Genomic DNA, 71,415 nt, shown 5'->3' with positions numbered 1-71,415 from the left:
GAGGAAGGCATTAGGCAGTAATAAGTAGATGATGGGTTGCTAGAGTGACAGAAGCTTAAACCCTAGTTTATGCGTTGCTTCGTAAGGGGCTGATTTGGATCCATATGTTTCATGTTATGGTTAGGTTTACCTTAATACTTTTGTTGTAGTTGCGGATGCTTGCAATAGAGGTTAATCATAAGTGGGATGCTTGTCTAAGTAAGGGCAGTACCCAAGCACCGGTCCACCCACATACCAAATTATCAAAGTACCGAACGAGAATCATATGAACGTGATGAAAACTAGCTTGACGATATTCACATGTGTCCTCGGGAGCGCTTTTCTCTATATAAGAGTTTGTCCAGGCTTGTCCTTTGCTACAAAAAGGATTGGGCCACCTTGCTGCACCTTATTTACTTTTGCTACTTGTTGCTCGTTACAAATTATCCTATCACAAAACTATCTGTTACCACTTATTTCAGTACTTGCAGAGAATACCTTGTTGGAAACCGCTTATCATTTCCTTCTGCTCCTTGTTGGGTTCGACACTCTTACTTATCGAAAGGACTACGATAGATCCCCTACACTTGTGTGTCATCAACCGGCTCCAAGATCACATAAAGCAGTTTTAACATAGTTTCTTTTAATGGAGCATGGTATAGTTGGTACACCGGGATCTCCAAGTTTCTTTGGTATTCCACCTTTAAAAGTATAATTAGCAAGCATGGTGGAAATTTCAGCTTCCAGTGTCTTTCTTTTATTAGTAACAATATCTTTCATGTACTTAGCATAAGGATTCAGTTTAAGCATATCAGTTAATCGCATACGCAAAAAGATAGGTCTAATCATTTCAGCATAGCGCTCAAAATCCTCATCATCCTTTTTCTTGGATGGTTTGGGAGGAAAAGGCATGGGTTTCTGAACCATGGTTCTCTTTCTTTACCATGTTTCCTAGCAACAAAGTCTTTCTTATCATAACGTTGATTCTTTGATTGTGGGTTATCAAGATCAACAGCAGGTTCAATTTCTATATTATTATCATTACTAGGTTGAGCATCATCATGAACAATATTGTTAACATTATCACTAGTTTCAAGTTCATTACCAGATTGTGTTTCAGCATCAGAAATAGAAATATCATTTGGATCCTGAGGTGTTTCAGTAATAGGTTCACTAGAAGCATGCAAAGTCCTATCATTTTTCTTTTTCTTCCTATTGGAAGGACTAGGTGCATTTACATTATTTCTCTGAGAATCTTGCTCAATTCTCTTAGGGTGGCCTTCAGGATACAAAGGTTCCTGAGTCTTTCTACCAGTTCTAGTAGCCACTCTAACAGCATAATCATTATTCTTACTATTCAATTCATTGAGCAAATCATTTTGAGCTTTAAGTACTTGTTCTACTTGAGTGGTAACCTGTAACACCCACGATGCGGCTATATCTCCCACGTGTGGGAGCACGACTTAGAGGCATGACCGCATTGTAGGCATGTCACAAGAGGGGTAATCTTTACACATCCCAAGTACTGAATAAGAAAGAGGTACAGAGTTGGCTTACAATCGCCACTTCACACAATACGTGAATATATCATTACATCATCCAAATACAATCAAGGTCCGACTACGGAACCAAAATAAAAGAAGACTACCCCTAATGCTAGATCCCTGATCGCCCCGACTGGGATCCACTACTGATCAACTGGAATGAAACAACATAATGAACAAGATCTTCATCGAGCTCCTCCTTGAGCTCGGTAGCGTCACCTGCACGGTATCATCGGCACCTGCAAACTGGTTTTGGAAGTAATCTGTGAGTAACGGGGACTCAGCAATCTCACACCCTCGTGATCAAGACTATTTAAGCTTATGGGTAGGTAAAAGGTATGTGAGGTGGAGCTGCGGCAAGCACTAGCATATATGGTGGCTAACTTACGCAAATGAGAGCGAGAAGAGAAGGCAAAGCACGGTCGTGAACAAGAAGTGATCAAGAAGTGATCCTGAAACTACTTACGTTCAAGCATGACTCCAACACCGTGTTCACTTCCCGGACTCCGCCGGAAAGAGACCATCACGGCTACACACGCGGTTGATGCATTTTAATTAAGTTAAGTGTCAAGTTCTCTACAACCGGACATTAACAAATTCCCATCTGCCCATAACCGCGGGCACGGCTTTCGAAAGTTCAAAACCCTGCAGGGGTGTCCCAACTTAGCCCATCACAAGCTCTCACGGTCAACAAAGGATATTCCTTCTCCCAGGAAGACCCGATCAAACTCGGAATCCCGGTTACAAGACATTTCGACAATGGTAAAACAAGACTAGCAAGACCGCCCGATGCGCCGACATCCTGATAGGAGCTGCACATATCTTGTTCTCAGGGCAACACCGGATGAACACTACATACAGCTAAAACCAGCCCTCAAGTTTCCTCGAGGTGGCGCCGCAAGTGGCTCTGTTTCGGACCAACACTTAGACAAGCACTGGCCTGGGGGGGTTAAAATAAAGATGACCCTTGAGTCTGCAGAACCCAAGGGAAGGTGGTAGGTTGTTAGTGCAAAAGGTAAAACCAAGGTTGGGCCTTGCTGGGGTTCCCATTATAACCCAACCGCGTAAGGAACGCAAAATCAAGGAACATAACACCGGTATGACGGAAAATAGGGCGACGAGAGTGGAACAAAACACCAGGTATAAGGCCGAGCCTTCCACCCTTAACCAAGTATATAGATGCATTTAATTAAATAAGAGATATTGTGATATCCCAACATATCCATGTTCCAACATGGAACAAAATCCAATCTTCACCTGCAACTAGCAACGCTATAAGAGGGGCTGAGCAAAGCGGTAACATAGCCAAACAACGGTTTGCTAGGACAAGGTGGGTTAGAGGCTTGACATGGCAATATGGGAGGCATGATATAGCAAGTGGTAGGTATCGCAGCATAGGCAAAGCAATAGAGTGAGCAATTAGCAAGCAAAGATAGAAGTGATTTCGAGGGTATGGTCATCTTGCCTGCAAAGTTCTCCGAGAAGACGAAAGCTTGATCCTCGTAAACGTACTCAACGGGTACCTCGAACGCAAACTCGTCTCTCGGCTCTTATAAGAGCGAGCAATTGGAGTCTGTTCCATAATAAGAGCCGGGAGACGAGTTCGCATTCGAGGTACCCGTTGAGTACGTTTACGAGGATCAAGCTTTTGTCTTCTCGGAGAACTTTGCAGGCAAGATGACCATACCCTCGAAATCACTTCTATCTTTGTTTGCTAATTGCTCGCTCTATTGCTTTGCCTATGATGCGATACCTACCACTTGCTATATCATGCCTCCCATATTGCCATGTCAAGCCTCTAACCCACCTTGTCCTAGCAAACCGTTGTTTGGCTATGTTACCGTTTGCTCAGCCCCTCTTATAGTGTTGCTAGTTGCAGGTGAAGATTGGAGTTTGTTCCATGTTGGAACATGGATATGTTGGGATATCACAATATCTCTTATTTAATTAAATGCATCTATATACTTGGTTAAGGGTGGAAGGCTCGGCCTTATGTCTGGTGTTTTGTTCCACTCTTGCCGCCCTAGTTTCCGTCAAACCGGTGTTATGTTCCTTGATTTTGCGTTCCTTACACGGTTGGGTTATAATGGGAACCCCTTGACGGTTCGCTTTGAATAAAACTCCTCCAGCAAGGCCCAACCTTGGTTTTACCTTTTGCACTAACAACCTACCACCTTCCCTTGGGTTCTGCAGACTCAAGGGTCATCTTTATTTTAACCCCCCCAGGCCAGTGCTTGTCTAAGTGTTGGTCCGAAACAGAGCCACTTGCGATGCCACCTCGAGGAAACTTGAGGGCTGGTTTTAGCTGTACGTAGTGTTCATCCGGTGTTGCCGTGAGAACGAGATATGTGCAGCTCCTATCAAGATGTCGGCACATCAGGCGGTCTTGCTGGTCTTGTTTTACCATTGTCGAAATGTCTTGTAACCGGGATTCCGAGTCTGATCGGGTCTTCCTGGGAGAAGGAATATCCTTCGTTGACCGTGAGAGCTTGTGATGGGCTAAGTTGGGACACCCCTGCAGGGTTTTGAACTTTCGAAAGTCGTGCCCGCGGTTATGGGCAGATGGGAATTTGTTAATGTCCGGTTGTAGAGAACTTGACACTTAACTTAATTAAAATGCATCAACCGCGTGTGTAGCCGTGATGGTCTCTTTTCGGCGGAGTGCGGGAAGTGAACACGGTGTTGGAGTTATGCTTGAACGTAAGTAGTTTCAGGATCACTTCTTGATCACTTCTAGTTCACGACCGTGCTTTGCCTTCTCTTCTCGCTCTCATTTGCGTAAGTTAGCCACCATATATGCTAGTGCTTGCTGCAGCTCCACCTCACATACCTTTTACCTACCCATAAGCTTAAATAGTCTTGATCACGAGGGTGTGAGATTGCTGAGTCCCCGTGACTCACAGATTACTTCCAAAACCAGTTTGCAGGTGCCGATGATACCATGCAGGTGACGCTACCGAGCTCAAGGAGGAGCTCGATGAAGATCTTGTTCATTGTGTTGTTTCGTTTCAGTTGATCAGTAGTGGAGCCTAGTCGGGGCGATCGGGGATCTAGCATTAGGGGTAGTCTTCTTTTATTTTGGTTCCGTAGTCGGACCTTGATTGTATCTGGATGATGTAATACTATATTCATGTATTGTGTGAAGTAGCGATTGTAAGCCAACTCTGTACCTCTTTCTTATTCAGTACATGGGATGTGTAAAGATTACCCCTGTTGCGACATGCCTACAATGCGGTTATGCCTCTAAGTCGTGCTCCGACACGTGGGAGATATAGCCGCATCGTGGGTGTTACATAACCATAGAAGCATGTTTACTAATAAGTTTAAGTTCACCTTTAACATTAGCCATATAATCACCCAAGTGTTCAAGCATATTTGAATTGTATTTCAATTGTCTACCAAAATAAGCATTAAAATCTTCTTACTTAACCATAAATTTATCGAACTAAGCATGGGCTAGCAAACTTAGTAAATGGGATTTCAGCTTTATCATATCTATAGAGAGAATTTACCTTTACTACCTGTGTCGGGTTATCAAGACCACGAGTTTCTTCAATAGGTAATGGATTAGGATCATATGTTTCTTCAACAGGCGGTAAATTAAGACCATGTATTTCTTCAATAGGAGGTAAATTCTTAACATCTTCAGCTTTAATACCTTTTTCTTTCATAGATTTCTTTGCCTCTTGCATATCTTCAGGATTGAGAAATAGAATACCCCTTTTCTTCGGAGTTGGTTTAGAAATAGGCTCAGGAGCTGGTTCAGGATGTGTCCAATTATTTTCATTTGTCAACATATTATTCAATAGAATTTCAGCTTCATCCGGTGTTCTTTCCCTGAAAACAGAACCAGCACAACTATCCAGGTAATCTCTGGAGGCATCGGTTAGTCCGTTATAAAAGATATCAAGTATTTCATTTTTCCTAAGAGGATGATCAGGCAAAGCATTAACTAACTTGATAAGCCTCCCCCCAGCTTGTGGGAGACTCTCTTCTTCAATTTGCACAAAATTATATATATCCCTTAAAGCAGCTTGTTTCTTATGAGCAGAGAAATATTTAGCAGAGAAGTACTAAATCATATCCTGGGGACTACGCACACAACCAGGATCAAGAGAATTAAACCATATCTTAGCATCACCCTTTAATGAGAACGGAAATATTTTAAGGATATAAAAGTAGCGAGTTCTCTCATCATTAGTGAACAGGGTAGCAATATCATTTAATTTAGTAAGATGTGCCACAACAGTTTCAGATTCATAGCCATGAAAAGGATCAGATTCAACCAAAGTAATTATATCAGGATCAATAGAGAATTCATAATCCTTATCGATAACACAGATAGGTGAAGTAGCAAAAGCAGGGTCAGGTTTCATTCTAGCATTTAGAGATTGATTATTCCATTTAGCTAATAACCTCTTAAGTTCGTATCTATCTTTGCAAGCTAAAATAGCTAAAGAAGCTTCTTTATCAAAAGCATAACCCTCAGGAATAACAGGCAAGTCTGAATCATTAGTATCATCGGATTCAATATTTTCATTCTCTCTAGCCCTAGCAAGTTGTTCATCAAGAAATTCACCAAGTGGCACAGTAGTATCAAGCATAGAAGTAGTTTCATCATAAGTATCATGCATAGCAGAAGTGGCATCATCAATAACATGCAACATATCAGAACGAATAGCAGAAGCAGGTTTAGGTGTCGCAAGCTTACTCATAACAGAAGGTGAATCAAGTGCAGAGCTAGATGGCAGTTCCTTACCTCCCCTCGTAGTTGAGGGATAGATCTTGGTTTTTGGATCTCTCAAGTTCTTCATAATGATAAGCATATATAAATCCCAAGTGACTCAAAGAATAGAGCTATGCTCCCCGGCAACGGCGCCAGAAAATAGTCTTGATAACCCACAAGTATAGGGGATCGCAACAGTTTTCGAGGGTAGAGTATTCAACCCAAATTTATTGATTCGACACAAGGGGAGCCAAAGAATATTCTCAAGTATTAGCAGCTGAGTTGTCAATTCAACCACGCCTGGAAACTTAGTATCTACAACAAAGTATTTAGTAGCAAAGTAATATGATAGTAGTGGTAACGGTAGCAAAAGGTAACAGTAGTAAAAGTAGTGTTTTTGGTATTTTGTAGTGATGACAGCAATAACAACAGAAAAGTAAATAAGCGAAGAACAATATATGGAAAGCTCGTAGGCAATGGATCAGTGATGGAGAATTATGCCGGATGCGGTTCATCATGTAACAGTCATAACCTAGGGTGACACAAAACTAGCTCCAGTTCATTGATATAATGTAGGCATGTATTCCGAATATAGTCATACGTGCTTATGGAAAAGAACTTGCATGACATCTTTTGTCCTACCCTCCCGTGGCAGCGGGGTCCTTATGGAAACTAAGGGATATCAAGGCCTCCTTTTAATAGAGTACCAGAACAAAGCATTAACACATAGTGAATACATGAGCTTCTCAAACTACGGTCATCACCGGTAAGTATCCCGATTATTGTCACTTCGGGGTTAACGGATCATAACACATAATAGGTGACTATAGACTTACAAGATAGGATCAAGAACTCTCATATATTGATGAAAACATAATAGGTTCAGATCTGAAATCATGGCACTCGAGCCCTAGTGACAAGCATTAAGCATAGCAAAGTCATAGCAACATCAATCTCAGAACATAGTGGATACTAGGGATCAAACCCTAACAAAACTAACTCGATTACATGATAGATCCCATCCAACCCATCATCGTCCAGCAAGCCTACGATGGAATTACTCACGCACGGCGGTGAGCATCATGAAATTGGTGATGGAGGATGGTTGATGATGACGATGGCGACAGATTCCCCTCTCCGGAGCCCCGAACGGACTCCAGATCAGCCCTCCCAAGAGGTTTTAGGGCTTGGCGGTGGCTCCGTATCGTAAAACGCGATGAATCATTCTCTCTGATTTTTTTTCTCCCCGAAACAAGATATATAGAGTTGGAGTTGGAGTCGGAGGAGCTCCAGGGGGGCCCACGAGGTAGGGGGCGCGCCCTAGGGGGGCAGGCACGCCCCCCACCCTCGTGGACAGGTGGTGGGCCCCCTGGCCTTCATCTTTTGCAGGTATTTTTTATATTTTCCAAAAAGTTGCTCCGTGAAGTTTCAGGTCATTCCGAGAACTTTTATTTCTGCACATAAATAACACTTTGGTAATTCTGCTGAAAACAACGTCAGTCCGGGTTAGTTCCATTCAAATCATGCAAGTTAGAGTCCAAAATAAGGGCAAAAGTGTTTGGAAAAGTAGATACGACGGAGACGTATCAATGTCATGCCCGTCTCTCTTGCAATACCTGCAATACCTCTTGTCTCTGGATTGCGACCGGCCCCTGTAGCCGTTCTTACTTTTGCCTCTATTTCCATTATGTGAGTTCTTCTCCTTTGTCCTACCACGAACAGATAATCCCTCGGCTTGGGATGAACTCGAACCATCATGAGGCGCCATTAATTTCATCTTCTCCTTAGAGTTTAAAGCTTCATAAACTTCATTAAGTGTGAGAGTATCACAATTGTATAATATGGTGTCTCTAAAATTGATATAAGAACTTGGCAGTGAACAAAATAACATTAAAGCAGTATCTTCCTCTTCATACTTAACCTCCATTGCAGCTAGATCGGATATGATCTCTTTAAATTCTGAAATATGATTCAAAACATTACCTCCCTCGGGTAACCTGTGCAGGAATAATTTTTGATTCAGATGCATCTTGCTGGTGAGATCTTTAGTCATGCAAATCCTTTCCAGCTTTAACCATAGAGCGGCGGCAGTTTTCTCGCTCAAAACTTCCTGCTAAATATTATTATGCGAATGGAGTTGAATTTTTGACAAAGCCTTACGATCAATTCTTTTCTCATCATCAGTCCAGTCCTCAATTCGGTTTTTTCCAAAACTATCCAGTGCTTCATCATAGTCGGTCTGTGCCAACAACGCCCGCATCTTGACTTGTCATAGGGTAAACCTTGTGTCATGGTTCAGCAGCGGAAGATCGTACTTTATGAAAGCCATGAGTAGATAAATCTGTGTACACAAAGTAATACAAGCCCGTAGAAAAAATTCTTGACAGAATTAATATGCGGAGCAAACAAAAAACAGAGTAAGTAGCACCTGGTATGTCTTTGGGTGGATATAGCAATCAGCGGTGAAAGAGCAAACTAGTACAGAGTACTAGCCGATCAGGTACGTAGCTTCAGGTGAGTAGCACTCCAAAAATTAATCGGACCACGTAACCGAAGCAGTACAAGCAGTATCACCGATGAATCTTGTCTTCACGTGAGTAGAATTCAACAGTACTGGATGAAGTGGCTTCGGTCTTCACGCCGGAAAAGTAGTACTTCCTCCATTTTTATATACAAGGCCATTATGAAATATATGTTTTATATTTATACAAGGCCACCAACAATAATCGAGACAAAGTTAATGATATTTTCTCGTACTAGCAACATGTTTAATAGTTGTATGCATGAAGTCATAATGACGGTTAGCTACTACCTTCACTCAGTTTTCTTGCATGCATGTGAGGTATTAATGATCCCAGTAAACAAATAAAAAAAATGACTTTCAAAGCAGGCATTAAATTTTACATTGATACCTGTAATTTGAGTTTGTGACCTTGTATATAAAAATGGAGGGAGTACTAGCAGCAGCAACGACGGTTGATTTCTCAGGAGCAGCACACGGGGCGCTGCATACTAGATCAGCAGAGGCAGCAGGTCGCGTCGGGAGAGTAGACGGAAGACGTGGCGGCGAGGAACTCCTGTAGCCTGTCAGTTTCGGCGACGTGCGGCGGCAGTAGAAATCGATGCGGATTCGTATCGGCGGATCACCTGGTCACGCGCGGGCGGCGGCGCGTTCAACTCTAATCTCTCGATCTCAAATCTTGTGTCTGAAACTTGGCTCTGTATACCACTTGTTAGATAATAACAAGATAAACGAGACAGAGAGACATGGATTTTTACATGAAAATCTTTGCTGGAGAAAACCACGGACGCACGAAGGCGCAATCACTATAAGGAGGAGTATTACAAGCATGAGACGACAGGCCGTCTGAGGTGCGACTACATGGGGTATATATGAGGGCAATATATGAGAGTCCTTGGAGGACAAGTAGACGAGTTGTACTCGTATGCGTCGGTACCAACACAAAGGCCCACGCCGTATGTACTACATCTAGTCCAATACGGTAGAATTTAGATCACAATTTAACACTCTCTCCGTCCGAAAAAAATTGTCCCAAGCTTATCTCTCAAATGAATGTATCTAGCACTAACTTGGTCTTAGATTCATCCATTTAAGGGATAAGTTTTTTCGGACGGAGGGAGTATGAACTTGCTAGTACTTGTTTTTCCCCGAATTTTGCTTAGTGGATCGTATGTTCTTATTCTCGAACACTGCTGGTTGATTTCACGCGGTGCTCTTGAGCTTATTTATTATTTATGATTCAGATAAAATTTCCCTTTTATATGATATTGCTAGTTCCAGGTTATGGTGGCTAGTTTATGTTTGTGTTGGCATTTCTCCATGTATAATTGGAGTTTTTTTTTTATTGCAAACTATAAAATGGAAGAGTCTGTTCGAATTTACTGTCCATCATGGGTGCAGTGCAATGCACCCAGGTTTAGCCACAACTTATTCCTACAATGGAAATATGTGTGGCTGGGGTATGAAAGCATTTAACCTCTATAGCTGTACCTTTTGGAAATAAAAAGTGCATTGCTCGACAAAATTCATATCTTTGTAACTATTGTTGGACTAGCCACTTGTCTGGTTAGTAGAGTTGATATCCTGATGCTTAATTACCCCCATCTTGATCATTCCCTTGTTTTCTCTGAAACAGGAATGCCACATGAAGAACAAGCAAGGATATGAGGAAAGCGTTTGATGATTTGTGACAAGAGCGCCATCAGCGAAGAGCACAGGACTGCATTACCTTAATTAGTAGCAGTTCTATTAGTCTGCATTACTTTAACTGGTTGTGGATTTATCAGGATGCTATGTAAGTGGAGCAGGTAGGGTTCTGTAATCCCCCTATAATATCAGTAGCAGGTAGGGATTTAGCAGGACTGCATTACCTTAATTAGTAGCAGTTCTAACTGTGTTCACTTTAACTGGTAACTGGTTGTGGATTTGTCAGGATGTTATGCAAGTGTTATTACTCTGTTAGCGACCAATTGGTTCATCGTTTAGAAGACCTTTCTCGCCTGTAGGGGTCTGTTTGTGTGTTTATCTTGTGTGGTTCCACTGCTTGCCCTACTTGTGGCAATTGGGGAAGTGTCTCCTTTTGTATGTTGAATAGCTATATTATCTAATCTTGTACCTACTTGTGTTGCAAGTCATGTGTGTTTCCACTGCTTACAACTTGTGGTGTTTGGAGGAGTGTCTTATGGTTCACCACTGCAAAATCGGTTTCTGTTAGAGATGTAACAGTAGAAGAAAGCTAAATGCGGTTTCTTGAGCGTCAAAATAAAGTGCTCCGTTGCACCCGTGCTCAGAAGTCAATTTTCGGCCCGAACGTGGCTAAGTACTTCCTCTTTAATTGTCTGTACCCGCCTCCCTGTGGGGCTTCGCGGACGATGATGCCCTCTGTGTATACCTGGCCATGGGCAGCCCGGCCCGGTTGGCCCGAAAAAGCCTGACTCGGCCCGGCCCGACCTTGTCCATGGGCTGGGCTCGGGCCTAGGTTTTGAGCCCGAAGCCCGGGCCGGGCCGGGCCCGGGCCCGTCGATTTTGCCATTTAAGGAAGAGGCCCGGCCCGTGGCCTAAGGCCCGACGGGCTTTTGGTGTGATGGGCCGGGCTCGGGCCCGATTTTTAAGCCCGACGGCCGGGCCGGGCCGGGCTCGCGCATGAGGTCCCTTTGATGAGGTAGTTCGCTCGCGTAAGCTGAGGTGTTGCTGTGTTTGAGCCGGGCATGCATGTGGGCGCGGCTCGGTGTATGTTGAGTCGTCTGTTTCGTGAGTGTTTTTGTCTTTTTTAAAGAAGGTTGTGTTTTTCTATAAGTTTGTTATTTTACGCCGTACGGCAGACGCCGCACACATTGACTTGACCTAGCTGACAGCCAGCGGGACCTTGCGGCGAACGTTCTCGAGTGCGACAACAGGCAGCCGCATCGCCACGGTGCATTGGGTAAGAAAGGGGACCGAGGCAGGTCGGTTGATGGAGTGAGTGAAGAAGAGTCGATGCCAATGGCCTCCCTACTCACCAGTTTTTTTTTGAGAAATCTCGCCTTCTTTACTGCTCAATAATTAAAGGTACAATGTTTTGATCATGAGGAGACCCCAACCAAGCATGACGACCTACACCTAAATTACAACCAAACTTGGCGAGATTATGAGCTTTGAAATTAAAAACTCTACGTTCATGAGTCAAAGTACATGAAATCATATCATTTTTCCTAGCAATTATTTCCTGGATGATGGCACCATGATATCCTCCCGACCCTTGCTTAATGTCCTTCACCACTTCCTCACAATCTGAAGCAACGTGCATCATCTGAATTCCCAGGTCCTCTGTGAGTGCAAGAGCTTCTCTACACGCAAATGCTTCGAGAAGAGTCGGGTCAATAATACCTGCATACACAACAAGAGAAGAGCTCAGGTAAAGCCCGGTGCTATCCCTGCATGCTGCTGCTGCCACTCCACAATGGCCATGCCGAGCTACAGCTCCGTCGACATTGATCTTTGCTTTGTCCCCCATCGGAGGCAGCCACCTCTGGACTTCTGCCACCCTAGGACCCGAGCTCGCACCAGGAACCTTGCTTGTTGTTGGTTTATGCAGTCCTCGCAAATCCATCAAATATGATAGACAGAACGATGCAGAGCTGGCCAAACGGGCTGACTCGGCCCGGCCCGGCACAGCCCGCAGAGGCACGTTTAGTACACGGAGCTAAAAACAATCAACAGGTTGCTACAGAGTGGTTTCAAGAAAAGATAAAAATCTCCCTTCCATTTATCTCTAATTTTTTTACCTATCTGTTCATGAATACAAATACTTTCATATCTGCTTGCTATGTTCTTTCTTATTCAAGACAAGATGATTTTAGATCAAAATAGATGGCTAGCAACGCAAACCAATGAGCAATGGGATTATTTAATGGTTGCTGCATAGTGGTAACAGGAAAAATGATAATGTACTAGTGGCTGATGCAAGCCTTGTTGCGCCGTTTTTCAGAGAGGGGTGGTTTTTTTGCTTTTTCTTCTTCTTTTTTTTTTACTTGTATTGACACTTTGACAGTGAAGAATGAACTATAGTTTCAGTACCATAAAACGTGTGAAAGATAAGAGAATGGTGTGCTTCAAATCAGGTTAGCATGAGTTTGACAGAGGCCACCAATCTACATATTTTTAGTTATTATACTTAAACGGTGTCGATATTCTTCGATCTTGGTTTTTTCAAATGAAATGGGGGGGGGGGGGGGGGGGCAAAAAAAAGAAAAAAAAAACGGTGTCAATGGCTTTGGATCATCGATGAGCTTACAAAATGCACAATCAAAAAGAGGAAATACTAATACGTGATGACACAAAGGGGAAAGAACGAAAGAAGCCTTTAAAGAGAACAGATAACAGATAATAGCGCAGCATATAACAATTGGATTCACTATTTATGAACTGACTTGTATCATTTTTTTCCTTTATGAAGACTCCAAGGTGCAGTCAAGAATTTCTTACTCTCAGTAAACACCATCTAACATATAGAATTCGTAGAAAACAATGACTGAGAGTAATTGGCTAATTGCGGTGCAGTTCCAACTTCCAGGGAGTAAAAATACAAAAAATATATTTAAAACCATCTTTTTGTTGGATACTTTTGTGGCTACTTTTTATTTCCATTTTTTCATATAATTTTTGGCTCATCACAGATTGCGGCCGATTGCTTGTCATGTTATTGCTGAAATCCTTTGGAGACACCAGCTCTGAATCAACGAGTTCATAACGAAATACAATTTGTAATACTATTGATTCCAGTGATGCAATGTAAGATCCTCCACCAACATGTTTGTCTTCCAGTAATACGACAGAGTTAGGTACACATTGATAACTGAAACCAATTCTGCAATGGTGTAAAATAAGACACTTAACCAGATGCTCAGCTGATCAAACATACTACTCGTACAAAAGAAGACTGACACTTTCCCAAAAGATTTTTACAGCAGTAGAACTACACAATTTCTGCAGATGGCATAAGTTGCAACCAGCATAACCACACAAGGCTGCAACACAAGTACAGTACTGGAACAGCTGCTCAACAAACAAAAGAAGACACCTCCCCAAATGCCACGAGCAGCAAGCAGTGGAAGCACAGAAGACACCAACAACACAAACAGACCAGGCGATGCAGGTAATGAACACAGTAGGAACAGCTACGAGGAAATGCAGCACTGTGCTCTTCGTTGATGGCGATAAAATGAACACAGTTAGAACTGCTGCAGTGGAAGTGCAGCACTGTGCTCTTCGTTGATGGCGAACTTGTCACAGGCCGTCCAAAAGCATCCTTATATCCTTGTTCTTCACGTTGCATTCCTGTTTCAGAGAAAACAGAGCAAGGATCCAGATGGGCGTAATTAAGCACCAGGATACATTCGGTTGCCACTTTAAGCATCACAATATCCCCTGGACTAACAAGACAAGTGGCTACCTCAACGACAGTTAAATGTTAAGTGACGTTCAGAAATCTAAGACGATAAATTTGGTAAAGTGATATAATTTTTCACTTTTTATTTCCAAGAGCTACAGCAATAGAGGTTAAATGCTTTTAATATCCCAGCCTGACATATTTCCATTTTATTGTTTCTATTCCAACAAACCAAAACTCTGATTATAGGAGGAATGCCACACAAACATAAAGTAGCCAATGTTATCTTGGACCAGCAATGTCATATAAAAGGAAATTCCACTGTATATCTGAATCAATCATAAACAAGATGAAGAGTACGTGTGTCAAATCTACCACTTGTATTCGAGTAAAAGAATATATGGTCCACTAGGCAACATTGCAAAAAAAAAATTATCAAGCTCATACATAGCTTGAGGTTCAAAACTGAGAAATAGGGTGTAAATACTTACACCATGATTATATTTAAGAAATAGGAAGCTAGCATATCAGGCTTGATGGGCTTATGACTATTTATGGGCAAGAAAACAGTGGTCAACATGATAACAGATTACCAAGGCTAGGAATCTTTCAGCTTTTAATCCTCTTATACATGATGTTTCATACTTTGGTAGGTCCAATTTGCAACTTTGCACGGATAGTTCAGAAAACTGTAAGTATACAACAGAATGAGAGATCCATGAGAAAAACAACAAACAAGTCACCTTTTAGCACCACTACAAATTGCTATTATGAAATTATAAAGGGAAGACCAAGTTGGAAGCATGATGTTTGATGCCAACACAAGGTTTAACAAAAGCAAGTGTTCCATGGAGTAGTTTGTCGTAGTCTGATACTTTAGTATATGTCCAGTAAACAATAACAATACTTTAATATAGAGCCCACAGAAGTGTTACTAGTTTCATTAAAACCAACTAAGGATGGCAATATATTGGTGATAGTTGGATTTGGATATATATAGTAATCCAAGTGGTAGTAGTAATAGGGAAGTAAATGCAACTGAGCTTGTACCCAAGAGAATTCTTTTCCTTCCCCGCAAAAAAAGAGAGAGAGAAAATTCTTTTCCTTAGGGATCCACTATGGTATAATATTTAAAGGAAATATTCAGTAATCTTTTAGCGACTTAAAAAGGAAATAAAATATGCATCCATCCATAAGGTCTACTTCTCTCATTTATCTTACCTATCCACAATATCGTTCACAACCAGCCCATTACGCACTGACGTCCACACGCAACGGTTCCCTACTATGACCAATTAATCACAAGTAGACACCTTGTAATGCTCCTCAGTACACAGGTGATTCCAGATCATCTTACATCAAGCTTTCACTAGTGTCGCCTCTAGTATTGTTAGATGGGCCAAGAAATTAATAAGGAAGTGATTTTAAACCATCTAAAAACAGGCATTCTCAATGCTGTGTGACTAGTATTGTTAAAAAAGGCCTAAGGAATCAATCACATATGTATTAGCACCCCACAACTATAGTAAATACCAAACAGTGAGATGCACGATGCGAATTGCAAAATTGAGTAAACTCTACAAGGACAGTATATAGATCACGAAAAGGGCAAAAGGCAAACCTTGCAGGACTATCCATGAGTGCAGGGAAATTGGGAAGCCAGCTCATCATAAGAGGATAGATATCACCCAATTGTTGCTCCTCTGCTGTCATCTCGTACACTTTACGCAGCGTCCTGCGTTTGACATCCAAGTAGAGTGCGCATCGACCCAGCTCCAAGAACAAAAACTCATTATAGTCCCCCACATGGTTTATCAGGATATCGTCAGTAGGCTCATCGTCAAGCAAATTATCAGATATTTCACACAAGCAAATGGTGTCCACCAGCAACCAGTTGTCCCCATTGTGGAGCCAGATGCTAAGTTGAAGATCCTTGATATGGATGAGATACACACCAGAAGCATCATCAGCCCGTGACAACATGGTGGTGCCTATTGGACTAAAACCCACCCCTTGTGGGAGCTGAATTGTCGATAAGCTTGAGGACACCAAATCCAGGACAACAATTTCATTGTCGGTCGGCAGATAGAATTTGTTGTGAACGAGCACGCCTTTGGGGCTTTTGCGTGGATACAGGAGGAGGTCCGAGGCCAAGGTAAGATGCTTGCGCCAGGCATCATCACCATTTTGCAGCATATACACATGCACCTTAGAATCTTCATGATACCTGGTACACTCCACCGTGACAAAAAAGTAGGACAATCCATCCCCTTCTTCTCTGAAGAAGGGTTGTCTAATAAGCCTGCAAATTCCATCCTGGACTTTGAGGTGTAATGCTGGGATGATGGCCGCACCTTTCTCAGAGCCAGAGCATAGCGGGGTGTGCACTTGAAATATAATTTCGGATCGGCCGTGGGCGTAATTCTGCCCCTGCGAGCTGGTGATGACGCGGCCGTTCCAGCAGCCCACCACGTCGGTCCGCCCGTCCGAGTGGGTGCCGGGGCTGAAGCTTGCGGAGCGGCGCGCGCCGTCGTGGGTGTCAAGGCTGAAGCTTGCGCGGCGGACGACGGCGGCGAGATCCGGGGGCAGAGGCAGCACCGGGAGGAAGCGCGCCCCGCCCGGACGCTCCCTGTTCGCGAGGTAGAAGCCGAGGAGCCTGGGCGGGTTGAGCTCGCGGAAACGGCGGAGGAGCGCGCGGTCGGAGGCGTGGCTGAGCCAGCGCGTGCAGACGCCGGCGGCGCGGACGAGGCTGGTGGGGAAGCCGACACGGACGATGATCTCTCGGAGGAGGTTGTCCTCGTCGAGCACCTTGGACACGCACGCCGGCGGCGGCTGCGCCTCGCCCTCCATTACTCCGCCGCTCCTTACATTCTGCGTGGAGGTTTCCATGGATTTGGATAGAATGGGGATACAGGCTGGTCGATGGAGAGTGAAGACTGAAGAGCCGACGTTTTTTAGGGGGGTCGATCGAAAATATCTGCTATGTTCTCTATTCTTCAGTATTTTATATTTTTTTTAGGTTTTTTATCAGTTATGCCACCGGTTGTGTTGCACTACTCAGTTTTGCCATTAGAAATTTCAACGGCTCAAAAATGTCATCGCTTCATGACACATGCTCAAAAATGCCACTAAACACCATTATTATGATCTCAAACCTCTTTTGCCATGTTATAATGACATAAACATCTATGAACCAACATGCCAGCTCTCCCTCTATCTCACTATAATAAAGTGGGGCCCACTTGATCCCAACAGCGTTCTCATTTTCCTAAAAAATTATTCGCTTGGTTACTCCTGACAAGTGGGGCCACAGATATCATTGTGAGATAGAGAGAACTGACATGTGGTTGTAGGTTTATTTTTGTCATAGAACATGGTCAACGGGTTTGACGTAAAAATAACAGTGTTTAATGGTATTTTTGAGCAAACATCTAACAGAACGGTGGCATTTTTTAGATATCTAATGACATTTTTAAGCAAGCATCTCATGGATTGATGGCATTTTTGAGCAGTTGTAACTTCTAATGGCAAAACTGAGTAGTGGGACACAACTAGTGGCATAAATGATAAAAACCCTTTTTTTAATAAGAAAATTTTCGATCTATTCATCTTTAATCATAACAGTACAACGAACACCAGAAATAATAAAAATTACATCCAGATCCATAGACCACCTAGCGACGACTACAAGCACTGAAGCGAGCGGAAGGCGCGTCACCGCCATTGCCCCTCCCTCGCTGGAGCTGGGCAATACTTGTTGTAGTAGACGGTCGGGAAGTCATCATGCTAAGGCTCCACAGGACTAGCGCAGCGAAACAGCAACCGCCTTCGATGAAGAATAGCGTAAATCAAAAGGATCCAACCTGAGAACACATGAACATAAACGAACTACAACCAGATCCAAACAAATCCACCAAGAACGGATCTGCCGGAGACACATCTCCACACGCCCACCGACAATACTAGACACACCATCGGGATATACACGAGCAGGAGTAGAGTTTTACTAGCGTGGTGAACGTAAAGGTCGGATGGGATCTCGGATGGACGTCGCCGCAATCTACGTGCCAAGTCAACTCTTCATCTTTGGCGCCATCACATTGGTCACCGACTTACCGACCACATCGGGCAGGTCGATTCTCGCAAAAAAAATATAGGTCAGGTCGAGAAATATGCTTTGGACCAGATCATCAGTTAGCAACTTGGCGTATGTCGTGGATTCCTGAAGGAAATATGCCCTAGAGGCAATAATAAAGTTATTATTTATTTCCTTATTTCATGATAAATGTTTATTATTCATGCTAGAATTGTATTAACCGGAAACATAATACATGTGTGAATACATAGACAAACAGAGTGTCACTAGTATGCCTCTACTTGACTAGCTCGTTGATCAAAGATGGTTATGTTTCCTAACCATAGACATGAGTTGTCATTTGATTAACGGGATCACATCATTAGGTGAATGATTTGATTGACATGACCCATTCCATTAGCTTAGCACCCGATCGTTTAGTATGTTGCTATTGCTTTCTTCATGACTTATACATGTTCCTATGACTATGAGATTATGCAACTCCCGTTTACCGGAGGAACACTTTGTGTGCTACCAAACGTCACAACGTATCTAGGTGATTATAAAGGTGCTCTACAGGTGTCTCCAAAGGTACATGTTGGGTTGGCGTATTTCGAGATTAGGATTTGTCACTCCGATTGTCGGAGAGGTATCTCTGGGCCCTCTCGGTAATGCACATCACTTAAGCCTTGCAAGCATTGCAACTAATGAGTTAGTTGCAGGATGATGTATTACAGAACGAGTAAAGAGACTTGCCGGTAACGAGATTGAACTAGGTATTGGATACCGACGATCGAATCTCGGGCAAGTAACATACCGATGACAAAGGGAACAACGTATGTTGTTATGCGGTCTGACCGATAAAGATCTTCATAGAATATGTAGGAGCCAATATGGGCATCCAGGTCCCGCTATTGGTTATTGACCGGAGACGTGTCTCTGTCATGTCTACATTGTTCTCGAACCCGTAAGGTCCGCACGCTTAAGGTTACGATGACAGTTATATTATGAGTTTATGCATTTTGATGTACCGAAGGTTGTTCGGAGTCCCGGATGTGATCACGGACATGAAGAGGAGTCTCGAAATGGTCGAGACGTAAAGATTGATATATTGGAAGCCTATTTTTGGATATCGGAAGTGTTCCGGGTGAAATCGGGATTTTACCGGAGTACTGGGAGGTTACCGGAACCCCCCGGGAGCCATATGGGCCTTAATGGGCTTTAGTGGAAAGGAGAAAGGGGCAGCCCAAGGTGGCTGCGCACCTCCCCCCTCCCCTAGTCCTATTAGGACTAGGAGAAGGTGGCCGGCCCCCCTCTCCCTCTTTCCCCCTCGGGGAATCCTAGTCCAACTAGGATTGGGGGGGGAGTCCTACTCCCGGAAGGAGTAGGACTCCTCCTGCGCCCTCCTCCTGGCCGGCGCCCCCCTCCCCCTTGGCTCCTTTATATACTGAGGCAGAGGCACCCCAGAAACACACAAGTTGATCCACGTGATCTATTCCTTAGCCGTGTGCGGTGCCCCCAGCCACCATAGTCCTCGATAATACTGTAGCGGAGTTTAGGCGAAGCCCTGCTGCTGTAGTACATCAAGATCATCACCACGCCATCGTGCTGACGGAACTCTTCCCTGACACTTTGCTGGATCGAAGTCCGGGGATCGTCATCGAGCTGAACGTGTGCTCGAACTCGGAGGTGCCGTAGTTTCGGTGCTTGATCGGTTGGATCGTGAAGACGTACGACTACTTCCTCTACGTTGCGTCAACGCTTCCGCAGTCGGTCTGCGTGGGTACGTAGACAACACTCTCCCCTCTCGTTGCTGTGCATCACATGATCTTGCGTGTGCGTAGGAAATTTTTTGAAATTACTACGAAACCCAACAATTCCCACAACGAGCAGGTTCTCCAAGGCCTGGCAGTATGTCGAAATGTTAGACCCACCCACCACTCCTCATGAGTCTAGAGCACCAACCGGTCTAGGATACCATCTGAAAGATCGTGGATGTCGCCTAGAGGGGGGTGAATATGTGTTTTAAAATAATTACGGTTTAGGCTTGAACAAATGCGGAATAAACCTAGCGATTAATTTCACAAGCACAAAACCTACAACAACTAGGCTCACCTATGTGCACCAACAACTCATACTAAGCAAGATAAACAACTAAGTGATAGAAAGATATATGACAAGAAACAATATGGCTATCACAAAGTAAAGTGCATAAGTAAAGGGCTCGGGTAAGAGATAACCGAGGCACATGGAGACGACGATGTATCCCGAAGTTCACACCCTTGCGGATGCTAATCTCCGTTTGGAGCGGTGTGGAGGCACAATGCTCCCCAAGAAGCCACTAGGGCCACCGTAATCTCCTCACGCCCTTGCACAATGCAAGATGCCGTGATTCCACTAAGGGACCCTTGAGGGCGGTCACGAACCTGTACAAATGGCAACCCTTGGGGCGGTCACCGAATCCGTACACTTTGGCAACCCTTGGGGGCGGTCATCGGTACCCGTCAAATTGCTCGGGGCGATCTCCACAACATAATTGGAGACCCCGACGCTTGCCCGGAGCTTTACACCACAATGATTGAGCTCCGAACACCACCAACCGTCTAGGGCGCCAAGGCACCCAAGAGGAACAAGCTCTAGGGTGCCCAAACACCCAAGAGTAATAAGCTTCTCAAACTTCACTTCCACGTATCACCGTGGAGAACTCAAACCGATGCACCAAATGCAATGGTAAGGGCACACGTAGTGCCCAAGTCCTTCTCTCTCAAATCCCACCAAAGCAACTAATGCTAGGGAGGAAAATGAGAGGAAGAACAAGAAGGAGAACACCAAGAACTCCAAGTTCTAGATCCAAGGGGTTCCCCTCACACAGAGGAGAAAGTGATTGGTGGAAATGTGGATCTAGATATCCTCTCTCTTTTCCCTCAAAAACTAGCAAGAAACCATGGAGGGATTGAGAGTTAGCAAGCTCGAAGAAGGTCAACAATGGGGGAAGAACACCAGCTTAAAGGATAAGGTTCATTGGGGAAGAAGACCCCCTTTATAGGAGGGAAAAATCCAACCGTTATGTGCTCAGCCCACACACGAGCGGTACTACCGCTCCACGAGCGGTACTACCGCTCAGGCGAAAGAAACAGGGAAAAGGAGCAACAAAACATGAACCTTGGGGCGGTAGTACCGCATTTAAGCGGTACTACCGCTCACCCCAGCGGTACTACCGCTGGAGGAGCAGAACACAGGACTAAAAGAGGCAGGGCAGAGTAGTGTACAACGGCAGTAATGCAGTAGCGGTACTACCGCCCGACTGGAGCGGTACTACCGCTTAGGTGGAACTACTGTGCCTTACTGTTGTGCAACTACTGCTAAACCCGACACGAAAAGAGCAGGACCCAAAATCGAGATGGTAGAAGAGCGGCACTGCAGCGGTACTACGACTGAGAGCTCCAAGCGGTACTATCGCTTGGGCTCGCGGTACTACCGCTAGGACCAGACAAAAGCCACTCTCAAGAAGACAAGAACTACCATAATTTCTGCATATGAGCTCCGAACTGAGAAAACTCAAGCTTGTTGGAAACAAGACGACGAGTAGCATCAAAACAGCAACTGGTTATAGTAAGAAGAGGCAGGGGAGGTATGCCCAACAAAAAGAGGAGTGAAACCTCCAACCGAGAAGAACCGGCAAAACCTCCAACATCGAAAACATCATAGAAGATGCATGTGAACTCCGTTTTTGATGAACTCGAGCTTGTCATCAAGATGACCATAAGCTCTAAGACTCACAAAGAGAACCAAACAAGAACCAAGAAAGATGATGCAAGGATGCAATGGTTTGAGCTCTCAACGAACGATACGATCAAGCTACTCATCGAGAGCCCCCCTTGATAGTACGGCAATCGATCCTATAACCCGGTCTCCCAACTACCATCATGAGACCGGTAAAATAGAAAACCTATCAAGGGCAAACCTTTGCCTTGCACATGGTCCACTTGAGCTAGATGATGACGATCTTGACTTTCTCAAGTTGGACCACCTTTCTTGATTGTGTTGGCTTGATGAAGACTAGTTGATTGCTCCCCCATACTCCACTATGGGTGAGCCACTCTTCCGCACATCTTCACATGTCCATTGTCACCACAATGGACGGCAAGCTTCAAGCATTTGATCTCTTCATGATGCTCCACTTGAACTTGCACACCGCAACCATACCATGGGATCACTTGATCCCTCTCGGTACATCTTCTGCGCTTTGTGAGTTTATCAACTTGATTCATTCTTTACTTAATCTTGATCAACCTTGAATCTTTCCAATTCTCTTCATTTGGATGATGTCTCGAAGGTAGACATGAATGATCACTCAATCTTCTTCTTCAAGACATGCTTGCAATAAACTCGACACTCACATGCCCAATCTTTGGATAATTCCTCGAATGGCACCTTGGTCGACACAAACTCTCCTTGAAACCAACACATGTACTCCAAGAAAAGCCTATGGACAAAACCTTTAAATATAACTCAAGGCAACCATTAGTCCATAGAGATTGTCATCAATTGCCAAAACCAAACATGGGGGCACCGCATGTTCTTTCACCATCACCGCACACAGTATGTGCATGCTTTAAAAACCGCCGCCGCCATCTTCCATTGTCCATCTTCAGGAGAGATCAATGCATTAACATTGTCTGACCCTTCTGCCGTCGAACCCATCACGAGGCCAGACATCACCACCCTCCAGCACGCCCATCAACACGAGTCCATCGTCGTGACCCCACTACGCCATGCCACCGAGACATGTCGTCGTAGATGTGTTAGATGCAACACCGCTCCACCACTTGTCCCTCTAGGCAACACCTGCTCCAAAACGATACCCCTAGGAGCGAGAACCTCGCCAAAGGCGCTGTCATCGTTCGATCCGGCAGACCCAGATCTAGGGTTTCCCTCAGAACAACCCGAGCAAGGTGACGTAGACTGCAAGGACGATGCCTCAACAAGGAAATGATGTCAAAGACGTCATCATGACTGAGCTCGACATGATTTTCACCGGTAGTCACACCACATTGATGTTGGGGAACGTAGTAATTTCAAAAAAATTCCTACTCACACGCAAGATCATGGTGATGCATAGCAACGAGAGGGGAGAGTGTTGTCCACGTACCCTCATAGACCGAAAGCGGAAGCAATAGCACAACGCGGTTGATGTAGTCGTACGTCTTCACGATCCGACCGATCAAGTATCAAATGCACGGCACCTCCGAGTTCAGCACACGTTCAGCCCGATGACGTCCCTCGAACTCCGATCCAGCTGAGTGTTGAGGGAGAGTTTTGTCAGCACGACGGTGTGGTGACGATATTGATGTTCTACCGACGCAGGGCTTCGCGTAAACACCGCTACAGTATTATCGAGGTGGACTATGGTGGAGGGGGGCACCGCACACGGCTAAAAGATCAACTTGATCAATTGTTGTGTCTATGGGGTGCCCCCTGCCCCCGTATATAAAGGAGCAAGGGGGGTGCGGCTGGCCATAGGAGGAGGCGCGCCGGAGGAGTCCTACTCCCACCGGGAGTAGGACTCCCCTCCTTTTTCCTAGTTGGATTAGGACTTGGGGGGAAGGAGGAGAGAGGGGAAAGGAAAGGGGGGGTGCGCCGCCCCCCTTCCTTGTCCAATTCGGACTTGGGGGGGAGGGGCGCGCGGCTGCCCCTTGGCCGCCTCTCCTCTTCCTCCACTTGGGCCCATAAGGCCCAATAGCCTCCGGGGGGTTCCGGTAACCCCTCCGGTACTCCGGTAAAATCACTATTTCACCCGGAACACTTCCGATATCCAAACATAGGCTTCCAATATATCAATCTTCATGTCTCAACCATTTCGAGACTCCTCGTCATGTCCTTGATGACATCCGGGACTCCGAACAACCTTCGGTACATCAAAACATATAAACTCATAATATAACTGTCATCGAAACGTTAAGCGTGCGGACCCTACGGGTTCGAGAACTATGTAGACATGACCGAGACACGTCTCCGGTCAATAACCAATAGCGGAACCTGGATGCTCATATTGGCTCCTACATATTCTACGAAGATCTTTATCTGTGAGACCGCATAACAACATACGTTGTTCCCTTTGTCATCGGTATGTTACTTGCCCGAGATTCGATCGTCGGTATCTCAATACCTAGTTCAATCTCATTACCGACAAGTCTCTTTACTCGTTCTGTAATACATCATCCCGTAACTAACTCATTAGTTGCAATGCTTGCAAGGCTTAAGTGATGTGCATTACCGAGAGGGCCCAGAGATACCTCTCCGACAATCGGAGTGACAAATCCTAATCTCGAAATACGCCAACCTAACATGTACCTTTGGAGACACCTGTAGAGCTCCTTTATAATCACCCAGTTACATTGTGACGTTTGGTAGCACACAAAGTGTTCCTCCGGCAAACGGGAGTTGCATAATCTCATAGTCATAGGAACATGTATAAGTCATGAAGAAAGCAATAGCAACATACTAAACGATCAGGTGCTAAGCTAACGGAATGGGTCATGTCAATCACATCATTCTCATAATGATGTGATCCCGTTAATCAAATGACAACTCATGTCTATGGCTAGGAAACATAACCATCTTTGATCAACAAGCTAGTCAAGTAGAGGCATACTAGTGACACTTTGTTTGTCTATGTATTCACACATGTATTATGTTTCCGGTTAATACAATTCTAGCATGAATAATAAACATTTATCATGATATAAGGAAATAAATAATAACTTTATTATTGCCTCTAGGGCATATTTCCTTCAGTCTCCCACTTGCACTAGAGTCAATAATCTAGTTCACATCGCCATGTGATTTAATACCAATAGTTCACATCACCATGTGATTAACACCCATAGTTCACATCGACATGTGACCAACACCCAAAGGGTTTACTAGAGTCAATAATCTAGTTCACATCGCTATGTGATTAACACCCAAAGAGTACTAAGGTGTGATCATGTTTTGCTTGTGAGAGAAGTTTAGTCAACGGGTCTGCCACATTCAGATCCGTAAGTATTTTGCAAATCTCTATGTCAACAATACTTTGCACGGAGCTACTCTAGCTAATTGCTCCCACTTTCAATATGTATCCAGATTGAGATTTAGAGTCATCTCGATCAGTGTCAAAATTTGCATCGACGTAACACTTTACGATGAACCTTTTTGTCACCTCCATAATCGAGAAACATATCCTTATTCCACTAAGGATAATTTTGACTGTTGTCCAGTGATCTACTCCTAGATCACTATTGTACTCCCTTGCCAAAAACAATGTAGGGTATACAATAGATCTCTAATCAACAATATGTCATTCACATATACTTATCAGAAATGTTGTAGTGCTCCCACTCACTTTCTTGTAAATACAGGCTTCACCGCAAGTCTGTATAAAACTATATGCTTTGATCAACTTATCAAAGCGTATATTCCAACTCCGAGATGCTTGCACCAGTCCATAGATGGATCACTGGAGCTTGCATATTTTGTTAGCACCTTTAGGATTGACAAAACCTTCTGGTTGCATCATATACAACTCTTCTTTAATAAATCCATTAAGGAATGTAGTTTTGTTTGTCCATTTGCCAGATTTCATAAAATGTGGCAATTGCTAACATGATTCGGATAGACTTAAGCATAGATACGAGTGAGAAACTCTCATCGTAGTCAACACCTTGAACTTGTCGAAAACCTTTTGCGACAATTCTAGCTTTGTAGATAATAACACTACTATCAATGTCCGTCTTCCTCTTGAAGATCCATTTAATCTCAATTGCTCGCCGATCTTTGGGCAAGTCAATCAAAGTCCATACTTTGTTCTTATACATGGATCTCATCTCAGATTTCATGGCCTCAAGCCATTTTGCGGAATCTGGGCTTCATCATCGCTTCCTCATAGTTCGTAGGTTCGTCATGGTCAAGTAACATGACCTCCAGAACAGGATTACCGTACCACTCTGGTGCGGATCTCACTCTGGTTGATCTACGAAGTTCTGTAGTAACTTGATCTGAAGTTTCATGATCATCATCATTAACTTCCTCTCTTGTTGGTGTAGGCATAACTTGAACTAATTTCTGTGATGAACTATTTTCCAATTCAGGAGAAAGTACAATTACCTTATCAAGTTCCACTTTCCTCCCACTCACTTCTTTTGAGAGAAACTCCTTCTCTAGAAAGGATCCATTCTTAGCAACGAATATCTTGCCTTCGGATCTGTGATAGAAGGTGTACCCAACAGTTTCTTTTGGGTATCCTATGAAGATTTACTTCTCCGATTTGGGTTCGAGCTTATCATGTTGAAACTTTTTCACATAAGCATCGCAGTCCCAAACTTTAAGAAACGACAACTTAGGTTTCTTGCCAAACCATAGTTCATACGGTGTCATCTCAACGGATTTAGATGGTGCCCTACTTAACGTGAATGTAGTTGTCTCTAATGCATAATTCCAAAACGATAGTGGTAAATTGGTAAGAGACATCATAGATCGCACCATATCTAATAAAGTACGATTACGACGTTCGGACACACCATTACACTGTGGTGTTCCAGGTGGCGTGAGTAGTGAAACTATTTCTCATTGTTTTAACTGAAGGCCAAACTCCTAATTCAAATATTTTACTTCTGCGATCATATCGTAGAAACTTTTATTTTTGTTACGATGATTCTCCACTTCACTCTGAAATTCTTTCAACTTTTCAAATGTTTCAGACTTGTGTTTCATCAAGTAGATATACTCATATCTGCTCAAATCATCTGTGAAGATCAGAAAATAATGATACCTGTCGCGAGCCTCAATATTCATCGGACTACATACATCAGTATGTATGATTTCCAACAAATCTTTTGCTCGTCCATTGTTCCGGAGAACGTAGTCTTAGTCATCTTGCCCATGAGGCATGGTTCGCAAGCATCAACTGATTCATAATCAAGTGATCCCAAAAGCCCATCAGCATGGATTTTCTTCATGCGCTTTACACCAATATAACCTAAACGGCAGTGCCACAAATAAGTTGCACTATCATTATTAACTTTGCATCTTTTGGCTTCAATATTATGAAAATGTGTATCACCATGATCGAGATCCAACAAACCATTTTCATTGGGTGTATGACCATAGAAGGTTTTATTCATGTAAACAGAACAACAATTATTCTCTAACTTACATGAATAACCGTATTGCAATAAACATGATCCAATCATATTCATGCTCAACGTAAACACTAAATAACATTTATTTTAGGTTTAACACTAATCCCAAAAGTATAGGGAGTGTGCGATGATGATCATATCAATCTGGGAACCATTTCCAATACACATCGTCACTTCACCCTTAACTAGTCTCTGTTCATTCTGCAACTCATGTTTCGAGTTACTATTCTTAGCAACTGAACTAGTATCAAATACTGAGGGGTGGCTATAAACACTAGTAAAGTACAGATCAATAACATGTATATCAAATATACCTATGTTCACTTTGCCATCCTTCTTATCCGCCAATTACTTGGGGTAGTTCCGCTTCCAGTGACCAGTCCCTTTGTAGTAGAAGTACTCAGTTCCAGGCTTAGGTCCAGACTTGGGTTTTTTCACTTGAGCAGCAACTTGCTTGCCGTTCTTCTTGAAGTTCCCCTTTTTTCCCTTTGTCCCTTTACTTGAAACTAGTGGTTTTGTTTACCATCAACACTTGATGCTTTTCTTGATTTCTACCTTCATTGATTTCAGCATCACGAAGAGCTTGGGAATCATTTCCGTTATCCCTTGCATATTATAGTTCATCACGAAGTTCTACTAACTTGGTGATGGTGACTAGAGAATTCTGTCAATCACTATTTTATCTGGAAGGTTAACTCCCACTTGATTCAAGCGACTGTAGTACCCAGACAATCTGAGCACATGCTCACTGCTTGAGCTATTCTCCTCCATCTTTTAGCTATAGAATTTGTTGGAGACTTCATATCTCTCAACTCGGGTATTTGCTTGAAATATTAACTTCAACTCCTGGAACATCTCATATGGTCCATGACGTTCAAAACGTCTTTGAAGTCCCGATTCTAAGCCGTTTAAGCATGGTGCACTAAACTATCAAGTAATCATCATATTGAGCTAGCCAAACGTTCATAGCATCTGCATCTGCTCCTGCAATAGGTTTGTCACCTAGCGGTGCATCAAGGACATAATTCTTCTGTGCAGCAATGAGGATAAACCTCAGATCACGGATCCAATCCGCATCATTGCTACTAACATCTTTCAACTTAGTTTTCTCTAGGAACATAAAAATAAAACAGGGGAGCTAAACGCAAGCTATTGATCTACAACATAGATATGCTAATACTACCAGGACTAAGTTCATGATAAATTTAAGTTCAATTAATCATATTACTTAAGAACTCCCACTTAGATAGACATCCCTCTAATCCTCTAAGTGATCACGTGATCCAAATCAACTAAACCATGTCCGATCATCACGTGAGATAGAGTAGTTTCAATGGTGAACATCACTATGTTGATCATATCTACTATATGATTCACACTCGGCCTTTCGGTTTCCGTGTTCCGAGGCCATATCTGTTATATGCTAGGCTCGAAGTTTAACCTGAGTATTCCGCGTGTGCAACTGTTTTGCACCCGTTGTATTTGAACGTAGAGCCTATCACACCCGATCATCACGTGGTGTCTCAGCACGAAGAACTTTCGCAACGGTGCATACTCAGGGAGAAAACTTATACTTTGATAATTTAGTGAGGGATCATCTTATAATGCTACCATCAATCAAAGCAAGATAAGATGCATAAAAGATAAACCTCACATGCAATCAAAATAAGTGATATGATATGGCCATCATCATCTTGTGCTTGTGATCTCCATCTCCGAAGCACCTCCATGATCACCATCATCACCGGCACGACACCTTGATCTCCATCGTAGCATCGTTGTCGTCTCGCCAATCTTATGCTTCTACGACTATCGCTACTGCTTAGTGATAAATAAAGCATTACAGGGCGATTGCATTGCATACAATAAAGAGACAACCATATGGCTCCTGCCAGTTGCCGATAACTTGGTTACAAAACATGATCATCTCATACAATAAAATTTAGCATCACGTCTTGATCACATCACATCACAACATGCCCTGCAAAAACAAGTTAGACGTCTTCTACTTTGTTGTTGCAAGTTTTACGTGGCTGCTACGGGCTTAGCAAGAACCATTCTTACCTACGCATCAAAAACCACAACGATAGTTTGTCAAGTTGGTGCTGTTTTAACCTTCGCAAGGACCGGGCATAGCCACACTCAGTTCAACTAAAGTTGGAGAAACTGACACCTGCTACGTCTCGAGCTAGCGTTGGTTTTCCCCGAAGAGGAGGGGGTGATGCAGCACGGTAGAGTAAGTATTTCCCTCAGTTTTTGAGAACCAAGGTATCAATCCAGTAGGAGGTCACGCGCAAGTCCCTCGTACCTGCACAAAACGGTAGCAACTCGCAACCAACGCTTAGGGGTTGTCAATCCCTTCACGGTCACTTACGAGAGTGAGAGCTGATAGAGATAATATTTTTGGTATTTTTGGTATAAAGATGCAAAGTGAAAAGTAAAAGCAAAACAAGTAAAATAAAGTAATGGAGATTGATATGATGAGAATAGACCCAGGGGCCATAGGTTTCACTAGTGGCTTCTCTCAAGAGCATAGATATTCTACGGTGGGTGAACAAATTACTGTTGAGCAATTAATAGAATTGAGCATAGTTATGAGGTTATCTAGGTATGATCATGTATATAGGCATCACGTCCGTGACAAGTAGACTGACTCCTGCCTGCATCTACTACTATTACTCCACTCATCGACCGCTATCTAGCATGCATCTAGAGTATTAAGTTAAAAACAGAGTAACACCTTAAGCAAGATGACATGATGTAGAGGAATAAATTCATGCAATATGATAAATACCCCATCTTGTTATCCTCGATGGCAACAATACAATACGTGCCTTGCAACTCTTTCTGTCACTGAGTAAGGACACCGCAAGATTGAACCCAAAGCTAAGCACTTCTCCCATTGCAAGAACTACCAATCTAGTTGGCCAAACCAAACGGATAATTCGAAGAGACTTGCAAAGATAACTCAATCATACATAAAAGAATTCAGAGAAGATTCAAATATTATTCATAGATAAGTTGGATCATAAACCCACAATTGACTGGTCTCAACAAACACACCGCAAAAAGAAGATTACATCGAATAGATCTCCACGAGAGAGGGGGAGAACATTGTATTGAGATCCAAAAAGAGAGACGAAGCCATCTAGCTACTAGCTATGGACCCAAAGGTCTGAAGTAAACTACTCACACTTCATCGGAAGGGCTATGGTGTTGATGTAGAAGCCCTCCGTGATGGATGCCCTCTCCGGCAGAGCTCCGGAACAGGCCCCAAGATGGGATCTCGTGGATACAGGAAGTTGCGGCAGTGGAATTAGGTTTTTGGCTCCGTCTCTGGTCTAATGGGGGTACGTAGGTATATATATAGGAGGAAGGAGCACGTCGGTGGAGCTCCGAGGGGCCCACGAGGCAGGGGGGCGCGCCCAGGGGGGGCCTCCACCCTCGTGACCTCCCCGGAAACTTCTTGGAGTAGGGTCCAAGTCTCCTGGATCACGTTCGGTGAGAAGATCACGTTCCCGAAGGTTTCATTCCGTTTGGACTCCGTTTGATATTCTGTTTCCTCGAAATACTGAAATAGGCAAAAAACAGCAATTCTGGGCTGGGCCTCCGGTTAATAGGTTAGTCCCAAAAATAATATAAAAGTGGAAAATAAAGCCCAATATAGTCCAAAACAGTAGATAAAGTAGCATGGAGCAATCAAAAATTATAGATACGTCGGAGACGTATCAACACCCGCCAGCCACCTGTGTGCAAAGCACGTCGGTAGAACCAGTCTCGCGTAATGTCGGTCCGGGCCGCTTCATCCAACAATACCACCGAACCAAAGTATGACATGCTGGTAAGCAGTATGACTTATATCGCCCACAACTCACTTGTGTTCTACTCATGCATATGACATCTACGCATAAAACCAGACTCGGATGCCACTGTTGGGAAACGTAGTAATTTCAAAAAAAATCCTATGCACAAGCAAGATCATGGTGATGCATAGCAACGAGAGGGGAGAGTGTTGTCCATGTACCCTCGTAGACCGAAAGCGAAAGCGTTAGCACAACGCGGTTGATGTAGTCGTACGTCTTCACGATCCGACCGATCAAGTACCGAACGCACAGCACCTCCGAGTTCAGCACACGTTCAGCCCGATGACGTCCCTCGAACTCCGATCCAGCCGAGTGTTGAGGGTGAGTTTCGTCAGCACGACGGCGTGGTGACGATGTTGATGTTCTACCGACGCAGGGCTTCGCATAAACACCGCTACAGTATTATCGAGGTGGACTATGGTGGAGGGGGGCACCGCACACGGCTAAAAGATCAACTTGATCAATTGTTGTGTCTGTGGGGTGCCCCCTGCCCTTGTATATAAAGGAGCAAGGGGGGGGTGCGTCTGGCCATAGGAGTCCTAATCCCACCGGGAGTAGGACTCCCCTCCTTTTTCCTAGTTGGATTAGGACTTGGGGGGAAGGAGGAGAGAGGGGAAAGGAAAGGGGGGGTGCGCCGCCCCCCTTCCTTGTCCAATTCGGACTTGGGGGGGAGGGGCGCGCGGCTGCCCCTTGGCCGCCTCTCCTCTTCCTCCACTTGGGCCCATAAGGCCCAATAGCCTCTGGGGGTTCCGGTAACCCCTCCGGTACTCCGGTAAAATCACTATTTCACCCGGAACACTTCCGATATCCAAACATAGGCTTTCAATATATCAATCTTCATGTCTCGACCATTTCGAGACTCCTCGTCATGTCCTTGATCACATCCGAGACTCCGAACAACCTTCGGTACATCAAAACATATAAACTCATAATATAACTTTCATCGAAACGTTAAGCGTGCGGACCCTACGGGTTCGAGAACTATGTAGACATGACCGAGACACGTCTCCGGTCAATAACCAATAGTGGAACCTGGATGCTCATATTGGCTCCTACATATTCTACGAAGATCTTTATCGGTCAAACCGCATAACAACATACGTTGTTCCCTTTGTCATCGGTATGTTACTTGCCCGAGATTCGATCGTCGGTATCTCAATACCTAGTTCAATCTCATTATCGACAAGTCTCTTTACTCGTTCCGTAATACATCATCCCGCAACTAACTCATTAGTTGCAATGCTTGCAAGGCTTAAGTGATGTGCATTACCGAGAGGGCCCAGAGATACCTCTCCGACAATCGGAGTGACAAATCCTAATCTCGAAATACGCCAACCCAACATGTACCTTTGGAGACACCTGTAGAGCTCCTTTATAATCACCCAGTTATGTTGTGACGTTTGGTAGCACACAAAGTGTTCCTCCGGCAAACGGGAGTTGCATAATATCATAGTCATAGGAACATGTATAAGTCATGAAGAAAGCAATAGCAACATACTAAACGATCAGGTGCTAAGCTAACGGAATGGGTCATGTCAATCACATCATTCTCCTAATGATGTGATCTCGTTAATCAAATGACAACTCATGTCTATGGCTAGGAAACATAACCATCTTTGATCAACAAGCTAGTCAAGTAGAGGCATACTAGTGACACTTTGTTTGTCTATGTATTCACACATGTATTATGTTTCCGGTTATACAATTCTAGCATGAATAATAAACATTTATCATGATATAAGGAAATAAATAATAACTTTATTATTGCCTCTAGGGCATATTTCCTTCAATTAACCCCACAACTGTTTGAATCTGTGCGAAGCCACGCCATGAAGACATACGCAATCTATGGAATGCTAATAGAAGACCTACAACTAGCCCTCAAAGGCCCCTCCATGCGCCACCGGCCGGGCAAAGACCGTGCTGCGACAAATCTGGACGGGACGCTAGATCCGCGGCCACCGCTGCCACCCATCACCAGGCAAAGCAGCACACACCCTCCCAGCCATGGAGGCGAGGGCCACCGCCGCATAGCCAAGGCTGCCGCCCTGACTGCCTCACACAACCACCCCACTTGAGCCGCCTTAGGAGAACCCACCGCGAACCGCCTGCCCGAGCTCCTACGGCACCGGGCCCGCCGCCACCTCGGCCAACGCACGCGGTAGTGGTGGCAAGGGATCTGGCAAGGTGGAGGATACCGGCACGAGGGTTGGAACCCCGGGCGTCGCCCCGGGGAGGTGGCGCAAAGGGGGGACTCTTGCCCTTTATTGATCAAACTTGCAAAACCGGTATGACAAACTTAGTCAAGCTTAGTCTCAAATCAAACAGCCCTGTAATCCCCATGTTTTACCGTACCAAGCTCGTGTCACGGACAGTCAGAACCAAGCGACGACAAGCAGGTGGGGGCGGCTGCGTCCAATGAAGGGAGGAGGGGATCAAATGAGTTGGTTGTAGCCTAAGGCCAACTCCACCGCGTGACCCCAAACGGACATCCGTTTTGTCCGTTTTTCTGATCGTTTGGGTAGGGCAATAGGATCGTGTCAGGGCCTGTCCTGGGATGCGGTGGTCGTGCGCCCAACGCACGGACGCATCTCGGCTGCATCCTGTCCGCATACTTTCTGTATGCAAGCCCTTAAACTTTTTGTCATCATTCATTCTTGGTACATGGGAATGCATAACCAAATTTTGACTAGAAAAAAGCAAGACCAAAGAAAACAAGAACCACAAGAATACATTTTAGAAGATATCCAACTTTTTCATAATTGCTCCTGTAAGTTGGATTAGTGCCTTCTCGATGCATTCATTGTTGATCTGCAGAGGAGCCGCCTTCATCTTGCGTGTTTCTTTTTTCTTCGAGTCTAAAGAAGTAGAGGTTGCTTCCTCGCATCTAGTCTCGTGTCTAGCCTCTAATCTAGTAACAAGTGCACTTGTCTCATCTACAACCTCTATGCTAGCTAAAAGTGCACGAACATCTACTAAATTGCGCTCTATCAATATATCGATGTACTCTTTTTCCCAATACCAAAACTTGCATCCATTCTACACAACAAAATTTGAAGTTAGCACAACTAGTCAAATCTAGAGGACAAACCAAAGCTAAAAAAAGCACATACCCCATCGTTTAAGCACTTGATGAACACCCATCCGAGATGTTCCGGCGTTGTAGACACGCGGCGCACGACCTTCTTTACGCAGTGGTCACACTTAGCGGCAACGGTGCGCCGACGAGCTTTTAGGCTAGCACCGAGCCCGGCCGACTTCCATTCGTGTATCTGCCGGCGGACCACGAACGGTGTAGATCCGAGCGGCTAGAGGAGGAGCCACTGCCTGCATGTGGCCTTGCGGCCCTGCCATGGCCTTCCGTCCCGGTGTCAGGCCAGTCCATGTGAAAGTGCAACTATCCCTAGGTGGTTTTGGAAATTCATAACAACATATAGCTCGTTGAGCTAATGCTATTCCAAGATGATTATTTCAGGAAAGCTCAATGATTGGCATGGCATGGATGGTGAAAGTGGAACCCTCAAAATGCTAAGGACAAAGGATTGGCTCAAGCTCAAAAGCTCAAGACTCTTCATTTTATATTTTAGTGATCCAAGATCACATTGAGTCTTTAGGAAAAGCCAATACTATCAAGGAGGGATGAGGTGTTGCTTAATGAGCCTCTTGCTTCATGTGCTTAGTGATATGCTCCAAAACCCTCAACTACTTTCCCATATCCACATATGACCTAAACCCTAAGCCAAACTTGGTCCTACCGATTCTTTCTATCCGGCGCCACCGAGTTTCACTTGTCATAAGCCACTGCCAAACCCTAGCAATTCGGTTCTACCGGTAGGGATCTCGGTCTCACCGAGATGGGATTGCAAACTCTCTGTTTCCCTTTCGTAACATTTCGGTCTCACCGAAAGAGCAAATCGGTCCCACCGAGATTGCAATGTAAATTCAGTGTTTCTTTTTTGTAACTTTTCGGTCTCACCGAAAGAGCAAATCGGTCCCACCAAGTTTGCCTGACCAACTCTCTGGTTAGCTAATTACCAAAATCGGTCTCACCGAGTTTGTGTAATCGGTCTCACCGAGATTACGTTATGCCCAAACCCTAACCATATCGGTCCTACCGAGTTGCATGTCAGTCCCACCGAAAATCTCTAACAGTCACTAGGTTTACCTTTTCGGTTCGACCGAGTTTGTTGATTCGGTCCCACCGAGATTGGAAAACTGTGTGTAACGGTTGGACTTTGTGTGGAGGCTATATATACCCCTCCACCTCCTCTTCATTCATGGAGAGAGCCATCAGAACACATACACAATTCCAACTCATATGTTCTGAGAGAGAACCACCTACTCATGTGTTGAGACCAAGATATTCCATTCCTACCATATGAATCTTGATCTCTAGCCTTCCCCAAGTTGCTTTCCACTCAAATCTTCTTTCCACAAAATCCAAATCCTATGAGAGAGAGTTGAGTGTTGGGGAGACTATCATTTGAAGCACAAGAGCAAGGAGTTCATTACCTACACACCATTTGTTACTTCTTGGAGAGTGGTGTCTCCTAGATTGGCTAGGTGTCACTTGGGAGCCTCCGACAAGATTGTGGAGTTGAACCAAGGAGTTTGTAAGGGCAAGGAGATCGCCTACTTCGTGAAGATCTACTGCTAGTGAGGCAAGTCCTTCGTGGGCGATGGCCATGGTGGGATAGACAAGGTTGCTTCTTCGTGGACCCTTTGTGGGTGGTTGCTTCTTCGTGGACCCTTCATGGGTGGAGCCCTCCGTGGACTCGCGCAACCGTTACCCTTCGTGGGTTGAAGTCTCCATCAACGTGGATGTAGGATAGCACCACCTATCCGAACCACGGGAAAAACATCCGTGTCTCCAATTGCGTTTGAATTCTCCAAACCCTTCCCTTTACATTCTTGCAAGTTGCATGCTTTACTTTCCGCTGCCAATATACTCTTTGCATGCTTGCTTGAATTGTGTGATGGTTGCTTGACTTGTCCTACAATAGCTAAAATCTGCCAAGAACTAAAATTGGGAAAAGGTTAAGTTTTTATTTGGTCAAGTAGTCTAATCACCCCCCTCTAGACATACTTTCGATCCTACAAGTGGTATTAGAGCTTTGGTCTCCATTTGCTTTGATCTCCATAGCTTTTGGTGGTTATAGCCTTGGTTTCACAACCTAGGAGAGTATGGCGTCTAGCGAGGGAAATTATCACCGTAGAGGTCCTTACTTTGATGGTACTAATTTTGCTAGTTGGAAGCATAAAATGAAAATGCATATTCTTGGACATAACCCCGCCGTTTGGGCTATTGTGTGTGTTGGTTTGCCAGGTGACTTCTTTGATGGGAAAGAACCAAACCGTGAAGCTACCGCGGATGAGTTGAAGATGTTGCAATACAATGCTCAAGCTTGTGATATTCTCTTCAACGGATTGTGCCCCGAAGAATTCAACAAAATCAGCCGTCTTGAGAATGCAAAGGAAATTTGGGACACTTTGATTGATATGCACGAAGGTACCGACTCCGTCAAGGAATCCAAGTTGGATGTGCTTCAAAGTCAACTTGACAAGTTCAAAATGAAGGATGGTGAAGGTGTCGCTGAAATGTACTCTAGGCTTGCTCTCATCACAAATGAGATTGCCGGCTTAGGAAGTGAAGAGATGACCGATAGATTCATCATCAAGAAGATTCTAAGAGCCTTGGATGGAAAATATGATACCGTGTGCACATTGATCCAAATGATTCCCAATTACAAAGATCTCAAGCCAACGGAGGTGATTGGAAGAATTGTTGCTCATGAGATGTCACTTAAGGATAAAGAGGAACTTCACAACAAATCAAGTGGTGCCTACAAAGCCTCATGTGAAGCCCCTACATCATCAAGTGAGAAACAAAACTTCAATGAAGAATTAAGCTTAATGGTGAAGAACTTCAACAAGTTCTACAAGAGTAGAAGCAAAGATAGAAGCTTCAAGTCAAGGTCCTACAATGACAAAAGATATTCTAGTCGAGAGCGAAACTGCTACAGTTGTGGAAGACCCGGACACTATTCCAATGAGTGTACGACTCCCTACAAGAGAAGAGAAGATTTTCCAAAAAGAAGAAGCAAAGAATCACCACCAAGAGAGAGAAGGAGTAGAGATGATTGTTATGAACGAAGATACTCACGGAGAAGCAAGGATTCGGAAAGGAAGGAAAAATCATCAAGGAGCTACACAAAACGAAGACATCAAGCTCATGTTGGTGAATGGGTATCCGGCTCCGACTCCGACAGCCACTCCGAGAGAAGTTATCACTCCGACTCCGAAGATACTCAAGATGAAGGTGTTGCCGGTCTAGCACTTGTGTCAACCAACTCCTACGACATATTTGACTCACCAAATGAAGGAATTGGAAGATGCTTCATGGCCAAAGGTCCTAAGGTAACACACCCCGAGTATGTTGATTTCAATAGTGATGAAGATGACTTGTTAGGTGATGATTTGCTTGTTGACAACTCTAGTGATGAATACTATGATGAAACGTCAATTAATCATGCTAATCAAGATAAAACGAATGACAATGATAAGGAGAAGATTGAGGCTCTAACTAAAGAACTAAACACTCTTAAGTTAGCTCATGAAACTATCTTCGAAGATCATCGAGAACTTTTAAGAGCTCATGAGAAATTACGCTTTGAAAAGCTCAATCTTGAGCAAGAGCATGAGTTCTTAAAAGCAATCAATGATGATCTCCGCAAGAAAAGTTCTTCTTACATTACCAAGCGTTTACTCTTATCCACTTACATGCCTCAAGTCAAGTCTAGTAACAAGAACAAGAAAGATTCTTCCTCTAGCAGTAACAATGATCATGCTAAATCCAATATTGTTGCTTCTAGTAGTTCTCTTGATTCCACTAATGATTCTCTTAGCCAAGTTACACTTGAGCAAGAAAATAGCTTATTGAAGGAAATTATAGAGAAAGGAGTGTACAAAAGCCTTGCCGGGAGTAAGCAATTCGAGGAAATTGTGCGCAAGCAAGGAATGCACCGGAAGAATCAAGGTGTTGGTTTTGAACGAAAGTTCAATGCCAATGGAGTTGAGTGGGAAGAAGATCAATACCCCAAGACAAAGTTTGTTCCTCAACAAGAGAAGTATGATACTTCTTTCAAGGGGACACAAGCTCAAGATGATCTTCCACCACAAGACTACAAGCAAAAAGGCAAGGACAAGCTTCAAGAGGAAATTGATGCATTTGAAGAAGCTCCCAAGACCTTAGTCAAGTGGATTCCCAAGACTACTTCAAGTTCCACTTCATCAAGTACGACTACAACTCCAAGGATTCCCATCAAGATGGTGTGGATCCAGAAGAAGAAGAACTAGAGAGTTCTTGAGGGTGACTCCGCCAACATACTTCACTCTTATCATTTTGGCAAGAACAAGTGCAATCAACTTCCACATATTGCACTAGTTCAAGGAGTCACAAACCCTCTTATTGGTAAGACAAGGGACAAGGTAACTTAAAAGTTTTCATGGACATCATCTTGTGTGTGCATCACTCTATGTCTATGGATATCCTTGTTTGTTCCTTGTGGGACTAACCCATGTAGGTATTGAAAGTGCAATTCACTCAAATGGATAGCTCCAAGTGATCTACATCTACATTGAGCATCCACATCTTCAACATCTACATGAAGTCATCATCGACAAAACCCGAGGTTAGTTCATCCCTCTAAGGGGGGATATCACATATAGGGGGAGCTTTACTCTAAGACTTGAGCTAAAGCAACTCTAAAGATGTGAACACAACAATGCTTTATGTAAAAGTGGTAACCCCACTTGAGCTTAAACGATGAGTATGACCTATGATCAAGTGTTCTCACTTGACTTCTAAGTCAATATACTCATATATAGATGACCTTGTCATCGCAAATTGCTTGATAGATGCTAGAATTGGTTGTGCATGCCTTGTCACATATTTCATTTGCCACCTTATTGTGTGAGCATGCTGATTGCATATTTTACTCATTCGAGGACATCCACTTGTTGTTTTGATTGTTTGGTTTTATTTCCTTTTGCCAAGTGGATGGACAAGAATGCCTAAGAACCTCCTCTAGCTATCTATGCTTTTCTCGTCTCAAACTCTATTCATGCTACATCACAAAATTTGATCAAGTCAGATTCGAACCACTCTGTGTGAGGAGCGCTCGGAGTCCCCGATTCGTCATAGACTTAAACTTCCAAAACCTCTTTATGATTCTCGGTCTGACCGATACCCCACTTTCGGTCCTACCGAGATCATTAAGTTGATCTAGGTTTTCAATCTCGGTGCAACCGATTTGAACCTTTCGGTCACACCGAGTTGCAACAACTATATACAGTTTTGCATCTCGGTGCCATCGAGTTGTTCCACTCGGTCACACCGACAGGGTCGGGCTATATATAGTCACGGGCAAAAATTTGGAAATTTCTCCGAACCCCTTCGCCCGCGCGATAGCCTGCTCTGCCAACTTGGTCTCCGGATCGTCTCCTCGCCGCCAGCCGCCTCCAGTCGCTGGTCTCCGTCGCCATCAACGGAATTCAACCCCGCCGTTGCCGCCGTAGCGAGTCTCCGCCGAACTAGGCTATGGACTCGATCACAGTGCTATTCCCCATCCGATTCCTAGCACATTGTGTTTTTAATGATTCTTGCCACGATTGAAACACTCCTATCCAGTCAATGCGTTCGTAGATTAGTTTTGATTCAAAAAATTTAGGGTTAGGTTTCCGCCGAAACCATCTCGGACCCACCGAGTTGAAAAACTCGGTCCCACCGATTTGGCTTATGCCATTGCACAAGTGAGACTCGGTCTGACCAAGAATTACTTATCGGTGTGACCGATTTTGGAACTTTGTGAAACTCTAGCAGTCTCGGTGCCACCGAACTGTGACTCGGTCTGACCGAGTTCACTAGTTTAGGTTCCAAAACTACTTCGGTATCACCGAGTTTAAAAATCGGTAGATCCGAGATGATTTCAGTGGGAAACTAAAACTAAGTTTTTGGATCATTCTTTTGCAAAAATCTCCGCATTTTGTGATGCTCATCTATTCTACCTCATCTATAAACTATTCACAGGGTCAGCAGTCAGAGTTTGCATCATGTCAGACCAAAGTGATAGCCAGAACTTGTCAGAGCAGCAAGTGCAGATGAGTGAGGGCACTAGTCCCTCCAGCTCTTCAGATGATGGCAGCAGGAGCACCCCAAGCAATTTGCCAAAAGCTGCCACCAGACAAAGGAAGAAAAGAACTTCAGATTCTGAGGATGAAGATTATGTGGCAGAGGGAGAGGAAGCAACTTCCAAGAGAGTTGAGTCAGCACAGGGCACAAAGCCAGGATTGAAAATCAAAAGGCCAGCAGGTAGGCAGCCTATGCCAAAGGCCAGAGCCTCAACTCAGATTCCTGAAAAGCCTGCAACCATAGAGCCAGTTGTTGCTGAAGGCAAGAAAAGAAAGGAAAGGGTGAAGAAAACCGTAGCCAGAGTGCTTGGAAAAGCTTCCATCATGGAAGAAGAGGAAGAAGAAGAGGTAGCTGCACCAGCACCTAAGGCACCCAAGCTGATGGGTGATGCCATAAGATCAGGGGTAGCTGCTTCCAAGGCCAAGCCAGCTCCAAAGCCAAAACCAAAAAGGAATACAAGAAGCATCCCAGCTACTGAGAAGAACAAGGCCCCAGTGCCTGACACTGCAGAAGACGATGAAGAGCAAGTTCTCAGAAAACTCAAGCCCAAGATCCCAGACCACAACGATGCTCATCCTGTGGCTGAGGATATGAAGCTCAGGAGAGACTCAGGGCTGAGGAAGTGGAGAGAAGTAGACCCGTATGCTTCAAGGAGAAGGACTGCAGTTGACTACAGGTTTCACACCAAGGAGCAGCAAGATTTTTATGAGACAGTGCTGCTAGACAAGAAGCCAATAGTCTGTGACATGAGATGGGTCGATTGGCAATACATCAAGGACAACGAAGAGTACTACCCTGGAGTGCAGGACAGCTTCAAGGCATGTGGAGTAGAGGACTTTGTTGGGCAGAAGCTCACAAAGTGGAACGAGGAGCTTATCATGCAGTTCTACTCCACAGCACATTTTTATCCAGATGGTAGGATAATTTGGATGTCAGAAGGTACGAGGTACCAGTCTACAGTTGCTGAATGGGCTCAGCTGATCAATGCCCCAGAAGAGCATGAGGATGACTTGGACATTTATGCCAAGAAGAAGATAGACCACAAATCTATGTCCAACATGTACAAGGAGATTCCAAATGAAGCACTTGACACTTTCAAGTTTGGCTCAGTACACTATCTTCTGTCAGGGCTGCCAACAATCAATTGGATACTAAGGCACACCTTGTTGCCCAAGTCAGGTGATCACAAGATGATCAGAGGCCATGCAATCAACTTTCTACATATATTTGATGTGCCACAGAAGTTCAAGGTGATGAGCCTCATGGTAGAGACCATCAAGAGGACTGCAGCAGACCAGAAGAGGAGTTGTGGATATGCCCCACAGATTCAGGAGCTCATCAACTCTAAGATGGGCACGAGCATATACTTATTGGACAAGGAACACCTACTCATCCGTCCAGATTTTGAAGATAATCAAGTTGTTATGACTGAGAATGAACCATCGTCTGCACAAGCACAAGCAAAGAAGGAGAAGGCAAGAAAGGAGAAAGCTGCCAAGATGCCAACTCAAGAGGAGGCATCTGAGTATTTCTTGAAAACCAAACAAGAGCAGCTTGGTTACTTGATTGCATCCACACTGAGGATTGAGTAAGGACTGGCCACCCTCACTCAGAATCAGCAGAGCTTAAAGAGGATCATGGAACAAAAGTTCTATGACTTGGATGTCAAAGTGACAGAGATTCAGTCTGCAGTGGAGCAGCTCCAGGATGACATGCAGGAGAGGAGAGGCAAGACTACAACTGATGCCTTTGCCAGAGTGCCACGAGGTCCGAGGTCGTCTGCAGTGCCAGTTGCTGACACCAGAGCCACCACTTCTGCACCAGCTACAGCTTCAGTTCCACCAGCTCCAGCATCTACTTCAGCCTCGACTCCGACCACGTCTATAGAAGGCTTCGTCCTTGGAGTGCTCCGGACTCCACCACCACCTGAAGATCAAGCCTGAGTGTCGACTTAGCACTATGCATTTTCTAGGAACTTTTTGGTAACTTGTTGCCAAAGGGGGAGAAAATGTATAGATCATAGGCTTCGAGAGAGAGTGTTGCTTTTTTCTCTCTTGCTTTATTTGGTGGTTTTTCGAACTTTGTTTGCTTTTGAGTGCTTGAGATACATGTCATTGCTTGTGAGACATTGATGATCATGTGTTTGATCATAAGCTACACTTAATGCTTGCTTAATATTATCATCTTATCTATCTTATGTGATCATTCACTATTTTTGGTGATGAGTGCATGTATTTCATTCTTATCATTTTAAGCGCTCCACCAAGATGTATGTGACATGGAAGAGTAACCCATGACTCTAACTCTTTGTGCATTTGCAGTCCAAAGCAAATTTTAAATATGCACAAATTTAGGGGGAGCTCTTACTTGTCACATACTTCTCAAAGCGACGATATATTTCATGCTTATTATCATTTGTCGAAGCTTTGATCTATATGTTGTCATCAATTACCAAAAAGGAGGAGATTGAAAGTGCAACTATCCCTAGGTGGTTTTGGAAATTCATAACAACATATAGCTCATTGAGCTAATGCTATTCCAAGATGATTATTTCAGGAAAGCTCAATGATTGGCATGGCATGGATGGTGAAAGTGGAACCCTCAAAATGCTAAGGACAAAGGATTGGCTCAAGCTCAAAAGCTCAAGACTCTTCATTTTATATTTTAGTGATCCAAGATCACATTGAGTCTTTAGGAAAAGCCAATACTATCAAGGAGGGATGAGGTGTTGCTTAATGAGCCTCTTGCTTCATGTGCTTAGTGATATGCTCCAAAACCCTCAACTACTTTCCCATATCCACATTGATCTAAACCCTAAGCCAAACTCGGTCCTACCAATTCTTTCTATCCGGCGCCATCGAGTTTCACTTGTCATAAGCCACTGCCAAACCCTAGCAATTCGGTTCTACCGATAGGGATCTCGGTCTCACCGAGATGGGATTGCAAACTCTCTGTTTCCCTTTCGTAACTTTTCGGTCTCACCAAAAGAGCGAATCGGTCCCACAGAGATTGCAATGTAAATTTAGTGTTTCCTTTTTGTAACTTTTCGGTCTCACCGAGATGGGATTGCAAACTCTCTGTTTCCCTTTCGTAACTTTTCGGTCTCACCAAAAGAGCGAATCGGTCCCACAGAGATTGCAATGTAAATTTAGTGTTTCCTTTTTGTAACTTTTCGGTCTCACCGAGATGGGATTGCAAACTCTCTGTTTCCCTTTCGTAACTTTTCGGTCTCACCAAAAGAGCGAATCGGTCCCACAGAGATTGCAATGTAAATTTAGTGTTTCCTTTTTGTAACTTTTCGGTCTCACCGAGATGGGATTGCAAACTCTCTGTTTCCCTTTCGTAACTTTTCGGTCTCACCAAAAGAGCGAATCGGTCCCACAGAGATTGCAATGTAAATTTAGTGTTTCCTTTTTGTAACTTTTCGGTCTCACCGAAAGAGCAAATCGGTCCCACCGAGTTTGCCTGACCAACTCTCTGGTTAGCTAATTACCAAAATCGGTCTCACCGAGTTTGTGTAATCGGTCTCACCGAGATTACGTTATGCCCAAATCCTAACCATATCGGTCCTACCGAGTTGCATGTCAGTCCCACCGAAAATCTCTAACGGTCACTAGGTTTACCTTTTCGGTCCGACCAAGTTTGTTGATTCGGTCCCACCGAGATTGGAAAACTGTGTGTAACGGTTGGATTTTGTGTGGAGGCTATATATACCCCTCCACCTCCTCTTCATTCATGGAGAGATCCATCAGAACACATACACAATTCCAACTCATATGTTCTGAGAGAGAACCACCTACTCATGTGTTGAGACCAAGATATTCCATTCCTACCATATGAATCTTGATCTCTAGCCTTCCCCAAGTTGCTTTCCACTCAAATCTTCTTTCCACAAAATCCAAATACTATGAGAGAGAGTTGAGTGTTGAGGAGACTGTCATTTGAAGCACAAGAGCAAGGAGTTCATTACCTACACACCATTTGTTACTTCTTGAAGAGTGGTGTCTCCTAGATTGACTAGGTGTCACTTGGGAGCCTCCGACAAGATTGTGGAGTTGAACCAAGGAGTTTGTAAGGGCAAGGAGATCGCCTACTTCGTGAAGATCTACCGCTAGTGAGGCAAGTCCTTCGTGGGCGATGGCCATGGTGGGATAGACAAGGTTGCTTCTTCGTGGACCCTTTGTGGGTGGTTGCTTCTTCGTGGACCCTTCGTGGGTGGAGCCCTCCGTGGACTCGCGCAACCGTTACCCTTCGTGGGTTGAAGTCTCCATCAACGTGGATGTAGGATAGCACCACCTATCCGAACCACGGGAAAAACATCCGTGTCTTCAATTGCGTTTGAATTCTCCAAACCCTTCCCTTTACATTCTTGCAAGTTGCATGCTTTACTTTCCGCTGCCAATATACTCTTTGCATGATTGCTTGAATTGTGTGATGGTTGCTTGACTTGTCCTACAATAGCTAAAATCTGTCAAGAACTAAAATTGGGAAAAGGTTAAGTTTTTATTTGGTCAAGTAGTCTAATCACCCCGCCTCTAGACATACTTTCGATCCTACACCATGGCGTGGCGCGGCCTCCCACAGCCGGGCGAGCTCAAGACCAACCGGATCCGGTCCAAATCCGGTCGGCGGGTGCGCAAAACAGGTGGCCGTGGTTGGGTAGCTCGGAGGCGCCGAGTGGAAGGGGCTAGGCGAGCGCGCGTCCGAGCTGCACAGCTACAATGGCAGCAGCAATGGCGGCGGCGGCGAGGGAAGAGTAGGGAAGAGTGGAGAAGAATGGAGGGTGTGCGGCCGGAGGGAGGGAGGGGGGCGGATAGAAAAAGACGCCCCTGTGCCACCGACGGGCGAGCCAGGGGAGCACACGCGCAGACGGCCCGCGCGTCCGTGTGATGTCTGTTTCACCCCAAAAGTGGCACAAACTTGGGCCGGAGATGGGTCGAAAGCGGACACAAAATGGACAAAAGCCCGTTTGCGCCTGGGCGCTGGGCCGTCTGATTCGTCCGTTTTACCCCAAACGGACGCGTGCGGACAAGATGAGGTCGCGTGGTGGAGTTGGACCTCAAGGCCGGACGTACAGTTATACACAACCACAATACACGAACTGTCCGTCACCGCGACAAGGATTCTCAGTCATGCTTTGCCGGCGATCCTGAGCAGAACATCGCAGAGCTCCCTGGTCTTGGAGAACATGGCCATGTGGTCGGCTCCGGCGATCTCCTCGGCCTCCGTGCCGGGGCTGAGGTCCACCATCCAGCGCTGCATCTCCTCGGAGAAGGAAGCGTCCTCCATGGCCACCACGTACACCTTCTTCACCGACGCGTAGTTGGCGTCCGTGAGCAGCGTCTCGTCCTTTACCATCGCGTCGTCCACGAACAGGCGGCCGGGTCTCACCAGCATCGTAGCCAGCGTCAGATCCTGCGTGCCGGCCACAAAACCAATGTCAGCATCTTGTATGCCGTAGGTAAAACCCATGTCAGCATCGAGGACTAGAACATCTGGGACGAAAAAGATTGAGTTCTTGTTACCTCAGCTGGGCTTCGATCGTACAGTTTTGCTGCCAATAATTTGGGGCCGAACACGAGAGCAGGTCGAGGGCCCTGACTCGTCTCCAGAACCATCCTCTCGCTGTCCATGAAAAATTCCGGCGTGGTTCTTCTGGAGAACTGGCAAGAGTCACCAGAAATTAGCCAAGTATCGATCGGTGTCAATGGAAAACTTGAGGTTTGCTTACCTCTTCCATGGTGACGCCCATGTGCCTGCCGACGCACGGCATGCACGCGTCGAGGAACACGGCCGCGGCGACCTTGCGCGGGAGCCTCTCCATGGCGAGCGCGACGTTGAGCCCGCCGAGGCTGTGCCCGACCAGGACCAGCCTCTCGCCGGCGGGCGCCGCGGCCACGGCGTCGAGCAGCGGCCGCGAGTAGTCCTCGAAGGACGCCACCTCGTCCATGCCCGCCGGGTGCACGCCCGACGCCGCCATGTCCAGCGCGGTGACACGGTGCCCCGCGGCGCGCAGCATCGGCACCAGCTTGTACCAGCACCACGCGCCGTGGCCTAGGCCGTGGACGAGGATGAAGTGATCGCCGCCGCCGCCGCTCCCCTCCATCGGATTTCACCTCCGATGAGAACGAGTGAGGGCGCTACGTTGCCGGCGCTCTGCGGCTCGTGGCTGCGGCTTCCGGATCTCTTTGCCGAGAGAGCAGTACTGTATCTCACTGGCATGTGAACGTGCCAATAGTAGTTTTGGACCATGCCAACCTGAGTGAAGCGTCGTCTTTCCAGTAAGTCAAAGCAGGTTTTGATTGTATCCCTTGAGTAGTGGACATCAGTGAGCAGTCCCTATGACAAGCGTCGTCTTACCACCTCACAATTTTGATCGTATCCCTTGAAAAGTACGGAGTATTTTGACACATGATAATGCACTTGTCTTCTTGTGATGCTTTGCTGAAGAAAATTCTAAAAATTTATGCTAAACATGTGGATTTTGAGGTATTTTCGACCAAATGCAATAAATATGAATGTTTAACTCTATCCATCGCTTTTTTTTTCAAACCGCGAGAAGCGATTTGTCTTGCCAATTAAATCTATTGTCAACTAACCAAAGGAAAAACTTAGAAGAAAGACTATAAGAAAATGAAGATTGCAACCGAACGCAAAGACACCACTCACTCGACATATTTCCACAGCAAGACAAAGTCGACACACACCACCGAGGAAAAGCTTCATGGAGCTGTCCACATGTGCCATCGGTATCATGTGTCTACCACGAGCCCACGGAATCCAAGCCAGCCACACACAACAAGGCGACTTTATGCAAGGAGGAAGATCACTGCAGGATTCAAAATATCAGAGAGAAGGTTCGTATCGGTTTGGTTTCAACATATTGGATGTTGGATATCGGGTGATATATGATAGGATATAAAACATATCTGGATTATTTTCATTACTCTTGATAAAAACATATCATGTTGTTTAGTTAAAACATGCATCATGCCAAAAAATGGATTTAAAGATTATTAACTTGTTAATTAATAAACTACTTAAGATAGATGCAGAAAATTCTTACTCTTAGATTGGAATCATGAGTCCCGCTTCAGTACAAATATATACTTCACCCAACCTCTAGGTTTACTTCCACCTGCTATAACCAACTAGGACAGCTCCCTTGTTATGTTGGTTACTTCATTTTTCTTCTTGTTGTGCATCTTCTCTGTCTGGTTTTCTTTTTCCTAGGGTTTTTGTTTGGCCTCTTTCTTCTTCTTCTTCTTCTTTTTTCACTTGTTAAAATTCATGAACATTTTCTTAAACTCGTGAAACTTTTTCAAATACAAGAACTTATTATTTGAATCCATGAACTTTTTATAAAATGAGTGAATGTTTTTCAATTTCGCAAAAAACCCAAATCGATGAACTTTTTTCAACTTTGAAACTTTTTCAAATTCGCGAACTTATTTGACAAATTCATGAAGTTTTTTTCAAAACAAAGATTTTTTTTTTCAAACTTGAGTACTTTTCTTGTCAGATTCGGGAACTTGTTTTCCAAATCGATGAACTTTTTCCAACTTTGTGAACTTTATTCAAGTTAGTGAACTTATTTGTCAAATAGATGAACTTTTTGTCAAACTTGTGATTTTTTTTTTCAATTTCAAGTTTTTCTTTCCAAATTCCTGAACTTTTTTATAAATGGATGAACGTATTTCAATTTCACAACTTTTTGTCAAATCCGTGAACTTATTTTCTAATTGATAAAGTTTTTTCAATTGCGATAACTTTATTCAAATTAGCGACTTATTTGTCAATCAATGAACTTTTCTCAAATTCGTGAACTTTTCTAACTAAATTTTGATTTTTTTTTTCAAATTGATGAACATTTTAAAGTTCATGATTTTTTTTCAAATTCGTGAAATAAAATAAATCAGTGAACTTTTTAAAATTTTCCGAACTAATTTATCAAATGCATGTACTTTTTTGAATTTAATAAAAATCTATAAACGTGTGAACTTTTTTAAAATCCATGAACTCTTTTTTAAAAGATTTAAAAACCATCAACCGTTTTCTTAGTTAACAAAATAACAGAAGAGAAAACCAAGAAGTGGAGGAGCGAGGTACTTGGGTTGTGGTCCACTAAGGCGGGCCATTTTATATATGCACGTTCAATATTTTTGGAATACATTATTAACATTTCATAAAACATACATTTTCTGAAGTGTACCTTTTTATACACATTGTATATGTCAAAGACATTTTTTATACGTGTTTAACATTTTCTAAATACATGATTAATATTTTTGAAAAGTTATTTCTTATGTCTATTTTTTCCATATACATGATACATTTTCTGCATACATCGGAAACTTTTTTCTAATATGAATTCAATATTTTCAAAATACATGATTAAGATTTTGAAGACATATGCTTTGATGTTTTACTTTTTCAAACACAATGTACATTTTTCTTATACATCGAAAACAGATTTTCTTAACACGTTTACCATAATGCATGACTATTTTTTTTCAAATGTTTTATGATTAAGACATATCTATTTTTAATATACATTTATAGAATATACGGATATATAAATAAAAGAAAAAAATGAAAGAAAAACCAAAAGAAAAAGAAAAGGCGTGGCTGTGAACTGTGGCACCTGCGCACTGGGCCGTCCAAGTCTCGTGGTCGACCAGGCGTAGCGTCCCTACGTCTCGCACTAAGCGAGAGATAGGTGCGCCCATGGTTTCCTATTTGATGCGTAAGTCGCGCCCTAGCGACCTAACGTGTAACCTGATGCGCCTTTTCTCAACGGTAAAAAAAGGAGAATGGTTAGGCTTTTCTTTTTTCAAGAAATTTTTTCGATCTATTCATTTTAAATCATGGTTGTACAACGAACACTAAAAATAATAAAAATTACATCCAAATCCATAGCAGCAAGCGACGACTACAAGCATTGAAGTGAGTCGAAAGCGCGCCGCCGTCATTGCCCCCCCCCCCTCCCCGCCCACGCCGGAGTCAGGCACAACTTGTTGTAATAGACAGTTGAAAAATCATTATGCTAAGGCCTCATAAGACCAGCGCAGTAGAACAGCAACCACCACCGATGAAAAACCACGCAAATCGAAAAGATCCAACCCAAAGACACATGGACAATAAATAGTTCCGACCAAATCTATTGAGGATAGATCCGCCGAAGACACATCTTCACACGCTCACCAACGATGTTAGATGCACCACCGGAACAAGGGCTAGGCGCGAAGACCTTTATTTCATCTTCAGGGAGTCGTCACCGTTTCGCCTTCCTAAGCAAAACACAAACCCTAAACAAACTCAAAGGAACGACTAACAACGGAGCCCACCCCCTCCGCCGGCCCTTACTAGAATCCACAGCATCCCCCATGGCCCTAGGGCCATTGCGGATAAGGCGGACCTGCGCCGGTGCCGGCGAGAGGCACGAAACCTAGCTTTTTTTATCTTGAGGAGGAGGAGGCGGCGGCTTACTACTCAAGCTTGGCTCAATTTGCCTAGGCTTTATTTGTTTTATAGGGTAGGATTATCACAGAATATGAAACTTGTAGGAAATAAGATGACATGTATCTGAAATTCTGTGATTATAATTAGGAAAAAAAGATGTCATTTGGTTCACATCATAGAATTTTTTGATTGACTCTAGACTCATGTTTATTTTATTTTGAAATATGAAGAATACAATCTCTTTTCGAGTCTAAATATGAAGGATAAGAATCAATCCTATATAGGAATAGATATCCATTGCTATGAACCAAAATGTTGTAGAGGAAAATTTCCTACAAGCTCCAAACAGGCCTTAGTGGGCGAGCAGTCCTATTGATGGCCAGGCCCTATTTCGAACTTCGCTGGCCCAGTACAATAACCAGTCCGGCCCAATAAACCCAGTAAGCTGAGGTTATCCTGCTTCGCGGAACCCTAGCCGACGGACCCCCTTATATACCGCACGCTCTCGTTTCCCTTTCCTCCGCCTCCAGCTCCCAGGTTTGTTCCTCAATCGGCAGCTTGTTTGCCGGCGTTTCTCTGTTCTTGATACTTCCTCGCCTGTCTGGTTTTTGCTTGATCTGTTCCTAGGCTGTGATGATCAAAATACCTACCTATTTTCTGAGGGATTTCGATCCCCCTGCAGAGAAACCAATTCATTCTTCTGAGCCTTCCAAGATCTGTGCAGTTTCTTGATTTTTGCGCTCGATCTTATTTTGCAACCGATTCTGAAAAACCAGATTTGAGTTGATGGGATGATAATCTCTGGCAGAAAATCGTTTTTAGTGTTGACCAAAATTACAGACTACAATTATCTGATCAACTCTCGAATCTCGCTGAACCTCTCTGTTCTTTCGCCTCTCTGTATCTTCACCTGATTATCTTGGTTTCTGCGTTTTATCCTTTTTTTGACCGATTGGGGAAATTAGATCTAATTAATGGTTGATGTGATGATAACCTTTCACAGAAAATCATATTTAGTGTTGACCAAATTACAGACTACAATTATCTGATCAACTCTAGAATCTCAACCAATCTGTTATTTCGTTTCCCGTGAGCTTCGCCTGATATCTTTTCTCCTTGCGCTGAATTTCTTTGGTTACTTTCTTGCATCCGTGCACAACAAGCCGATGCTCTGGATGATTAGAGGAAGGAAGCATGGTAATGTGCACGGAGATGGACTGAATTGGTCTGCATGTCTGCCCGCCCTGACGCCTTCGGGCTTTGATCTCGCGGGCCTGGATTTGACCCACACTACCACTTACCCCAAAAATATCGTTTAGTTTTCAGTAATCACCTCGTTTAATCTGTCGGTAGTCGATTTCTCTGTGGCCTGTTGGATTTGGTTAATTACCTCTGTAGATCTATAGGCCTCGTCAATGGCTCAAACTGTTTGAACATTGATCTCAGTACGTCTGGGCTCGGTGGCTAATTAGCCAGTTACACACAGCAGCCACCACCATGGCAGCAATCTCTGTGCGAATGGTCAGTAAGCCCACCTATATCGACATGTTTTGTTGTGCCAATTGAAGTAATGACTCTTTCTTGTGCTCACTTCTTTGATACATCAACTCACAATGCCATAACTGAACAGTTATTCTGCTTGATAGTACAAATGTAGTTACAGTATGATGATTTCTTCAATTTAGCATCAAACTCAGAATTAATCATAATCTAGTTGTAGTAATCTTGTTGTTTATTCGTTTCAATACTCATTTTAGAACTTAGTAAGGCAATAAATTGGAGTCTCTGGTGCGCTTCTTATTAGCGTAATTCAGCGCTGTAGGTTGCCAAGAGGAAACTTGGGCTATGATTCTGGCAGAAGCCATTTTTTGAGATGGCTTTTGCATTCAACTTGTCCATACATATCTTAGCAATGAACTGAATTTTGTTTGTATAGGTGTATTAGGGATGCCATGAGGTATCTGATGCTTGGTCTTTTTTCATGGCCTTGTTTCTCGTTAGATTGGCAGACAGCGAGAAGGAAACGGGTTTTTGCGACACTGGCTGCTCTAGTACCAGGAGCTTTCTGTTACTATACCCCCGTTTACACCTATCAATGAATTGTTCTTTCTGCGGCCGGCTTCAGTATTTTGTCCATCAGTGATGATCAACACTCGTTAGATCCCTTGTATGATATATTATTGAGCTGTGCTTATTCTGCATCTTTTTTAGTTCTTGGTTCTCTGTGATGATGAAAACAGATGACGAGTCTGATGTAATCCATTCTATTAAACCATGTGGACAATCGAGGCATTTGTCTGAGAGAGCTTAATAATTTTTTTTAAATGACTGTGTTGCTGACATTATCAGGAAGACAATTGTTGTCTGAACTATTTGATAATAATTTCATTGTGCATTCTGGGTGTCTTCTTGTTTGCTATGTTTGACTTAATGGGTGAAGTGATGATATCATAACCATACCACATTTCTGCATTCACTGTGATGATCAATTTACATCATGCACTACCATCTGATATCCCATTGCTATTTCCATAGTTTAGATATTTTTACATGATTAAACTTTCAGCTCTGGTAACATTTACCCAGAAGTCCACAGTGCTTTTTTCCTTGTATTTTATCTCCCTGGTTCTATTTGTTTCATTTTTCAGAACTTAAATGGATTAAATGGATGTGATGATCCTTTCCCCAAAAGATCGACTATGATTATACTGTGCGCAAATGTAATCCCATCAGGATTCCAAGCCAGAAATCTGATCCATCTTTTGTACTTTTGTTTTCCTTTTCATATTTTATTGTTGTCTTCTGGTGAGTATTTGAATGCTAGGCAGGTTTCATTTCTCCAAATTATCATGCACTATAGAAGTGTTACTCCAACCGTCACCACAAATCCAGTTAAGAGTATTATTATTTCGTCGACTTAGCATCAAACTCTAAATCAATAATCCTCTGTAGTTTCTGTCACTTGTTATTCATTTGGGTCAATCTGAAACTTCTGAAGGCAATAAATTAGAGTCTCTGGTGCACTTCTTAATAGTGTAATTCAGCGCTGTACGTTGCCAAGATGTATCTTTGGGCTAAGATTCTGGCACAAGCCATTCTTTGAGATGGCTTTTGCATTCAACTTGTCCATACATATCTTAGCACTTAACTGAATTTTGTTTGGAAAGGGGTATTAGGGATGCCATGAGGTATCTGATGCCTGGTCTTCTTTCATGGCCTTGTTTCTCGTTGGATTGGCAGACAGTGAGAGGGAAACAGGTTTTTGCGACACTGGCTGCTCTCATACCAGGAGCTTCCTGTTACTATACCCCCGTTTACATCAATCATTTGCTTCTTTTGTTCTCAGTGATGACCAACACTGATTAGATGACCGATTCATTCCATTCCATTAAACCATGGGGACAAAATGAGGCATTTGTCTGAGAGAGCATGTTAGGAGTTGAAAACACTTTTTTTTCACCCCTGCCATTCTGTATGATGAAAACAGGTGACGAGTCTGATGTAATCCATTCTATTAAACCATGTGGGCAATCGAGGCATTTGTCTGAGAGAACATGTGCTTCTGTGCTATTTTTTCTGATTTATTTAACTTTGTGATTGTGAGGAGGACAATTGTTTTCTGACGATAAATTTCTCCTACTCTTTCTAAAATTCAAATTGGCACAAATGGCACTCCCTACAGGGTTTGTGACGACTCACCTTGGAGATAGCGTTGAGGCAAATATTTAGGGGTGATGCTCATGTTATGTGGAGCCTCCTCAACAGGAGCCTCACACGTCATCTTTGTATCTACTAGTAAGCGTGTATGTGCAATGCATGTCTTGTTAGACTTCAAATATGAATACTTTAAAGATTAAATTGTCAAATCCACATATACGTGCAATGATTTGGATGCATTCCCTAAACTCTGCAAGTTTAAATTTTGATGAGGTCTCCCACAATGTTCTGAGATTAAATACATCACCGACATCTATCCCTATTGCCACTCGGATAGAATAGCTATAAATTCCAAGACTTGTGAGGCATTACTGAATCAACATCAAAGGCATCCGACCCTTCACAGTTTCACCTAAAACAGTCTAAACCCCACTATATAAGTTTGAAGAGACCATCAACTGAATGTTCTTATAGATTTTTCATTATAAGATGGCAAGGTCTCAAATGAAATCACAATTTAATATTTGTTCTTCAGGAAAAGCTAGGAAGCAACCAAAAAATAGTGAGATAAAATAATAACACCAAAAAATATGTGCCAATAAATGTGAAGATAAAAGATCATAGTTTTAGCTCATGTTTTTCTTCATTCTACAGTTACCACTAAGCTTAAAGAATAGATGATTTCAAGTTCTGAGTACATTAGTCAGCAGGTCATCAGCATTAGCTCATGTTATCGATGGTAACATGCTACTGTAGCTCAGGTCACAAACATTCAGATTGTACAGAGTACAAAGCAAAGCAACATCTACAGTACATTGATTCAAATAATTTCATGTGTATCTTGTCCCAAAAACTTGCACTGTGATCTTGTGCCTTCTTCAGTCAGATTGTATTTCAGACACAATATGACTTTTGTTTGGTTTTCAGCACAGGAACCAATCGCAGCACCCAAACCGGGACGACATGTGGTCGATCTACCCACCGGTTTTGTCTCGCCTCTACCCTTGCCTACTTCTTGGTCATGTTGTTCTTCGCCCGCGCCTTCATTTGATCGGCATACACCTGAAATAAAATTTGTACAATTACAGACAGCTGGGATTTGTTTCAGTTTTGTTAAGAGTATAAAACTTAGAGCAGAGCTGGCTGAGGGATGGTGTGGCGGCACCGCCTAGTGCCGCTCCTTGAATGCTCCAGGCTGTCATTTGGCGTCATCTCTGTGCCTACGCTTCTCGTCAACACCGACGACGACGACTGCAGCGCTGTCGCCGGAGCAGCCGCCTGGGTGTGGAGCTTCATGTCAATTCGGCGGAAGTATTTCCTCTGCCGGAGATAGTCTACTTGGGAGGTTACATTCCATGTGCCATCCTCCCATCTTTATTATAGGCATCATTTCTATTGATTTTAAATTTGCATCAGGGTGTTTAATTCCTGTTGGCTAGAGTTCAGAAGATATTTTTCTCAGACATTAGTATTTCCAAAATAAAACCAATAAGGTTTAGTACGGAGACTATTTTTGAGTTATTGACAGGAAAAAACAAACATGTGCCTTGTGCATTAAGTTCACTTTGCAGGACAATATATTGCCTATAATCATATGTTCACTGAAACTTTCAAGAAATGTTCATTCTACCATAGAACTATGATATATTGAGTGCCTACTGACAAGTCAAAAATGAACTTTTACTATTTTCATCCCATCAAAAGTTCAAATAACCAGATCATGACATGTAGGTCAGAGATACACAAGAAATTCAAATGAGCAATAAAGTGGCAAGTAAACGAATCGAATAATCTAGATAGTACCTTTACAAGTGTGTTGTAAGCCTCTAACAAGTGGTCAGCAGCTGGACCAAACCCATGCAACCATGAAACCTCCATCATGTGGGTCCAAGGATGGATTTCCTACAATGACAAATAACTTCTATCTTATCACAACTCAAAAACACATGGAAAATGATAATCAGAGGTACAAATGATATTCATGTGTGGCTGTTTGTCTGGAATATAAAGAGGAGATACATGGGGAAAATTACATAACGATGCATGAGATATTCACCTCAGTGTATGTCATATTGAAGGATTTTACTGTTACGGGAAACGATTGCAAATGTTCCCTCAACTTCAGCTCTGTCTCGACATAGTCTTCGTTCGGATTATAGTCATACTGGGCAGCAGAGAATACCCTGTTAGTTCAAATAGTATACTGCAGTGCACTGTCAACAAACTAACTAACACAATATGCATTGGAATTTCAGATAGAAGTGTATAAGTTGATTTTAAATTTATGACCAAATCACAACAGTACGAATACGGAAATAGGATCCAGTGCTGAATTTATACCTTTGAGGCTAGCTCATGGACAAATCTGTTTGCAGATTTGACATCTATTTGGTATACTCAAGAGAGCTTCAACTCTAGTTCTGCTATATTAGACCTGCAAAATGATAATCAAAGGAATGAAATTGTGTTTTTTCTTGAAATTGCTTGTCAACTGGAAGTCACAAGATGGCAACATAGATCACACTATTTCGGAATTATATGGTTGCTAGAAATCTTCACCTTCTAAGACAAGAATATCGAATTGGGTGCACTTGCAGGGGGTAAATTGATTGTATTTGGACATCTTCAGGAAAAGGCTTGCACTCCTCTGTAAAAATCTGTGCATGTTTCTCTGGAATGGAACCTACAAGATGTACATCCTTTACTAACTGCTCATCAACACTACCAGGGAGCAATTTGTCAGGTAATTTATATGATTCAGATGCCCTAATACTGAGGTTAAAACATCATATTATACTTTTTGTACAACAAAGTATATTTTGAGTGAGATAATCCTTTCTGCTTACAGTGCTGGAAAATGTTGGACTGAAAATAGCTACCGATTATCATAATATGACTGTAAAAATAGTCTTATGTACGATAGAAAATACAGACTTATGTATGATACTATGCAAGAGCGTAATTGGTGGACAAACAAGTGACCAACTATGTTCTAGTTGCTAGCCCTTAAGTTGTCTTAAGATCTAAGAGAAGTAGTGGAAAACAGAAATGGAAAACCTACAACATTTTGCCATCCAAAATGTAAAGGGCTGATCTGAGAGGCCAATCAAAAAGAAACATAAGAAAGTCCAAACAAAAGATAGCAATCTCACAATATGATATGCCTCAAGAGCATCATTGCCATGTAAAAAATGAAACATGATCGAAACTTTTTCCTGTCAGAAACTTTGCCCATACCTGCAGCAAAGTCCATATATCAATGATCAACAAAGCAGTGTGCATTTCTTCGTTCTTGAACAAGCACAGACAAAAATGTCAGAGGGATAACGGAGAGAGGGATGATAGCTGCTCAAAGAAAAATGACAGGCAGCACACAGATCGTTTCTAAACCAACCACCGCCACATGTGGCCTCCGAGCTCCAATTCATTTCCATCGTCGTGAACTCCCTGGTACACATGTGCATCAATTATTTAAATAGAAGGACTATTTTCTCATTTATTGATTCTGTGTATGTAGCAAGAGAATTACAAAAAGAAACGTGTGTGCCTGTTAATTGAAACTTTGTTAATTGAACTATTTTGACAAGCACATACTTATAATCATAGAGGCTGCATATGACACATGATCGTCAGCCATGCTCAAGGCACTCGGAACTGGCAATACAGATGGGCTTGTACCTTGATGGAGGTCATGTGAGTTCCCCAAACTGGTCGTCGGCTATGGGTTCATCGTTGGGAGTTGGGATTGGATTGAGATGCAGGACCACGTGCTGGCAGCAGCAGCAGGTGAGGAGGGTGGGTGGCCTGGCGACTGGAAACCATGGGATGGGTGGGGGCGGGCGCGAGGATCAGTAGCAGGGGTCCTCCGGTGGCGCGCTCAACATCAGATCGGGTAGGGCCGCAACGCCTTAGCCTCCGGCGGCGGCGGCAGCGAACGAGGAGGCAGACGGGTCCCACTTTGGTGCGCGAAATTCTGATCCCCGGGGAGGCGCCGGCGCCGGGCGGTGCAAGAGAGGCCCAGGGGAGGGCCTGAGAGGCAGCGGGGACAGCGGGGAGTGCGATGGGTGGTGAGGTGTGGGGAGGTTTTTTGGAGGCGCCAGAGATCGTGCGATGGTGCGAGGTGTTCTCTTCAAAAGCGATGCAAGGAGTTATTTTGGAGTAATTAGCGGCAACGTGGGTGCGGGCTGTGGAGAATGCCAACCATGTTTTAGTGCTAAACATTGGAGTCGTCTGGATCGTTGGATCAAGCAGTTTGAATGGATGAGATGAATTGGTTCTCCGCCCTCTCGTGCCTTTATAGGGGTAATAGATTATTATTTGATCTAATACAGAAAAACTCTGTTTTTCATTACTATTCCTCTCTCGTTATACCCAGACCAAACTCATCAGAGATAGATACAGAGATATGAATTTGTTAGAACAAACAGTGAAGAAAGTGACGAACAGAGGACAACGTTGTTGGGCGGTGGCAGCAATACTGATTTTAGAAGTCGGATTTATAGGAGATCAAGTTACTACGCAAATCCCAAAGTCTACTTTTGGATTTTTACGTGTTTCCCAATCCAAGACACAAGAAACCTAGCCCATGGGCCTATCGGTCCAAACGAACCGTGGTGAGGAAGAGGCCGAGGCCAGATCTCCGCCTCACTGGTTCAAAGAAAGGGCAGGAACTGCCGTCTGTGTTGCCTGGAAGTCAAAGAAAGGATGGGAGATGTTTCCCATGTCAAATCAAAAAAGAGAGATCAGACTTGGATCTCCCACTTTTTGGAATGTTCCAAATTCCACTTGAGCATCCAAATCTGGATCAATACCAGCAAAAAGAGGTAAAAGCATCTCAGGTACCCTAACTTGCACAGAATGTGATGTTTTAGTCCCAAACTTATAAAATGCAACTCCATCATACCCCAACTTGCAGTGGATGTGATGATTTAGTCCCCGGCCCATCATAGCTCGACAAGTGGCAGCCAGGTGGTTGGACTGGTCAGCGCCCGCACTTTTGCAAATAACACCCTGGAGTCTTCTCTAATTAACGAACTCTTTGTTTGTATCTGTCATTGCCGTCGAGAGGAAACGCCGCTGCAGGGCAATCTCACCTCCCGCCGTCGCCCTAGCAGCCAAGCTCCACCTCAACCCCGACGCGCCGTCCTCGATATTGCACGCCCCACCGGTCGTCCATCTGCCCTCGGCCGCTGTCGCTGCGTTAGTTCGCTTCGTCCATCTAACTCTCGCCATGCTCCTCTTGTAGACCTTCAGGCTCGCGCACCCGTGACCTTGCGGCAGGCCTTGACCGTCTGCTGCCTTGTTATGGATTAGAAGTTCAGTTATCCACGCTTGGCTTATCTAGTATGATTGCATCTTAGAAACTGAGTGACGTTAAAACTTTCTTCAGATGCTAGGAAATAACCGAGCCAGCACTGGAATAGGCAACAGCTTGAACCAATATACGTACAATTTAAAACATGAATTTGCATTGGACATGGCCAACTCTACAAAGGTGAACGCTAGACTGTCCATGACCGTGAGCCTCTGTCGTCTACGCCCTGCTGCCTGGGAGCCGTGGCGAGGATTACGTATTTCTGTATGACCTTCTTGTCAATGGCAGACAGCTCGCTAGTGGTGTCCGGTGATTTCGCCACCACCGCCATGAACCAGGCCACCATGAGCAGCGTAAGCCATTGCTTGACATATGGCCTAGCAAGGAAGAGGACAACGCCACAACGGTGTAGGTAGGAGACGTCGGCGAGACCTGTGACATGCTGCCGAGCGCCTGGTCTACGAGCCAGGCTGGCCGAGGAAGGGACGGGAGATGGGCTTGCGGAGGAAGAGGATGCATGCGGACGGCGAAACCAGATGAAAGGGGTAGCCTTAATCTGTCTGATTAGCTGAAAATTAATATCCCCAAATTGCCCTTAAATTACAGTGCACGCTGTACTGCTAACCAAATTCGAGCAGTATACATCTCTTTGGGTCGTTGGCTCCCTCTTTATGCATTGTGTCTCTCTTTTAAGGATTCTTTCTGGGCGGTCGGAGTTTTCGAGTGGAAGAGACATGTTGAATGATTTGCTCCCGGGCCCAATAGTACCATTTTGTCCGTGGAGGAATTTTTTCCCCAAACTCCAACGTTAACATATGCACAGTGTGTGATATTATAGGCATAGGAGAACTAAACTAAATAAATGCAGAGGGCATTAGGAATGAGAAACATAATCAGTTCTGTAGGTTCCGTATATATACGACTGTAGGAGTACCAAACGGCCAACAGGTTGCACTTGTCTGATTTTTCTCCTTGATCCGTGCTGGAGCTGCCAAGTTTATGCCCTTAATTTCATGCTGCTTGCCGTGATTTTCTGCAGATCCAGAGAAGCGGCAGAGAGTTCCCTCGGCATACAACCGATTCATCAAGTGAGTGATCAGTGGTTCATTCTAGTTCCCCGTTTTAGCTTGAATCTTCTCTCTGGCAAAATTCGTATGCATGATGCATGATTTCCAATGTACGTATGCAGAGACGAGATTCAGCGTATCAAGGCCAACAATCCGGACATCACCCACAGGGAGGCTTTCAGCGCAGCTGCCAAGAATGTAATTAACTTCATCTTCTCTATTTCTCAACACACATTTTGATCGGACCGGGTTTGATCTTTGATTTGTTCAATACTTTGTGTATTTATCACCGATCGTCTGCATGCATCAGTGTGCTCATTTTCGACACATCCATTTCGGTATTTACCACCTCCATGCTCCCTCCCGAAAAGGTTGTACTGCAGGTTAATTAGAGAAGACTGCAGGGTGTTATTTGCAAAAGTGCGGGCGATGACCGGTTCAACTACCTGGCTACCACTTGTCGAGCTATGATAGGCCGGGGACTAAATCATCACATCCACTGCAAATTGGGGTATGATGGAGTTGCACTTTGCAACTTTGGGACTAAATCATCACATTGTGTGCAAGTTAGGGTACCTGAGGTGCTATTACCTCCAGCAAAAACATCTTGGAACAATGTAATGTGTCCGAAAAAGAGCGAAGCAGTTCACATGGGCAACTCCCGGCCCTACAATTAGTCATGTTAGATTCCATTTGTTAGAATAAATCTGAGATGCATAATTGATCTATCGAGGACCAAGCAATCACATGAGCTAGAAACCGAGATTTGTTAACGAGGTTACCGATATGATTACATCTCCGGGGCCTGACTACGGGCTCTCCTCCCCGTGACACCGTCACAATACCGCATCCTGGCCATCGGTACACACCACGTGCTCCCTTGCGTGTCGGTGCCGATTCCATATCCTGTCTACACACCGTATGAGTTCAAATTCAATTGTAACCTACCTTGTATAATAACATTCGACACAAGTCATCCTCGATGACTTGAATGGAGTCAATAATTAACCATAGTCCCTAGCAAAAGTCCATAAGCCTAGCATTGTTGGGGTGATATTTGGTGGCACGTTTGGATGGCTCCGTTGGAGCCTTTTGTTGGTTGCGTGTGTAAGTTTGTATGGTACTAATGACTTTCTGGAGGTGCTGGTACATCCAGAATGATGTTGTGCATATGAAACCTGTCCCGCTAATGGTATCATGTAGGTTCTTGTAGCGCTACTTGGACTCTCTCATTAGAATTAAGTCAAACATGCATACTGACCCTATGAAACGGAAGTCGATTTTGCAATATGAACCAAAGGTGCGTCGAGCTGGCCCTGTGGTCTCACCCTTGCCTGGACTCCATAGGGGCGCGGCTAGGTCAAGCTGAATACAGACGGCTCATTTACAGAAGACGGTTCAGCTGGGGCGGGTATGATCTTCCGTAATGAAGCAGGAGTCGTTATCTTTTCTGCATGTAGACAGTTGTTTGCTTGTCTGATGCGTTGGAGGCAGAACTTTATGCATGCATAGAAGGCCCACCCTTTGCTGTACAGAGAAGTGACTTATCAATTGTTATTGAGATGGACTCGCTAACGGCGGTTGGCATGATCTAGACGCGTGAAGAAGATAGATCCGTCTATGCATCTCTGGTGAAGGAAATCAGGTACTCCGTCCCATGATATAAGAGTGTTTTTGACACTACACAAGTCAAAAACTTGTATTCCCTCTGTGTGATCTAAACACTCTTATATTAGTTTATGAAGGAAGTATTTGTTAAGTCTTTGAGAAACTTGTATTATTCATGTAAATCATAGTCAGAATAAGGCTAGTGATTGTCTGGCTAGTTTTGGTAGAACTGAAGGCAAAACCATGACGTGGATCGGTTCAGGCCCTTCTATGGTCATCGACTTGGTGATTGAGGATTGTAAGGACATTGTGAGTAAGCAATACAATATTTTCACCCGCAAAAAAAAAATGTTTGTGTTTGTGTGGTTATGTCAGTGATTCAATCTTGATTCAACGGGCTAAGACAAATCGTTTGCTTCCATTTTGAGAAGATCGGCAAAGGAAGTCCCACTTTCATATTTGTTGCACTTGGATTGAAAACACCTCGAATTCTGAAACTCACGTGTTCACTTAGCATAAAGTTTCAAAATATTCTCAAGCAAAAGATCATAAAAAGGCCACCACAACATCATCATGTGCCAATCTATAAACAAAGTGGAGTAATTTTTTTTGCAGAAAAATTTCTAATCTATTCATCTTCAATCATGGCAGTACAACGAACATTAAAAATAATAAAAATTACATCCAGATCCGTAGACCGCCTAGCGACGACCGTAAGCACTGAAGTGAGCCGAAGGCATGCCGCCGTCATCGCCCCTCCATCACCGGAGTCGGGCACAACTTGTTATAGTAGATAGTCGGGAAGTCGTCGTGCTAAGGATCAGCGCACCAGAACAGCAACCGTCATCGATGAAGAATAACATAGATAGAAAGGATCCAAATCGAAGACACATGAATATAGACGAACAACGACGAGATTTAAGCAAATTCACCAAAGATAGATCCGTAAGAGATATACCTTTACATGTTCACCAACGATGTTAGACGCATCACAGGAACGGGGGCTAGGCAAGTGGAGTATTTTTTGAAGGAAACGCGGACAGAATTGTAAGGTGGACTGATGACTCCATCGGCTGCCGTATCCAAATCTGCTTTCGCTTTCACTGAAAACTGATTGCCATGTGCCCATGCTGTTGCTGGTGAGATACCCTCGGCAAAGATATCTGCAAGCCGCTCGCCGCCGGCGGCATAGTCAGTCGATCTTGCCGGAGGTGAAATCTGATGGAGGGGAGCGGCAGTGGCAAGCACTTCATCCTCGTCCACGGCCTCTGCCACGGCGCGTGGTGCTGGTACAAGCTGGTGCCGATGCTCCGGGCCGCGGGGCACCGGGTCACCGCGCTCGACATGGCCGCGTCCGGCGCGCACCCGGCGCGCATGGACGAGGTGGCGTCGTTCGAGGACTACTCGCGGCCGCTGCTTGACGCCGTGGCCGCGGCACCGGCCGGCGAGAGGCTGGTCCTGGTCGGGCACAGCCTCGGCGGGCTCAACATCGCGCTCGCCATGGAGAGGTTCCCGCGCAAGGTCGCCGCGGCCGTGTTCCTCGCCGCGTGCATGCCGTGCGTCGGCAGGCACATGGGCGCCACCACGGAGGAGGTGAGTAATTGTCCCGCGTTAGCAAATTTTACACAGCTCAGAACAGAAGTCAGAGGAGCTGCATCGTAATCGCTCGATCATGGTGACCATGCTGATTTCCCGCGATTCTCGCTAGATCATGAGACGGATCAAGCCGGATTTCTTCATGGACATGAAGGGGATGCTTCTGAACACGAGCCAGGGCCCTCGACCTGCACTCGTGTTTGGCCCAAAAATATTGGCAGCAAAGCTCTACGATCGAAGCTCGGCTGAGGTAATAGCAAGAATCCATTCTTTCCCGTCACAAATGTTATTTACGATGCTGACAGTGGTTTTACGTACGGCATGCAGGATCAGACGCTGGCTACGATGCTGGTGAGACCGGGGTGCCAGTTCCTGGATGACCCCACGATGAAGGACGAGGCGCTGCTCACCGACACCAACTACGGGTCGGTGAAGAAGGTGTACGTGGTGGCCATGGCCGACGCCTCAAACTCAGAGGCGATGCAGCGCTGGATGGTCGACGACCTGAACCCCGGCACGGAGGCCGAGGAGATCGCCGGAGCCGATCACATGGCCATGTGCTCCAAGCCCAGGGAGCTCTGCGATGTTCTGCTCCGAATCGGCGACAAGTATGAATGAATTGATTGTCCACACAGTTGCGACTTCGTACAACGTAATATCTTCGCTGAGAGTTAAGTTGGTCCCATAATACAATTTTTTTCTCAAATACACACAAACATGTGTATCATATATTAAAAAAAGATACAAAAGCGTTTTAAACACTCAGTACCATAAGAGGGAGTGCACCTTTTAAGAAAAGCTTTGTTGTTTGTTACTAGTACTTTTCTCAGCAATGCTACATCTACGTAATTAGTCTTACGTAATTAACGTAATAGGCCAGGTGGCATCTTTTTGTTGGGCGAAATTAGAGGAGGGAGGCGCACCCAGTTGAAATCAGGGGGGGTGGAGAAATTAGTTAGAAAGTTTACGTAAGGTGAGAATGTAAGTGTAGCATTTTTGTACTTTTCTTAGTAGGCGATGTTTTGTGGTTGTGCACATCCGTCGGTGAGGTTTGCGTTCGCCCTTCTTTATCTATAAAGGCTTGTGTTACATGCCAGACTGAATTCAAAAGTTATGTCAACGGAAAACATTTCTTCATCTCTGTCAGATTTCTGGCCATCGATCGTGTGTCACGATCCTTGCAAAGCTCTGTTGCGTCCTACATATCTTAACAAGCCCGCATTGTTTCCCAGCACATTTTTTTTTGAGAAAAGCTTACCAGGCTTTATTGATCAGCAAAAATGTTTGCCGGAAAGGGGATTTGAAAAGGGCTGGTGCATTGTCTCTGATTATAGCGAGATGAAACAACCCCTTGCCCTCAGGCGCCCCCCTAAATGGCCCATCAGGGAGGGTTGGCTCCTAGCGCACATTTTTTGGTTTATTACTTTTATTTTTATTTCTGAAATGGATACGTATTTTATTTAAATATTAAAAAGTTAAATATTCATTTATAAAATATTCATGCAATGTAAAAATGTCGACAGCATTAGAAAAAATGTTCTCGACATTAAAGGAAATGTTTATACAATGTCAGAAAAGATGTTTACATAATTCAAAAATATATGTGACATTTCAAAACTCTTCACATGTTTAAAAAAATGTATCGTGCCATTTGAAATTATTCATACGATGTAAATAATCATCCACATTGTGATTTATTTTAAGCACAATTAATAAAAATATACGTGACATATTAAAGAAATATAATCACACATTTAAAAAAATGTTCGTAACATTTTATTAAAAATGTAAAACATGTTCTGGTAGTTTAAAAAAAGTTTCATGCCATTAAAAAGTGTACGAAGTATATTTTGTTTATCATGTATTCGAAAGAATGACCAAAACACATATTTAAAAATAAATAAATTGTGTATTTCAAACATGTCCAAAGTGTGTCGGAAAAATGTTCCACATGTATACTGAAAAAAAGTAGACATGTGTAGTGAAAAAGAAAAAAAAAGTAGGAAAAGACCATAGAAAATCGGTCAAGAAACAAAGAAAAACAGAAAAATGATAAGAAAAACACATAGTATAAAAAGAAAAATAACTCAAGCTAGAGGCGCCACAGTACTGGGCCGGCCTACCGATAGGCGAGACCTCGGTATCGCAACGAGCGAGAAAGAGCCCTGACAATTCAAAAGATCTAGCAAAAAAATTTGTATGGGCCGATTGGCATTTGTTGTGATCCTACTGAGATCCATAACCAACGAGTTATAGTAAGCTCTGCGAAGGGAGTTACTAAGTTCCACATAACATGCATTCTTTGCAGGAAGGTGAAAATGGTAGGAAAATCTAAGGATTGTACTGTAGTTTCTTTATTTTGGGTGGTGTTTTCTTTTGTAATTGTCTTGTTACACATGTACTAAAATGTTGCATGTATGGCCAATTGTACTCTTGATATTTGAATGCACATGGAATCCTTAAATTAAAGTTGACTCACGAAAACCCACCTAACTTTGTAAGGCTAAAGTGTGGGTCAGCTTGTTGTGGGGCCCACATGCCAGTCACAACAAAGTTGGGTAAGTTTAGTCCGTGAATCCTGGTCTCATATACATTCTCATTGTTGTGGCTGTTTGTGCGCGGTCCTAAAATGGTGCCGGTTGGCCCTAGTGATGAATAGAGTGAAGTTTGAGGTTTGAACAAGCCAAAAATATTTGGTCAGGGATTGTTGACCACGATGCCCATGATACTTCGGTTGTTGCGTATCTCCTTGTTGAGATCCTCCCCACTTGTAAAAATTAGTAAGTTATACAATTCGTTGCACTTATGAGCTCAAATAATCAAATTACAACCAAAGATTGGCAATGTTGTTACTGCATTATAATAGGCAAATGAAAATTTTGAGGCATATGCATGAAGTATAAAATGCAAAACTCGGGTAAAATATACCGAAGATGTGTTATTTAGGTGTCTTTTGGGGTATCTTATATTGCACTTTTCAATAGAAAATAAAAAGAATAGCTACTTCTCCATCTGCAAAGATAGATACGATTTATGAGGGTACATCCATAAACTTTAACACAAAGAAAACAAATCACAAAGTAAAAACGAATGATAGTTTTGGTAGAAAAAGAAGTTAGGATAGTATACTATGGAAGAGTCTAGAACAAAATAGAAGTGTGTTGTAAGTTTCGTGCAAAATGTCTATAGGACTTAAGCCTAACCATCGGATCTTTTTAGATAGTACACGTGGTGGAATATTGTGCAGCAACGAGGAAATCCGCCGGCCAACAACACTCACAACTGCCACCTATCTACCATTGGATCGGCTTCATCCAATGGTTGTTTTTCCAAATTATCCATACATTATATAGTGGTATAGTTATAGAAATAAATGTACAAAAATGCTTAATCCACTTCGTTGGGGCGACACATAGTTTTAAATAGCCCGCTATAGCCCCGCTATAGCTCCGCTATAGCTGTTTGAGCATGTTGCCGCTAAATGATTTCATGTACAATTTGCCGCTATAGCCTCGCTATAGCTGTTTTTAAGGGTTGCCGCTATAAGCCATAGCCCGCTATTTAAAACATTGGGGCGACATCAACAACATCATCGTCGTGTTGGAGGCGGGTACACGGAAACTTGCCATGCCGACTATTGGTGATGCTCGTCGTTGGCATGCTGACCATAGGTTGGAAAGCCGAACGTGGTTGGTTTGCCGACCATAGGTTAGAAAACCTAGCCGAGCCAACGGTCTGACAAAAAAATGGTTCTGATGCCTTGTATGATATGTTATGGCCAGTTGACCTTAGAAAGAAGCAGAAGAAAACTTTGTGGTTGGCCATACAATTTTTGGGCAAATCAGAGAAAACAGGGGTGGTGCAACCAAAATTTTAGACTGGCGATTTGTTGGTCTTGGCAATCTACTAGGACGTCTACATAATATTCTTATTACATTTTCAAAATGCAACGGAACCAAAAAACCATCGATCACGGCCTCGCTCACTCTGTTGTAAGTTTTTTCTTTAAACTATGGTGACAATGTCTACTTTTAAATAAGGCAAAGGTTTTTCCATTTTATTGATATAGGATAAGTAAAAGGCAACACATAACCTATCATAGTGCTAGAGCCTCTGTCGAACTAACATTACAAACAAATGCAAACCACACGAGTTCGACGACCACTCCCATGGTTAGGTAATGCTAGCAAAGCCAAGATATGCCTCATCTATGGGCAGACTTGGTGACATCTATCATGATACTAAGCTCCTGATTTGGAACGTTCTGGTGCGTCGAGAGCTGTGGGGAACGTTATGGGCCCTGCCTGTAAGGGTGTGTGTCGCCGAATCGGCCGTTTTTTTGGTTTTGAGAAGGTATTGCATGTGTTTTTTTTTTCTTTTTTGTGTTTTATTAATTTTAATATTTCAAAAACAATCATGCATTTTTCATGTTTTTCCTTTTTCCCTATTTTAACTCATGTATATTTATTAAAATTTGTGAACATTTTAGAATTCATTTTTTTGAATTTCATGACAATTTTTAAATTTGTACACCTTTTTCAAATTCATGAACATTTTGAGATCCACAAATAATTGAAATGCATGGACAATTTTTAAAAGTTCGTGTTTTTAAATTCACAAACTTTTTTAAAATAGGTGAACTTCTTCTGATTTAACGAACTTCAAATAAAAAACATGATAGATGGTTTTTTCTGAGCTAGCAGTGGACGAGCTAAAATAAAAGCTAAACTAGTGAGCGAGCGAGGGAAGACGGGAGCCGAGCTGAGGGAGCGAGAACTTTACCAATCACCATGTGAGTATTACTAGCACAAATGCCCATGCGTTGCAACGGGAGAAAAGAGCAAACTTCACATTAAGAGACATCGGCAATGAACCAGCAAAAGCTCAACAAAGGCCCCAGTGAGTCGACGGAGATGCGGATGTAGCTGTGCGCAAAGAGGAGGAAGCCATTGATGATAAGTCACGGAGACGACGAATCACATGGCGCCCAAAGTGGCATGGGCTAGGTCAGCTTGAGGGCTTTGGCGTTGACGGATGCGTGGGCTTGTGGCGTCAACAGACTCCCTCTTGTTGTGTTCATGGCATGCTCTAATTCATCATAGTGTCTTCCATCATCCAAGTGATCGAACTCGTAGCCATCGAAGCACTAATCATCCATGATTGCCGCCGTCGCTGCACACCTAACCTCGGTGATGTTCCTGATGGACGCGAGTATTTTTCTTCTTCTTAAATTAAGTACTCACCAATCCAACTCCATATAGGTTAGAATTATCTATAAAAACGTATATGTTAGAAGCATGTGGTCAAGTAATTTAGGTAGACTAAAACTTAGACTGGTCTGAATCTTATGATACATAGTCCAAACTTACTCAACATCTCATCTCTTGTTTAAAATCAACTTGATAACACTTTTGACTCAACCAAAATATCTGATCGAGACCAGATAGAAGTAGCAGTGGGAGAGTGATGCGACGGCGATGAGCTGCAATACGATCGATCGAGGCGGATTTCCGCTGGGCCAATGCTCCCAAGAGAAGAGTGCGTCGGTGATGGGCGTCATCTAGTCGATGCTGGTGGCTATACCTAGGGTGTTCTATGTAGCCAGTTCACTGGACATTATTATTTTTGGCTAAAGCAACACATACATGTGGAAATCATGTAAGAAGAATTAAACTATTATAAACATATGTGTTAGCATTACCTTGGAGTTGGACCAACATAGACCGAGCACATCCTTTGACTGCCCAGCAAAGGTCCTCCCTCCCTCTCAAACAGGAGGCACACACCCAGCTAGCACTCGCTGACACACAGATCTCTCTTCCCCAACTCTTATGCTTCCTGCCTCCTTGTCCAGCTTGCTATGTACGATGATTAAGGATTGACGTTTGCTACTGGAACCGAGATCCTTCTATTTCCTGCTGCTACTCCTCTCATTTTTCCATCACTTACCAATCAAATCCCTTGATTTCGGTCTCTAGTTTTGGGTTGCAGAGGCGCGCACACACTCGAGCTCAAATACGCCTGTGCATTGCAATGGGAAAGAAAATTGATATGCATTTGCAAGCACACACCCCATACTTTGCTACGAAGAAAACCATCATTCCAAGGCAATTTATGTCATACAATTTCATATGATGCACCTGTCCTGCTCTTCCACACTAACAGACTTGTGTTTAACAGAAACATTCATAAAACCTTTTGTTTAATAAAGAAAAAAACTCTTGGTGTACTACATATGTTTTGAAAATCTAGGGATGTAGGATTCCGCTTCTCCTGATGCGGTGTCGCATCTTTGCTGAATAGTGTAATGGATGGCGTTGATGTATCTCACACTCCATTTCGTAATAAAAATGGGGGCCGAGTGATCACTTTTATGAAAAAAAGAAAACATGACTCACATCTAACTGAAGTTAATACACACACCTTGAATTTCAAACCACAAAGTTACAGTCACAATATGATAAAGAGCCACATAAGTTTTCTTTCATGCCAAATAAAAAGGGGAATATCTTCTTTTCACGGTATGGTTGAATAGAATCAAAATGTATAATTTATGATGAAAACTGCACTTTGATCTTCCACGAAACAAACAAATGTAGCAATTTGAGGATTCTTAGGCACACAGAAATTGAATATGAAAAGGCAGAAAAGAGGAACTACCTAGACAAACTGGAGAGCAAAGGCACAAATGATCATATTGCTTAAATGTCATTCAGTCTTAACCATGAAAATGATCTTTGCCGCCAAAAACCCTGCTCAATGGAGCATGACTCATTTGGCAGCAGGTATCGTTTCATTTTTTGCCATCTTGTTCATTCAGGCATTCATCTAGTTATCCTCGATTTCTGTATTACGTGATTACCTGCACCTGCAACACCATTTACATTTGTGAGTGAATACTGGCAAAGCAAACAAAAGTGTCGACATTGTGCAACTTTCCCGCAATTTTTGGCACTCTCCTTCAACCATATTCGCCTAGATAGGCAATGTAAGAGGCAGTATGGCGAACAATCATGAGCAGTTTCATTGCAGTACTAATCAGAAATCACCTAATCGTATACCAAATAACAGAAAAATTGCCTCACTAAGAAAGCTATATGTTTTGCTTGACATCTGCAATCATATTGCCTACAATAGTTCACTTTCCAAATTAGTAATATGACATATGCTAATTTATTCTGCAGAAAAAAAGTAAAGCATACAATGATTAATGTTTCTAGAAACATATATAAAGATACTATTCAGATCCAGATTTTACAAACAGTATCAGATAAACATGGTCCGCACAACTAAAGTTGACATAAGAGAGCAGAAAAATATATTAAACCGCACCATACTACAGAACAACTCAGGAATCGTTACTCCGTAAGTTTCTGACATGTTTTTTATATTGATAAAATACGTGGTTTATGATTATGACCAACTCAAATGACTCCTGAAGCTTTGGTAGTTTTAACATTTGAAAGAAATTTGTTCTGTGCTGCTGGTACATTTTCTGTAATCTGAAAACAATTATCAAAAACTTCTTTAGGGAAAGAAAATCTGCATAATTTTGCCAAACAGTTTGCATGCAGTATCATTTCTTCCTTCCATCTTCCATCATTTAGCCTCCTCTTCAGTAGCTGTTACGTCCATCATCAGGCTGTCGACCTGAAGAATGCATCAAACATAGTTATGTGTTGCCTCGTTGATTCCAACCTTCTTAAGATTAGTAGTATATTTGAAACATCAGAATAGACATGAGCAGAGCATTACACTTACGTACATTAGACAACTAATGGCTTTGACTGAATTAAATAAGAGTATGTTGTGTTTGGTTTTTTGACACCAAGCCATAGACCAAGAGTAAGAAGCGCATGATCCTAGTAGGCATGCTTGAATATGTAATAAAGTAGAAACAAAAAGATTTATTAAAGAAGCAGATGAGATGCTAGATTAGCTTCAGCAACAACGCAGATCAAGAAATTGCAAGGTTAACTTGCCAATGGAGAACTGGCAGACAAACTTCCGGCCAACTATGGAGCACTGGTGGGAGGGAAAAAATAGTTAGAAAAAAAAATCAAGTTTAGGAGCAACAAAAGTTAACTAGAATAGGAAGAGTGGTATGTTTGATGGCATGTGCTGCAAGCACAGTATACTCGGTCTCATTCTTGCACACAGTAATCAAGTGCGGCAACGTGACCACCTTCTGTTTAGAATTTAACAGCCATACGGAGGGCATATGTGTCATCAAGTACACCTGTATTGATTAGAAAGTAATAAT

At 43.5% G+C, this 71,415-nt stretch overlaps 3 protein-coding genes, 1 long non-coding RNA gene and 11 other non-coding genes across 15 annotated transcripts; 13 read left to right on the top strand and 2 right to left on the bottom strand.

Annotated features, from left to right (window-relative positions):
* Window positions 1-13,531: 13,531 nt before the first annotated feature.
* LOC125545906 lies at window positions 13,532-17,088 on the bottom strand. Its single transcript, XM_048709963.1, has 2 exons — window positions 15,760-17,088; window positions 13,532-14,086 (listed from the first exon to the last, which is right to left on the bottom strand). Exons 1-2 carry the CDS (start codon window positions 17,025-17,027, stop codon window positions 14,074-14,076), a joined length of 1,281 nt encoding a protein of 426 aa, XP_048565920.1. The 5' UTR covers window positions 17,028-17,088; the 3' UTR covers window positions 13,532-14,073.
* A 28,314-nt stretch (window positions 17,089-45,402) lies between these two features.
* LOC125549111 (probable esterase PIR7A) lies at window positions 45,403-46,717 on the bottom strand. Its single transcript, XM_048712598.1, has 3 exons — window positions 46,180-46,717; window positions 45,974-46,111; window positions 45,403-45,863 (listed from the first exon to the last, which is right to left on the bottom strand). The coding sequence occupies exons 1-3, from the start codon at window positions 46,552-46,554 to the stop codon at window positions 45,579-45,581; spliced, it is 798 nt and encodes a 265-aa protein (XP_048568555.1). The 5' UTR covers window positions 46,555-46,717; the 3' UTR covers window positions 45,403-45,578.
* Window positions 46,718-50,411: 3,694 nt separating this feature from the next.
* On the top strand, window positions 50,412-55,185 carry LOC125545905. The gene is made up of 2 exons (XR_007300347.1): window positions 50,412-53,713; window positions 54,495-55,185. It is a non-coding gene; the product is annotated as an uncharacterized LOC125545905 (long non-coding RNA).
* Window positions 50,534-50,622, top strand: LOC125549663. The gene has a single exon (XR_007301431.1). It is a non-coding gene; the product is annotated as a small nucleolar RNA R41 (small nucleolar RNA).
* Window positions 50,692-50,771, top strand: LOC125549713. The gene has a single exon (XR_007301440.1). It is a non-coding gene; the product is annotated as a small nucleolar RNA Z155 (small nucleolar RNA).
* On the top strand, window positions 50,887-50,965 carry LOC125549712. Its single transcript, XR_007301439.1, has one exon. It is a non-coding gene; the product is annotated as a small nucleolar RNA Z155 (small nucleolar RNA).
* On the top strand, window positions 51,092-51,203 carry LOC125549759. The gene has a single exon (XR_007301481.1). It is a non-coding gene; the product is annotated as a small nucleolar RNA snoR100 (small nucleolar RNA).
* LOC125549747 lies at window positions 51,856-52,001 on the top strand. The gene has a single exon (XR_007301469.1). It is a non-coding gene; the product is annotated as a small nucleolar RNA F1/F2/snoR5a (small nucleolar RNA).
* On the top strand, window positions 52,130-52,216 carry LOC125549778. Its single transcript, XR_007301498.1, has one exon. It is a non-coding gene; the product is annotated as a small nucleolar RNA SNOR75 (small nucleolar RNA).
* Window positions 52,343-52,429, top strand: LOC125549647. Its single transcript, XR_007301422.1, has one exon. It is a non-coding gene; the product is annotated as a small nucleolar RNA Z195/SNORD33/SNORD32 family (small nucleolar RNA).
* On the top strand, window positions 52,575-52,669 carry LOC125549649. Its single transcript, XR_007301424.1, has one exon. It is a non-coding gene; the product is annotated as a small nucleolar RNA Z103 (small nucleolar RNA).
* Window positions 53,087-53,232, top strand: LOC125549748. The gene has a single exon (XR_007301470.1). It is a non-coding gene; the product is annotated as a small nucleolar RNA F1/F2/snoR5a (small nucleolar RNA).
* LOC125549781 lies at window positions 53,251-53,338 on the top strand. Its single transcript, XR_007301500.1, has one exon. It is a non-coding gene; the product is annotated as a small nucleolar RNA SNOR75 (small nucleolar RNA).
* On the top strand, window positions 53,380-53,463 carry LOC125549779. The gene has a single exon (XR_007301499.1). It is a non-coding gene; the product is annotated as a small nucleolar RNA SNOR75 (small nucleolar RNA).
* A 7,440-nt stretch (window positions 55,186-62,625) lies between the features above and the next one.
* LOC125545904 (probable esterase PIR7A) lies at window positions 62,626-63,860 on the top strand. The gene is made up of 3 exons (XM_048709962.1): window positions 62,626-63,149; window positions 63,265-63,402; window positions 63,480-63,860. The coding sequence occupies exons 1-3, from the start codon at window positions 62,778-62,780 to the stop codon at window positions 63,768-63,770; spliced, it is 801 nt and encodes a 266-aa protein (XP_048565919.1). The 5' UTR covers window positions 62,626-62,777; the 3' UTR covers window positions 63,771-63,860.
* The last annotated feature ends 7,555 nt before the right edge of the window (window positions 63,861-71,415 follow it).

This window comes from Triticum urartu, chromosome 3 (assembly GCF_003073215.2).
Source record: "Triticum urartu cultivar G1812 chromosome 3, Tu2.1, whole genome shotgun sequence".
In the NCBI taxonomy this organism is placed as follows: Eukaryota; Viridiplantae; Streptophyta; class Magnoliopsida; order Poales; family Poaceae; genus Triticum; species Triticum urartu.
This window is presented reverse-complemented; position numbering and strand designations above follow the sequence as displayed.

Excerpts from the sequence above, each read along its gene's own strand:
- LOC125545906 (XM_048709963.1), bottom strand. The coding sequence starts at position 17,027 with ATGGAAACCTCCACGCAGAATGTAAGGAGCGGCGGAGTAATGGAGGGC.
- LOC125549111 (XM_048712598.1), bottom strand. The coding sequence starts at position 46,554 with ATGGAGGGGAGCGGCGGCGGCGGCGATCACTTCATCCTCGTCCACGGC. Across the intron at positions 46,112-46,179 it reads TGGGCGTCACCATGGAAGAG|TTCTCCAGAAGAACCACGCC; the intron begins GTAAGCAAACCT and ends GACTCTTGCCAG. Across the intron at positions 45,864-45,973 it reads ACGATCGAAGCCCAGCTGAG|GATCTGACGCTGGCTACGAT; the intron begins GTAACAAGAACT and ends GCCGGCACGCAG.
- LOC125545904 (XM_048709962.1), top strand. The coding sequence starts at position 62,778 with ATGGAGGGGAGCGGCAGTGGCAAGCACTTCATCCTCGTCCACGGCCTC. Across the intron at positions 63,150-63,264 it reads TGGGCGCCACCACGGAGGAG|ATCATGAGACGGATCAAGCC; the intron begins GTGAGTAATTGT and ends GATTCTCGCTAG. Across the intron at positions 63,403-63,479 it reads ACGATCGAAGCTCGGCTGAG|GATCAGACGCTGGCTACGAT; the intron begins GTAATAGCAAGA and ends TACGGCATGCAG.